Here is a 56,789-nt window from a genome sequence, read left to right on the forward strand (position 1 = left end):
GTGAAATGTCTGGTGAGGAAGGGCTTGCTGGGGAACCTTAGGAGGAGAATATGGCTGTTCAATTGTAATCTTGTTTCAAGTCATGTATTTTCTTCCTTTTAAAAAAAAAAATATTATTTATTACTATGGTTATTTGCATAATATCACAAGCTTTGTTTCTTTACAGTTCATCTGCTCCTGCTGGTTTTGCCCTGGTTGAAGCCCCAGTCTCCCCATAACAGCAGCCATTTGTGATATTATGAAGGGTTATTTTCTGCAAAGAACAGGGAGGGAGCAGCAGGGAATCAGTGAACTCTTATGGCTTTGGTGCTGCTTAGCTGACCACATGGACAAGGCAAAGAAAAACCTCCTGTGCTGGCCATTGTACCCCAGCTGCAGGAGACCTTTGGCAGCTGAAACACCATGGTGGAACAGAGGCAGCATGGGTTATTTATAACTGTCTATTTAAAAGTGAAATAATAAAGGTAGGATGCTGAAAGTGCTGATTAGCTGGGGTTCTGGCCTTGATGGAGAAATTCTGAGTAACCCAAAGTAGTTTCAGTATGTCTCTGTGAAAGAGGAAAGGCACATTTCTCTTGGTTGTCTTGTCTCTAACTTGCAAGCTTGAGAAGTCAAAGTCCTACACTGTGCCCATGGTAAATTTGCTCTCTGATCTCAAGAAAGTTGTCCAGCTAGTGGTAATAACCATGGGGGACCATCGTCGGTTCTTGTAAGCATATGACCTGAACTGGCCAGCCATCTATTTGCCCCAGAAAAGCCAGCAATCCAGACCAAGTGCCATCTCCACAGCTGTGGAGGACATCATGGTCCCCTCTGCTGCTTTCCTCCTCTTTGTCTTACCCAAGCATGGTGAAGCTGTGCTCAGAAAGGCTCTGTTGGCAATTAGTGTGGAACTTGGGCAACTGCTGGAAGGCCATGGCAGAACCATTTGGGGTTCTGACTTGTAGCCAGATGAGGGAGGTGTTTAGAAGAAAGTCTCCACAATTAGAGGGAGTATTTAATATAAAAGGGTTCCTCTCCTCATTGGAGAGGAACCAGCAATTTTGAGGAAGAGAAATGCTTGTGCTAGCTTTCCCTTTCTATGAAGATGGGTTAAGTTACCCTTGAAATAAAGCCTGATGTTGCTTTCTTAGTTTATACCTGGCGATGAATTAAGCCTGACCCACTGTACCTGACCCTGCCTGTGGCAGGTACAAATCTGAAGTCGAGCCACTGCAAACAAGACTGTACCCCCAAGGGTGGGCATGACCATGAAGAAAGGGTCGTGTACATTGGTGCAGGAGGTGTGGCTGAGAGCATCAGAAGTGTAGAGTATGAGTCTGTGGACACCTTCAGTTGTTCCAGTTCCATCCCTGCATAGTGCTGGAAAAGGGACAGAGCTGGGTAATGAGGTCACTTGTTAGGAGAGAGGTTAAATCAGCAGGACTCTAATCTGTAGAAGGTACAGCTGGAAGGGGTTATGGTCAAGGCTGAGAAATGATGAGTGATGCTAGGAAGTGAATGGTCCTTGTGGTCCCATGGCATCAGAGGACGGGGCATGGAATGGAATTACTGAGCACCAGATTTTAAAAACAGTGAAAAGGAAATATTTTTCCCACACAGCCCCCACTGAAGCTGTGGAATTAGTGCTGCAGGATGCTGTGGATACCAAGGGTGTGGATAGATTTGAAAAGGCCACCAAGGGCTGCTAAATGTAGGGCTGATGATAGAGCCTGTGTTGTAGGTGGGCTTGGGGGGAACTGCTCTCTGGTGTCACTCTGTGGTTCAGCATCTGCTCTCAACTCCATCCAGGTAATAACCTTTTGCTTCTTCAGGCTAAGAAAGCAACAGCAGTGTCTTCTGTCTTTCCTTTTTTCACAGTAAGTGCAATAAAATCATGAACCTTCTACAAGTGAGAATCCAGCACTGCAGGCACCTGGCTGAGGAGAATAGCTGACCTGCTGGGATTGGCCTCACCTGCCTCAGGGTTACAGCTGAGCATCGGGCAGGTGGAGGCACAGCGAAGGACATGATGTTCAGCCTGAATGTTGCCAGAAATCAGGGATATGTCCAAGAGCTGTTCCATGAGGAAGTACAGCAGGTATGTTGGAGAGCTGTTTCCCTTCACAGGCAGTCTCTGGTGGGCTCTGCACCTCCTCCTGGTTTCCTCTGTGGCCTATAAGCAGGTCTGAAATAGTAAAACCACACTACTTTCTGCTATGCAAAAAACCTGAGGGGCTTAAGTCAGAAAGGGAAAGTGGGACTTTGTTTCCAGGATTGCAGTGGGAAAGCTGCAGTTTCAGCGCTGGGGGTTTCAGTTCTCAGTTCCAGCACCTCTGAAATTCACTGGTGCCTCTCTCTGCTCGAAATGTAGTGTCCTGATCCCCAGCTCTGTTGGAGGTGGCTCTGTGTGATGGGTTGGCCACCTTAACCTACTCTGTCAGTCCCAATCTATCCAGCCTGGTTTGTCATCTCATCTAGGAGACACTGAGAACCCTGCATGTCTTGGTGGGGTGCTTGACAGGCACAGAAGAAGAAAGACAATGTGTAGCTGTACGCTCTGTAAAGTACCCCTTGAATGGTGTTTTTAGCTCATGTAACATCATCGATGGGGTCAGTTAACTGAGGTTGCTTATTCTACAAGAATATAAACAGAGGGTTGCAGGGAAGCATCTCTCCCAGGGCCCAGAACTCCCAACAGCTCTGCTGTTCCTTCATTTTAGAGACAACTTGCAGCAAAATGGTGTCTTAGCAGCTGCTGGTGGCCATCCCACTGTTGGTAGCTGGCTGTTGCACCACTTCCACTGCCTGCCTGTAAAGCACAGAAGGTAAACCCAAAGATTTTGTTTTCTTCTAGGTATCTCAAACACAGACGAAGCCCTGGTGGAAGATCCAGCTGTTTGTGTGGGAGCCAGTGCTTTTTGGAACATGGGATGGCGTCTTCACCTCTTGCATGATCAACATTTTTGGAGTGGTCCTTTTCCTGAGAACGGGATGGCTTGTGGTGAGTGGGTGCTGACTTGGTTGAAGGTGTGAACAAGCATTTTTGTGGTTTAGGTTCCGTGCTGTTCATGGTAAACAATGAACTGGTTACATTCTTTGGTATTTTGTAGCATTTCAAAAAGTTCCACCAAAAAGGAAAACTGAAGTGGACTTTCTGAGCAATTTCCTGTTTTAACTTTAGGAAAGAAAAAGAAAAACACAGGAACCAGCCTTGGCTATGAACAGGGACACCCTGAGCTATAGTGTTGAGATGAAATAACTGCTTTCAGGTAAAGCATACTGGCACAGTTACAGCTACTTGGCCATCTTCCCAGCTCCATTGGCACAGGTCTCTTCCAACCTTGCCAGTATTGGTGTCCCTGATTCCTTGAATGCTGAGCCTTGGTAAGGTAAAATTGTCATGGCTATCAAAGGGTCTTTGGGTTAGAGCCTTAAAGAGTGTTTGATCCCCCACCTCATGCAAAATGTTGTATTATCCCTTAAAATTTCCCCTTAGAAGAAGGAAAGCTCCTTCAGGGCTGGGTGGAATTTGATCTTTGGACAGAATTCGTGTCACAGGCACTGTGGACATCTTCCAAAAGGAGCAGGAAGCTTCTTGGACTCTGTGTTGAAAATGGCTTTGCTGGAGGCTTTGAGGGGAGCTGCAGTGGTGGTGGTGGAGAGGTCAGGATGATTTTCCTAGCTCCCTTTTCCTCCCCATCTTCATTCCTTCCCATCTCCTTTGAAAGCAAAATACTGCTGGAGCAAACACAAACAGAAATAAAGCCAGTAAATAAAAGAACAACTGAAACAGCTGGAAGCTAGCATGAAAGGGAAGGGAGGAGAAGTTGGGGTCGGCAGAGAGCTCCCTGGGCAGCAGACAGTCATATGTCGAGCTGTTTGCAGATTCAGGCTTTTGCTATAAATTTCCAGAGCCAGGGGCTGGTAAAGCTTTGCAGTTCCAAGGGACCCTCTTCTTGCCGGAATCTCCAGCAGCTCTTGTGAGGCTGCACTAACCCCTTCCAGCACTCATGCATAAACAGGCATCAGGCTTTAATGGGGGCTTTTTCTTTCCACTTTCTCTGCTTGCTATTGTTGCACTGAGTCCAGCCTTTCTTCCTGGTCTTTGTGTTAACCCTTTCCTCCGTGGGACCCATTGAATTGACTGTTAATTAGCCGCTGCCTTAGCCAGGTGCCACCCGCAGATCCTGGAAAAGCCCAGTGTGTATGTTTGCCTATATGTGTTTTTTTTTTTTCTTTTTTAACTGAAGAAACATGTTGCATTTATTAACTGTTTTACCCTGAGGGTAAGCTGTTGAAGAAAGAGAAGAGCTGTCCTTTTAAAAAGTGAGCACTGAGTTGTAGTGGGCTGTGGTGCTGACCCAGCAGCTGGGTTTATAATGAAGTTTGGTTCCATCCCTTACTGACCAGATAAAGCCCCTGTCAAAGGCAGTGAGATGCTGAACCAAAAATAGGATTTTATGATGATAACAGTGTCCTGAATATGTTTCTGTTGCTTCAGAAAAAAAGAAAAAGAATACATCTGGGATTTCAACCAACACCAAAGTTGAGCAGCAGCCCTTTAGTTCTGGTGATATACAAGCTTCATGAAGGCTAGCATGACCTCAGAAATGAGTATAGCTGGAGCAAGGTTGGAGAGAAGGGATGTGGACATGGCCTGTAATATGAGTAAAAGCAGGGGAAGGGAAGCCAGATGTTAAGGAAGTGCTGGGCACTGGAGATTTCTGATGGCTGGGTTGGAATTGCTGTGCACCAGGCTGAGTGATTCCAGCCAAGGAAGGTGGGCTGGAACACCAGGGAAAACTTTTGACCCTGGAAAATAAATTACAGCCATGTACAAGAGAGTTGGAAGGTCCTGAGCTCAGAAGAGGTGCTTGAATGCTTTTAAAGGTACTGAGTTCTCTCTCTTTCTGAAAATCTGATCTAAGTGACAAACCTAAAAAGTAAGGGTGATGCTGGAGGTAAAGCCAACAATGGGGACTGCAGCAGGGCTTGTTCAGAGGCTTGGGCCCTCCCTCTGTCCTAAGCAGGATGGGTTTGGGTTTTTTTCCTTTTCAGTGGGGCTGAATCCTGTGCACAAAACTTCCCTGAGTTTAGGGAGGGTGAATGCCACCTGCCACTGGCACCCACCAGGCAGATAAGGGCAGCGTGTGCTGCTTTCTGAGGGTGTGATTTATCTTCCAGGCTGTGTTGCCTTTGGGGGTTTGTTCTTTGGTTGTTGCTTGGGAGTATCACAGGTTTTAAAGATAAATGTTCTGAGAATTAAAATGTGAGCTTGATGCTGGTAATAAATCATCTGTTGCAAACCCCAGGGGTTCAATTTTGAAATTACTTTTTTTTTGTTTGTTTGTTTTTGTTACAGGAGTGCTGTTTTTTTGGTTATTTTTTTAAAGCATGTAATTCCAAAACATGCAAATAGGTGGTGATCACTGGCCCATGGTGGCTGAATCATGGTTTGACCTTGTTCTTTTTAAATCAGAGGACAAAATCAGTGATCCATGTTGGAACCTGGTGATGAAGCAGAACCTGATCAATCCAGCCCCAGGATGAGGCAGGTCTTCTTCAGAGAAGTGTTAACAGGATTTGTAAATTTGGCAATTACATTAAGTAGATCAGTAGGAGGTGCATGTTCTTTCTTTTAATTTGTGATTAATCTACAGATTCATTGATCACTAGTGACTAGGAGCAGATAGATCCTTTTTCTCTCTGGATTAATCTTCACAGTGTGAGTTGATCTTTATTTAGGTGTGTTTTTTTGTTCTTGTTTATGGTTTTTTTTTCATTCTAGGGAAACACTGGCATTATAATGGGAATGTTTCTGGTGTCCTTTGTCATCCTGGTTGCCCTGGTCACCGTCTTGTCTGGAATTGGGGTGTGTGAGAAGTGCAGCATCGGAAGTGGAGGAGTCTACTCCATGATTTCTACTGTCCTTGGAGGTCAAGTAGGGGGGACGATTGGCCTCCTTTATATTTTTGGCCAGGTAATTAAAAAAAAAAAGTTGCTTAAAGAAAATTTAGAAACTTTTAAATGCAGACATTAATCTTCTGCTTTGCTGCCATGGGAAGTAAAATCCAAGTAATGCTCAAGTATGCAGGACAGCTTGGGAAAGCATCACAGGGAGCTCTCAGACAACTCTGGTCCCTGAGGGTGAGCCTGTGTATGGCCATACACTGCCTGGTATGGACCATGATGGTGGAGGAATGGGCTGTCTGAACAAGCCAATCGTGCAGGCCATCCCTCCCATCCTAAATTATCCCCATTGCCAGGACATGCCCTTGCTAGTGAGCAACTTGAGTTAAATCAAAGTGAGAGATGGCCACCCAGAGCACAGTGAGGGCTATGGGCAGGCAGGTTGGCCTTGGGGTGCTCCTTGTGCCCCTAGGGACTGGGCAAGCCTTGGCTGCTTCTCTGCTTCATTTCCAGCAGAAGTGGAAATGGTACAGAAGCAGAGCTTGAGATCCAAAAGTCACAGTTCTGGGCTTTCTGAAAGACCTCAAGGAGCTGTCATGGTGGTGACGCACTGAAATACACAAGTATTAAACATAAAGTATGGAGAGTAATCTCTTAAACCTGCAGTAACACAGCCCCCCCCCCTACTCCCCCCCTAAAGTTGTTATGAATAGTTTAAAATGTGGTGAGCAGAGAGACATTTTTATGGAGGTTTGTTTTTAACTGACTGGCTTGCAACAATCTCCGAAAACCCTTAAAAACCCCCAAACTGAAAATAATCTCCTCCTTCTCCTTTCACTCCAGATTAAAACAAGCCTCCATAAAACACAAACTGAACGCAGTTACAAGCCAAGATATGGAAATGGGCCACACATGAGAATCCTTCCTGTCATATTTTCCACTCCTGCTCTCTGAGCGGGCTCTGTCTGGGAAAGCAATCAGGTTGCAGCCTGTCCTGAGGGTCGTAAAATCTGGGCTTGGCAGCCCCAGCCCCTGCCCAGGCACCCTGGGTGCATGGGGGCTGTGGGGTGGGAGCTGGCAGCTGCCTTAGGAACGTGCTGCCTGCTGCCAAAAGCTGATGCCTTTCCCTTCTCTTTGGTTGTGCTTCTTCTGCCCAAAGTGCTTGGCATCAGCTGCAGGCTTCTCCCCCTCTAGAAGATGCACTCTGGGCACTGTCACCTCCATCATGAGGTGATCACAGACAGAAGTTGAGTTGTTCCTCATTCCTTGGTCTGGTGGGCAAGTGGGGACAGAGTAGCTACATGCTGATGATGATGAGAGGGAGATGAGGGGTTGCTCAGGGCCCTGGGGCTGCTGCAGAGATTGGTCATGTTGTACCAGCCAAGGTGGGCTGGGACCTGGGTGGGCTCTGCTGTCCTCCTGAGCTCCAGAGGAGAGGCTTAATCAGGTTGCCCTAAATGATCCAGCAGACATCTCCTAGATCCTGTGGAACTAGCCACGTGTTTGGTCACCACAGCTCTAACCCTGAGGCCAGGGTTTGGTGCAGTCTCCTTTCCTGGCATTGCTCACTCTAAAACCTGTCTGCACAGGCAGAGGTTTCTCAGGGTCCAGCCCTAAAATCCCAAAGACAGGGGCAGTACTTGTCTGGGTGTTGAAAAGCAATTATGTTCCTCACCCAGCACAGTGTGCAGGAATGATGAAGGTCTGATTTCTGCAAATTTCAGCCTAGAACTCAGCTCTGATTTCAAGACACAGGTGCCATTGCTGTGTGTGGGGCAGTGGGGTGTCTGTGGGCACCTGGCCCTTCTCTTTTGATGATGATACTCATGGTTCATCAGAAGAAAGGCTTAAAGGAGGCTTGAGGTGCTGAGATTGTTGGAGGCTCTCTCTGCTCTGCTCCCTTCAGTGTCTTTCTTGCATCTTGTCATCCTTGGCATGAAAGAAAACTTTTTTAGTCAAGAAAACTTTACTCCTTCAAACATTGATATTGGGGAGGTGAGGGTAGACAATAGTGCTTTCCATCTCGAGAGCTTTTCTTCATGTGAGAGGCAAGAGCTGCACCTGGTATTAATGTGTTTGTTGGAGTTAGATTCTCTTTGGGGTTTTTTATTCTAGGTCTCAAGTGCATTTTTTTGTGGGAGCTGTTTTCCAGAGAAGGCAATAGTATAGGATGTGGAAGGTCTGCTTAGTGGTGGGGTAGACCATGCTAAACATAAGTAAACAAGAATATATCCACTCATATGGGGACTATTTTGCAGATTCTGAGACTCCTCTGGTTGATGGCATTCATGGTGCCAGCAGGAAGGGGAGACTTTCAGGGTGTAGTTCACCTGATCTGTGCTAGGTGTCTACCCGTGGGGAAAGTGAATCCTTCTTCAGGACTCCAGATTATCGGTGTCAGAGTCTGACCAGGTGAATCCCACACACCTTGCTTGTTGAAAACTCTGAACTTGCAGCTCCTGGCGTGGGTCAGGTCTCCCTGAACACCCGTGGTGGAGTGAGGCTGAGTCAGTCCAATGGGGTCTGCAGCAAAGGAGTCTGCTCTGACTCTTGCTGGCTTGGGTGGGAGTTTTTTCTCTTCCTGTTGGGTGGGACAAGGCCACCCTACCCATGCTCATGGGCAGCTGTGTTCCACAACATGGTTTGCTGAGATGCTGTGCATTGGAAAAGGTTGCTGCTGAAATGTCAGCTAGTGGGAATCTCTGGAAGGAAATCTCCTGGTATTTAGGACTGCTCAGCCCCACAGTGGGGTTGGAGGCCTGAACTTGTGCTGCAGATGTCCTGTCCTGTAGACTCTCAGCCCCTCAGGACAGTGTGTATCCTGCCTCTCAGCAAGACAAATAAAGGGGCATGGCTTGCATGATGGGCTCTCCTTAAAAGTGCAGGCTCCATTCCAGCAACAAGATGGGGAGCCGGTGAAACATCAGACTTTACATCCAAACTAAACACTGAGTTAAAAATAACCCCTGGGAGGCAATGGAGGGGGAAGCAAGCTGCCATTCGACAGGCAGGTGGTGAACTGGAACCTTGAGAAACAGAATTCATCCTTTTCATCCTCAGAGAAGCCAGCGTGATGTCTCCTAGAGGGTAAATTTTAAAGCAGTGGAAAGTTACTGGGGTGCTGGCTCTAGTACCCAAACTTCTCTGCATGCATGCTGCCCTGTCTCACAGCAATAAGGCTCAGTCTCTGTGGGCCAAAGTAACATTAAAGATTGTATTGTGATAGCAAATGTCTGTCTGAACAGAGACCTCTCAGCCTGGCATGGGGGCTGTGGCTGGGGACTCCTTGTTCCCCCCAGGGCACTCACAGAGCTCTGTTCTCCAGTGTGTTGCAGGTGCCATGTACATCACTGGCTTTGCAGAGTCAATTGCAGATGTGTTGAGCCTCAGCAACATCTGGGCAGTGCGTGGGATCTCCCTGGCTGTCCTGCTGGGCCTGTTGGGCATCAACCTGGCTGGGGTGAAGTGGATCATCAGGCTCCAGCTCCTGCTGCTCTTCCTGCTGGCCGTCTCGACGCTGGACTTTGTCATTGGGTCCTTTACACACCTTGATCCAGGTAAAACTGGGGGCTTTTCACACTGGGGTCAAGAGGTGTCCATCCCCTGTGGTTTTCTCAGGTGTTTTTGTGCACTTCAATGCTTACACATGTCTCCTGTCCTTTGGTACCTTTTTTTATTTTTTTTTTTTGGAGATGACCTGTAATTTTATAAGAAGCAAGTATTTAGGTTGGACATTAGAAAGAATTTCTTTACCGAGACGGTGATCAAGCATTGGAATGGGCTGCCCAGGGAAGTAGTGGATTCTCCATCCCTGGAGATATTTAAAAAGAGACTGGATGTGGCACTCAGTGCCATGATCTAGTAACTGCAGCAGTAGTAGATCAAGAGTTGGACTTGATGATCTCTGAGGTCGCTTCCAACCCAGCCAATTCTATGATTCTATGATTCTATTTCCAGAGGATGACTGAAGATGCCTCAGTAATTTGGGTGTTCAGGCTCAGGAATCAAGCTGTCAGTGTGTGCACTTACACTTGTATTGCACTCAGAGGTTTTCCAGCATGCTTGCATTTGTAGTTGCTGCTTGTAGCCTTCTCCTGTCTAACTCCACATTAACCATTGTACCCCTGAAAATGGAGGATTGCGACTTTGATTTAAGGAGGCTTTCTCCCCAGAGGCCCCTGAAGTCACTTAGAGCCTGCAGCTGGGCCACAAGTGCTGGCCTTGGGCTGCACACTGGTTGGTGCTGGGAAGCTGAGAAAGGAGCTGGGTGGGCTGGGGCAGGTGGCTGCTGGGCTTTCAAGGAGCCCTGGGTTCAGATCTCCTCTGTTAGCCTTCCCCAACCTGACTTCAGACTACACTGGTGGCTTCAGCTTGGACAAGGTGGAGGTCTGGGACTTCCCCTGCAGCCTTGCTTGCACCCTGAGCCCCCTTCCCCTGGCTTCATGCTCATCCCAGGAGGTGTCTGCAGGGAAACTCAGCTCAGGATACAGGAGCTGGGGAAGGGGTCCGTGTGTGCCCCAGCGGCAGCTTCAGCAATAATGAAGTGTAATTAGCTGTGTAAACAGAAGGTGTCACCTTCTTCTTGGCTTCCCCTGTGTCCCGCAGCATCTTAGTGGGTTGCAAAGGACCTGCTAAAGCTGGTTTAAAGGAAAGATCGTCAGTTTTGCTTTACAGGGAGGGGAGAGGTGAGTGCCATGGGTGTTGGTGGTGTGATGGTGTGGCTGTCTCTTCCCACCACTGTGCTATTTTGTGCTGAGAGGACGGTGTGTGAGGACACATGAAGCTGCTACACCAGCATCTGTCCCTCTCTAGGAGAGAGCCTTGTGTTTGCAGGTTCTGTTTAGCATGTGTGAAATGCCCCAAATGAAAGCTGGTAAAAACCTCATCAGACACTCACAAACAAGAAGAAAGGAAGGACAGTTGTGCTTGGTGTGTTCTGCAGAGAGCAACTGAGCTGCTCCAAACAGCTGCCTCTCATAGGAAGTTGATTTTGAAAGGAAATGGTGTGGAGGGTGTGTGTGTGTGTGTGTTGCATTTCAGTTGTGCTTGGAGGGCACCTTTAGTGTGAACCTAGAGACCTTTCTAATAGTAGAGTTAAAACAAATACTCGGGGTGAGACCTGATGGTAGGAAAGTGAACCATGGGACCAAGGGAGAGAATGAGAGGAATACAAACGTCAGCAGGAAACATGCCTGAGCTGAGGTCAACGTAGTTGTCTTTGATTTCCTCCACTGCTGGTCACTATGTCATTTTCTTCTGACAGAAAATAGAGCAAGGAAGGGAAATGAGGCAGCTGAATGTTACAGATGCTGCCGTTTAGCCCTAGCTGGCTAAGAGAGGAGGATTTCTAGTGTGTGGAAGAACATCAGGCTGATGGTGGCCCAGGCACCAGTACCCCAGAGCAGTGGTGGCCTTCCAGTGGGTCCTGAAGGCTGATTTGGTGGAGCTGTGGAGCTTTTCTGCTTTTAAAGACCGCTTCCGAGTGAGAAAACTCTTTCCATCCAGGCTGAACGATTGGTTCCTCCCCAGTCCTGCATTTCCCCAGAAGGCCTCTGAGTGGTGTGTCAGCACCAACGCTGAGTGCTGGGCTCCAGGAAGCCTCCTCACTTCTCTTGCACGCTTTCTGCAACGCTTGGATGGATGCTTGTCTCTTGGGTGAGACAGCACCCATCAGCAAAGCATCACTCCTGCACGAAGCTCCGTCCTTGGGAGTCAGCTGATGGCAATGGTGTAGTGGGGTGGACCTGAAGCTAGAACCCAGGGGACCCACTTGAGACCCTTTGAGGTGGGCAGTCGACTGATGACTCTCTGCAGGCTCCACATGTGTGCAGTTGGTTTGGGTCCTGGTTCTGCAGCAGTGACTGAGATGCAAAGGGCAGCGTGCCGGGAGAGGTGATTTTTGAGGAGGGACTTGTGAGCTGGAAGGATTTCAGCTGACATCTTGTCTGGCCCGCTGCCTCGTTTTATGACAAGTTTATGGGGTTTCAGCTCACAGCCTCAGGTCTTGGTCTCTGAACCTGTAAAACGGGCTTCATGCAGTCATTCTGCCTCCCCTGCTCCTGCCATGGCAGCTTCTCCCTCCCAGAACATTCCCAAGTGCTGCGCACATACCACAGGGCTGCGCATCTGCCAAGCAGCAGTTATTTGGGTTTAAATAATCTCCAGGAATGCCTGTCCATCTTGAAGGTCTTAAACGGCTGCCTTTGTGTGGTTGCTCTGGGTGGAGTCCCCTGCTCTTCTCCCCATTCCCTCAGCTCACACCCAGGCACACACCAAATCGGATATTGTCCAAGCACTCACTCCCTTCCTGTGGTTTGCCTTTATTTTTAGCCTGAGGATGGAGTGTGTTTACACAAAAGGGGGCTTCTCAGCAGGACTTCCCGCTGCTTTCTCTCCTCTTTTTTTTTTTGTTTGTTTGTTTGTTTTTGGGGTTTTTTTGGTTTTTTTTGTTTTGTTGGAGTTTTTTGTTTGTTTTTTGTTTCTTTCTCCCCATTTCCATGCTGTGCTCCTGCTCCCAGAGCCGAAGCCCAGAGCTGGGACTGGAGGAGCTGATTGTTCCCTGCCAGGCTGCCTGTCCTTCTGCCTGACCCTTAGGGCTTTTACTTTTCCCGCAGGGTGGGGTGGGACTGGTTGTTTTTTTCTTGGTTTTTTTTTTTTGTTTGTTTGTGGTTTTTTTTGGTCTTTTTTTTTTTGTTTTTTTTTGGGTTTTTTTGTTTTTGGTTTTTTTTTTTTTTTTTTTTGGTTTTTTTTTTTTTTTTGGAGTTAATCCTAAATCCTCCCCTTGGCCCCAGCCTGCTCTTTCCCCAGGGTCTGGTCACTGTCCCATGCTGGGACCTTGGCCAGGGATGGGCAGTGAGGAGAGGGGCTCCCTGTGCTGTCTGCAAACCCGCCCTGTCCAGCTGCCTCTGGCCACTCACACTAAAAATCAGTCCCACCTTCAGACCCCAGATCCCCGTGCTTCTTCCTCAGGACAGAAAATGTGGGTATTTTCTCTCCGAGGCACAACTTACTCCTTACCAGCCTTAACCCAGGTAAATTGAAATCAGGCTGTGCTCAACTTCTCAGCCCAGGACGGAGACCCAGCGCTTGCTACACAATTCCATCGCAGCCCTGTAGGGTTTCCCCAGCTCATAAGCATTTGCATGGTAATTCTGGAGGACCATACCTCAAAATTAGCCTGAGCTGTTTTTGGGGGGAGCTGTAAATGTGATGCTCCTCTCCATGACCAGCCCCTCAGAACAGTATGTGAAACTTTTTGGCCTCCTCATGTCCTGAGTGTTAGAGTCACGGAAAAAGAAGATAAGCCTGCTGTTAATGCCCACTCTTTTATTTTCCTAGCATATCTCTGCTAATTTTTGTGTAGGGTGACTCCCAAATACTCCCTTTTCAATCAGGCGCCTGCTTTCCTGTTTTGGCAGCGGCTCTCAGGTGCCCTGGTAAAGCTGAGCAGGGTGGTGGGGAGGGGGGGCTGGTGTTAATTTGGTTGTTCTTTGTTGGGAAGATGAAAGGAATTGCAACACCAGCCAAAGGGGCCTGACAACAGCCTCTAGAAGGCCTGGGGGAGAAATAAATAAATTATTTTTTTGTTGGGAATTCAGTAATTGGGTCTCCTTGGGCTGGGCCATCTCCCTGTGCTGTGCAGCTGGTGGTGCCATGTGGCTGCAGTAATGGGCTTTGTGGGGCTGAGACCCTCTCCTCCTGGCTGGAAACTCAGAGAGTTCATTTCTTAGGGATGCAGGACAGGATTTTCTTAGGGATGCAGGGCTTGGAAGGCACACTGCTGTCAGGGTGCTTCTGCTTGGGATTATTTTCCACGCAAACCACATCTTTCATGTTACCCGCTTGGGTCTTAGCTTCTCAAAGCTGCTCACAAAGAGCCCCAAAACCTCATTTATCATCCTCACTTTTTCCTCCGAGGGTGAGCCCTGTAGAGGATTCATCCCCCTCAGGTGCTCTGCTGATGCTCTCCCATGGGTACCACTGGTGAGGAGCTGTGGGGGATGAGCTTTGCCTGGGGATGCTCCAGCAGACAGAGAACCTGCAATTGTTAAAGTGATTTATGTATATAAACAATCTGCTGTTGTAAGGATCCCTCAAATGGTGCCTTGGGGGCTTTGATGGATTGAATTAATTAAATACATTCCCACATATTTAATATGAAAGTGATAAAAGCGTCCTAGTCAGGGGGGTTTGTTGGGCTCTGGGTGGTTTTATTTTATTCTGGGGCATGAGGGGTGTGCCCCAATTTCATAAGAGAGGGTGCAGGAAGGATGTGTGTGTCAGAAGATGATCTGCAGCTAATCCCAGGGGTTTTATCCAGGCTGATTGCTGACTTCCTGGCCTGAGACACATCTGGAAACTGGCATCAAATTCCAAGTAGAAATCACCCAGTGAGAGGCAGCAGAAAAAAAAAAAATCCCACTTTGCTACTGAACCAGGTAGACACTGTGGTAAATTAAAGCAGGAGGCTGTTAATGTGCTCTTTATTTATTAAAAAACACAGGATTGCTTTCTCCAGGTTTTTCCAATTATAGTGCATTGAATGGCCCTGACATCACTCTTGAGCCAGGGCCAGCCTATTCAACAGTCTGGCGAAGACATTTATTAACTGGTTACCTGCCAATTGTCTGGGCTAGGAGCTGTGGGACAGATGTGTTTTGAAAAGTGATAACATTGTTAGGGGCCTTATTTAGATAGTGAGAGGAAAGCTACACTGCTCTGTCCAGACTCTCTGAAGTAGGTATTTAAAGCAGTTTATTTAAATTGTTTGGGGTTTTTTTTGTGTTTGTTTGGTTTTTTTTGTTTTTTTTTTTTCCAAAAACCCCCCATTGGTTGAGATATAACCTTGCTGCATGGTTCCACTCCAGTGACCTGTTTGTAGGCAGGTTTTCCCAGCGTCTCCTTGCTGGAGGACACCTGTCAGTAGGACTTTGTTGAGGAGCAGCAGCCTCACCTGCCAGCAGATGCTCAGGGTATTGGTAAGGCTGCTGCTCACCAGGGGCTGGGCTGGCATCCTTGTTCCACCAAGATCAGATGGGATTTCTCTGCCCACCACCCTGAAGCATATCCCAGAAGGTGGGTTAGGAGGAGGGGGAAGAACTTGCGGTTCCTTGTCCTCCTTCATATGTGCCAGGTCATGCTGGGAATGCCCAGTTCACCTACCTGCTAACAAGTTTCCAGTGATGGATCCTTCACTGCATCCTTGGAGTCTCTGCTCTAGTCACAGCTGCCTCAGGCTAACTCTGGATTCCTGCAGTCAAACCCCACTGCTTCAGGTCTCCAGAGGACTTGGGGACCAGCTGGTGCCCTTCCTTTCACATGAAACCCTCTTCCTTGGAAGATCTCTTGTGCTCTGCTTCTCTTCTCCTTGCTGTGCCGTCCAAGCTGCCCTGTGAGGCATGGGACTCAGCTGCCCTCTGCTCCATCCTCCTGAGCAGGATGAGGGTCCTCCTCTTGACAACCTAAAACATGGCACTTCATGGTGCTGCCAGGGCCTGGCTGGCCTAGGTCCATCCCTGCATCAGGAAAGGGTTTGCTGAGGTTGTTATAGGTTTAAACTTGCTTAATAGGTAATGCTGCTCCTGATTTACACAGGAGATTTTGTACATGGTTGATTTAACCTTCAATTTCTTTGCTGTTTCCCTGTGAGACAGTGCTAAGCTTGCCTTCCTAGAGCTTGTAGATAAATCCTGAAATACCTGGGCTGGCTTTGTCTCTTGTTAGATGTTGCCTCGGTGTGAGCTTTCCCCCATAAAACCTCCTGTGCAGACTGTTCAGCAGCAACCTGCTTAATGCTAGAGACCTAATAAAGCTGACTGGCTTGAGGAGGATATAGATCATCCCTTACTCCTTCCATCTCTCTCCCCATTGCTGTGTTTAAATGGGACAACTTTATCAAAGTGCATTGATTTTTAAATTTTTTTCTCTCTCTTGGTTTTTTTTGTGGGGTTTTTGTTTTTTTTTTTTTTTTGGTGCCACTTTATAACTGTTTTCAAATTATGAAGATATTTTACTTCCTCTTTTTTTTTTCATTCCCACAGTGCTTAATTCCAGTCACAGTTAATCTGTGCCCTGAAACAGCTTTCCTTGGGAATTTAATTTATGAAGATAATTTCTAGATATTAGAGTCTTTCTCAAGCCATTTCACTTCTAGTTTGCATTCCTGACGTAGACTAAGGAGAAAACTTTGCATAGAATGTGGGGCCTTATCTACTGCTCCTCATCTTCTCTGCTGGCTTGTGTTAACAATTTTTGGCCTTTTTTGGCTGTAGGTAAGAGATTTTAGCTTGGTTTCACCTTCACTGGCCTGGATCATGGCCTGCTGGTTCTTGTTAGTTTTCTTTTCTACTCAAAGGGGAAATGCGCTAATTGAAAAATATTATTTTTGGTAGAGAAAATGTATTCTCTGATTTAAACTGAATTCAAGTAATACTTCCAAGTGAAAAAGAAAATAAAAAAATCATGGTAGGTGTCAACATCTTGCTCAGCTTTTCCAAAATCAAAAACTGATTTCTGAGTTGATTTGCAGCCTAAAACTAAAGTTGAAGCTGTAGCTGTGTGTGTTGTACAGAGGATAATGAAAACCTGTCCAAAATAAAACCAAACTACCATTTTGGACACAGATTCAAAAAAATCAACAAAAGGAATAGTTTTCTTTTGAAATACCATTGTCATCTGGATAATATATCCAGGATTTGGATGCTCAGGTCCTGAATATGGCAGAAGACTTGGTAGACCAAGGCGGGGTCCAGTGGGTTATGTTACATTTTGGTTTACTGCTTTCTTTTGAAAGATGAGGATTTGATCATCACGGGTTGGGCTTTGTCTGAAATAATACATGGAGGAGTTCAGAATTAGAGGGTCACTCCAGCAAGCCTGAAGGATGTGTGTCATCACTGCTGCTGCTCAACTGCATCTTCCTCCAATTGTTTTGCCTTGACACAACCTAAATTCTGATTTCTCAAAGCTGGGTTTTTTCATCAAAGAAGTTTTGCAGAACGGGGGACTCTGGACATGACTTCCAAGAAATAGCACTCTGTAATTAATAATAATATCCCATTGATGTACACTGTTTTCCTAGAAAAAAGGATGAAGCAAGGAATGTTTTACTTCTCATCCTCTTTGTAATGAATAAAACCATTTCTGCTGGCTGGTTTGAATAGCACTGAGCAAGCCAAGTAGAGGATACCACATGAAAAAATAAAATAGCAGTGAAAGGATTTTATATATTATGGCAAGTCTGATGCTTAACATTAAATAATATAAACATAAGTGGAATTTATAATGTTGAAAAACCCAAGTTAAAACCACTTTATTATTTATTCCTAACCAAAATTTCAGATTTTCCACCTGAAGTAAAGATGCCATTTTTGGCTTTTTCTCTCAAAATAATTAAAATCCAGTAACCTATAGAGGCAGAGTAAGTGCCAAACAGCTCTAGTAGCTACTTCCATGGGCATATTCCTGAGTTTTCCTTTATTTAAGCAGTGCTGAGGCACTAGGCTTTCATGTTGCAGAGCAGCCTGTGTGGTTGCTTTCAAGCTGTGTGCTGTTTTGTGTGCAGTGGTGGTTTCCCACTTCTCCATCCTCCTGGGAAGCTGAGGTGGAGATAAAGCAGGCCCACAGGGATCTGGGCAGAAATTAGCATTTCCTCCACCCAGCCCAGTCCTGCAGGAGATGTGATGTGGCTGGGGAGAGCTTAGGGGGAACGTAGGCTGCATTATGATCTAAGAGAGGTGACAGCATCCTATAAAGGAAATTTACCCCATTAGCTAAAAGCAAACATTGGAGACAGATTTAAGCAACTCCCTTTTTTTAAAATTAATTAATTACTTTTTGAATTCTGCCTGTTGTATTAATTTTAGCTGTTTAGGTTGAGGAGGATGTTCATAACCCAACAGCTCTTGTGGCTGGGATGCTCCACGAGGAGATCAGGGTTGGCACGCTACTGCATTTACCAGAGGGTGAGGATGTGAATGCTTGGCTTTGTCAGGTATGAAAAGGGTTGATGGTTCCCAGGCAGGGTTTTTTTTCAAGTTTCCTCAAGCAGATCATCCCCCAGCCACTTCTGCTTTGGGCTTTCTTGCCCACTCGAGGGTTTTCCATGCACAAATCCCATGCTCCTCCGTGCCTTTCATACCCCAGCAGACCATGGCACTGGCTGGGGTTAAACCTGTTCCCAAGAGCATCCTGGGGCAGGCCAGGCTGCCCAAACCCTGGGCAGCTTCAGAAGAGGTCACCTGCTGCATCTGTAGACTTTGGAGAAGAGCAAAACAAGTGAGTGTTTCCCCTCCATGGCGCTGTTGTTCTCCACACTCATAAATCTGTCTGCTCAGCTGAGAAATATTTGTGCAGGGGGTGATTCCTTGCCCTGCAGCAGGGTTACCAGCAGCTGTCAGTGTGATGTTTGTCGCCATGCTGCTGCTCAAAGAGTGATCTGAATACCCCAGTTTTGTCCCTGCTGGTGGTGGCTGGCACGGACAGGTGTGGTGGAGGGTGGATTTTTGGGAGAGGGTTAAGTGGGATCCCTCAGAATCCATGGTGGCAGGAAGCTGTATTGTGTGTTGAATTTAAACAGGAGGTTTGGGAGATCTGGAGCAGAAAACAGGGGCTCGGGAGGAACAAACACTCGCTGCTTCAGAAGGGTGGTGATTTCCTTTCGGGTAAACACGTCATTAATCTCAGGGAGCACATTCTTTTCCATCAGAAGATAAGAGATCCGAGTTGCCTTTCTCGGGGCTTGGCCTTTCTAAATTGTTTTAACTGTAGCTTTTGCTCCTTCAATTACCAACTTTACATAATCTCTCATTTTGGGTTTGCCAGGCTTATTATGGGTTCAGAGAAAGTGGGCAAAAAAGTGACCTTTCCTTCTTTCTTTAAAATCTCTCTGATCCTTCTTCCCCAACTCCTCTCTTGCCAAGTTTTTTTTTAAGTTTTTTTTTTTTCACTAAAACTTCTATCTGTTTTTTGCTATGCACAGCTCTGACGAATTTGAAACGTCAATGTGCTGTTTGTCCTAATCTATGAAACCATCTCCCTGGTGCTAATGATAAAATAGGAGCTTATTTGTTCACCACAAGTGGAAAAATAGCACTGGGCTCCTCTCCCTGCCCCTCCCAACCTGCCTCTTGCCACTCAGCTTTGGTCTGGAATTGTTTTAGGATGCTACTTGCCATGGCCAGTGAGACATGGGGAGATTCTGGCTGTGTCACCCAGCACTTCATTTTCAGATGGCAGCATCCTGCCCCAGGGGGAGATGGCAGTGACAGTGCTGCTGCTCTCACTGCTGCTTGCCCATGGCTCAGGATCTGTGGTCGCTTGTTTGACAGCAAATTTATTAAACTGAATGGAGCTCTGAGCAACCTTGGCTGGTGGGAGGTCTCCCTGCCCATTGGGGGCAGGGGGGGTTGGAACTAGATGGTCTTCAAGGTGCCTTCCAACCCAGACCATTCTCTGATTCTGTGGAATGGGGTGAAATTACAGAGGGAATTCAGTCCTTCCTTCCCTTGTCTTCCTCCCAGTACTTTATGCTCAGGGCTGCCAGCAGTGATAGGGGCTGGGGTAGAGCTGGGGAGCTCCTGCATCCCCCGTGTCTTGGTGCCCTGGCAGCTTGAGCAGATGCTCTGCTGTCTTTTTGCACTGATCTGTCTTCAGGGCCACCTGCCATTGTGTAAATTGCATAATATCTGCATTTTCCTCATTGCATAATCACTGACCTGCAACGTGTTCAACACAAAAATTCCTCTCTGTTTTTTCCCCTGCCTAGCCTAAGATTCCCAGAACAGAAATGCTGAGTCTGTGGCAGGTAGGACATGGCCCTGAGGACTGAGATGAACCCAAGGCATGATGGAGGCTGAATCTGCAGAGTCAGGTAGCACAAGTCTTGGGTTTTCTCTTCTCCATCTGGGCTGGGCTGCGTATGCCCCATCTTCAACACTGGAGCTGTGCTGCTGCTCTAAAGTCCTGCGTGGAGCAGATGTACCCCTGGCTCACAGGAAATGTACCCTGATCCACAGTGACTTGCCAGGGTGTGCATTGCACTGGGCCGCAGGACAGGGCAACCCAGGCTTGGTATTTGTGGTCGCCTGTGTGGATGAAGCCAGCAGTAGCTGTTAGGAGACCAGGGCATTAATCTCTTCAGTCCATCCCATCCTCATCTGGCTCAGCTCCCCTGCAACTCTTCTGTTTTCCTTCCGTTTCTTTCCAGTCTTCTATCCAGAACTTGTATATCCAAAGGTGAAGCAGATGTCCTGGATGTTAAAACAGTTTTGTATCCTGGTAGGAGTTCAGCAAAGGTTATGTTAATTCTCTTACTTTCATAACTGCAGATCTCTTTTTCTTAGAGGACTGGGGATGTTCTCATCAAAAGCTGTTCAAGCATGTCAAGGCTATCAGCCCACAGCAAGGTGAGCAGAGAACTGGTGGCATGGAAAAGCCACCATACTGTCCTCTCTCCACCTCCAGCACTGCTTCCCTCTCACTGTTTTCCTTCCCAGCTTTCCATGTTTTTCTTAGCCTGTCCCGTGCCAGGCTGGCAGCAGCAGAGCAATGTCTGGAAGGACCAATGGAAGTGTTGGACTTGCTAGGGGAAAAATATACTGGGAGGACCTCAGGAGGTGGAGCTGGGCAGTTGCAAAGGCACATCTGCAGAAGCAGCCCAGCCTTGGAAGAGTGTTGGAGATGTGATTGTTCATGTCAGTGTTAAAACAAGCCCAAACACAGGAAGCAAAGTGTGTGCACAGGGGAATGGGACTTGCAACTGCACTGCTTTTATTTATCTTTTATTCTGTTGGGAAGGGTAATTCAAGTGTTATTCACGACCCCAGTGCCCTCTTCATGCCTCTTGGATGAAGCCAATCTGCTGGAGAGCAGCACCATTTCAATGACTTTCCTTGGGTGCTCTGTGTGTTGTTGTTGGGCTGGCTGTGGTCAGCCAGACCCCCATGGGAGCACCCCCTTTGCTGGAGAAGCCTGGAGCTGTGAGGAGCATGGCTGTGTTGGCACAGAGCATCCCTCAGAGCTGTTGTGTCAGAGGATCCTGTTCTGCCTGTTGTCTTAAGTTAAATACGAGAATTTGCATAGCAGAGGGGGAAAGACAAAGGTGAAGTCTTTGGATGACATTCGTGGCTTTGCATCCACCTCTTCACATCCAGTGTCTGTGCGGATGGCTGATCCTGTGTAGCTGTAAGTGGACTCTTGAGATGATGAAAAAACTGTTATTGATGGTGCTTTGGTATTGAGATGTTGCTTTGTCAAAGCCAGGCACACTCAGTCGTCCCTTGGCAAGTTCCTATATGGTAGGCTACATGTACACTTTGAATTTGGTGGCCACTAGACCCTCCGTGGATGAACTTCTGTGGGCAGGAGTTGAATTAGTAAATTAAGGGCTTTTGGAGGGAAAATTTTAATCCTTCATTGCTGTAGAGCACTTTGACCTGTGTAGAAAATAATTCGGTTTAAGCCACTCAGCCATCTAATAGACCACAGCTTCTGACAGTTACCATTGGGCTTGACTTGCCCACTGGAGAGTTAACAGCTCAGAATTTCTGGGCTTGTACCTTTCCCTCAGCTAAGGGTTTGGAGGAGGCAAATGCAAGCTTGTGGCTGATGAGGAATGAAACTTTATCTTACTGCAGAGGTGTGTGTTCAGGTGAGGATGGCAGCTGTGAGGACCATTCCTGTTTCCTCCATGCTGGTGTTCTCGGGTACCTCCAGCAGCCACACCAGGACCTCACTCCTGGCATGTGCTTGAACTGCTGTCTAAGGGTAATGACTGGGTTTTTGAGCTTATGCCAGAAGGATTTAGAGATGGAAGAAGAAGAGGGAAAGAGAGAGAGGAGATAATTATGCCAAGGATATATAATTACCCCTTGGCTCTCCACCTCTTACATCACACGGGGTCCTGAAAACACTAGGGTCAGACCTGGGAAATGTGCTGCAAGACAAACACTTCCAGCTGTGCCTCTGAGAGCAAATCTCAGCAAGTACCTTCCAGGCAGGAACGTGTGGGCTTACTTATTTAGGAAAAGAAAAAAAAATCTCCCCACTTCAAGCCTTCAGCATCCACCTTCATAATTAAAACCTCTAATCACAAGCAGAGCGCAATACGTGACTGTCTTCTGGGAGCGGTTTCTTAAGGTGGTTTTCCATTTTTGTGTTATTTAGCCCCTGCCTCAGTGCCAGGGTTTACTTAACCTTATGCTTGTGAACAGGGTTATTGAATTTGGCCAAGACCTGACTAATCTGTAATGAGCTCCAGGTTGCCTGGGACTTGGCAGCGCCAGCATCCTCTGTGCCGTTGCATAATGACCTGACCCCATGTAACCATCTCTTTGCCTTGCACCCCTTCTCCAACCTCCTCCAGCCCTGCTCTGCATCAGTGCTGGGTGTCATGAAAGGCCTGCTCTGCTAAGGTGGGTCCTGAGTGCCAAAAAACACATTGGCTGTTTTTGTTCTGTTCCACAGGGTGAGTGGCAACAGAAGCTCAGCCCTGGAAACCAGCTGCATGGAGGGGACATGTGATGGCACCCAGCCCAAAGCTGGTACCCCCCTCACAGGCATCTGTGGTGGCCAAGGGGACATGAGAATCCCATCCACCTCCCTCCTCCCCTTCCACCTTCATGGTCCCCCTGTGCTTGTGACTGGAGGATGCTCATCCTGGAAGCTCTTCCACTTGAAACTTGCTAGGTGGTTTTTATTGTCTATTACCTCATTTTAATAAGGGCAACTGGAAGGACTTAATTTGTCAAAAATCACTGTAATAATTCAGATGTTGCTCTAAGTCAATTTGTTTCTCTGTTGTTTATTTACTTCAGCTCAGCCACTTGAGAAATCCATTATTTGCCTGCTTCTTCTTTCTTCTGATGATGAAAATAAATTGTTACCACTCTTTGTTGTGCATTTCCCATAAGGCTGACACAGTGCAGAGAAGGAACCACATTCTTTTCCTTCTAGCAGGATTCTGGTAAGATTGTTTATATCACTTCAGCCTCCTGCAAGCCAGCTGAGAGCAGGATCATTAAAGGCAGGATCTAGAGGCTGTGGGGCTGCATAAATTAATTGAAAGCAAAATCAGACAAACATTTTGTAATGAGCAAGAAGGTAGGAATCTGGCTTGGATCTCAGGTACCCAGCCATTAGCTGGAGGAAAAGATCCTCTTCGAAAATACAAATACAAATAAAATTTAAAAAAAACCCAAAAGGTCTGCCTTGTTTGGAGATGAGAGGGACAAATATAGACCCTGTGGTCTTTCCTTCCCTTCTCCCTCCTCCAAAAGGGCTCTTCCCTTTTGAAGTGCACTTTCAATGGGATGTGGATAATTGACTCTGTGAACAACTGACCGACTGCTCTGTTGGTTTAACCGATTGGTCTCAGTTGCTGATTCCTGTTTTGTTTTGGATGATTTTCAGCCCAATTGCCCTGTCAGCTACAATTAGTCCCATTAATATGACAGCTGAAAGGTCACAGGGGACTCGCTGTGGTTGCAGGCAGGAGGGCATCCAGGAGATGCTCACAGAGAGTTGTTCTCAGCTGCTTGGTCTTATGATGATAGGTGACTTAAACTGATGGTGATGGCAAATCCTGGCATGAAACTGATCAAAAGGGATGTGAGATTTGCTTCACAGGAGAGTGCTTGACTGAGAAATGAGGTTTGGGTGAATTTTAATGCTAAAAGAAAGCTCCTGGTTCTGTATAAAGGGAAAATGTGGAATGGCTGGGCTTCCTCTCACCCACTAGAGCTGTGAGGAATGGAAGCAGAAGTGGGATGGAGTTTTAGGCTCATCCGGTGATTCTTTCAACAAATCCACTGCTGTCATTTTCTGTGGTTCCAGTAACATCTGCCATGGTTTCAGGCTTTGTCTCTTACATCCAGAGAATAGCAGGAATAAAGTAGGAAAGGGCAACACAGACGAATGGATGGAGCATGAGGAATTGTTTGACTTCTTAAGGTTTGTTAGGGGTCAGATGTACACAGTTGCAGGTTAGATGTTGGACTCATGGATCTCTCAGTCTCTGTTTGGCCATGGTATGTTCAAAAGGGTGTCACAAAAAATGTAGCCTGGTTGTGCACTTGGCCTTTTGTATGAGAAAGAAGACATAAGGCAGCCAAAGTGCCTGGATCAGTCATTCATTGAATTATATAACCCCAACAGCTGGCTGGAAGACCTTGGTTGGAGATGATCCACTCATAAAGCAGAAGGCTGTTTGGTCAGGTTGTGGTTTTGGTTTGGTGTTATTTTCCTTAATTGCTTGGATGATTGGAAAAGGCAATTCAATTTGCAGATAACCCCAGCTGGGAAGAGCTCATAGCTGCCTGGCTGAAAGGGTCAGACTTCCAGATGACCTTGCACAAGCTGGGGAAGTGGTGTGAAAAGGATGATTTGTGGTTTGATGAATTTTATAGCCTGGCAGAAGCCATCAGCTGTGCCAGTGCAGGATGGGGACAGTTTCCGGTAGGTGAAAGGATGCTGCTAAATAATGCAAGTGACTTGTGGGTCAGGCAAGAAATAGCATCATGAACCTCAAACAGGGTGATTTGGGTTAGACAGTAGGGGAAACCTAAGTGATAAAGACAAGAGAATATGGTGTAAAGCATAAAGAGACGATAGTCTGCTTCACAAGAGATGTTTAAGAATCAGAGAAGCAAACTTTTATCAAGATTGACATAGATGTATTTGGTACTGCTGTGAAGAACAGGTTGGAGAAGGTCCATCTTTGAGTGAGATGAATATTTTGTCCACCTTTTTTTAAAACAAATCTAACATTAACATTTCTAGGAGGAGAACATGCTTTGTGAAAAATCCCTTGGCCAGGGACTGAAATTTTGCTTGAGCAGTTTGGTGGAGTTTTGTAGTCAGCCCAAGCGCCTTGCTGCCGTGGGCATGAATTCTGGTTGAAGGAGCTGAGATCTGGTCTCCCAGGAATGTAAAGCCTACACAAATCCTCCCTTTATGATTCCAAAAGCTGCATTTTATGCAGACACTCAGGAGGGCCAGGGGTCAGGGTGTGCCACTGACCTTATTCCCTTTAAATCTCATCTGTTCCTAGTGAAGATAGCTGGAGCTTTTGAAAAGCCTAGCAGCAGGAGACCTTTTCTAAAAGTGTGTTTCCGTCCATGTTTGGGCAACACAATGAATGCAGATGTAGTAGGAAACTGTTGATTATCTATAGGATTTTTCTGTGACAACTTCAAAGCTCTGTGGTTAGTTATATTCTGAATCTGTAAATGGATATGTCTTGTGTTCAGAGCTCTGATTTAATTTTCCGGTTTAATCTATTGTCCAAACATCATTAATGTTGTCTTTGAGGCATGGGGCAGCTTTGATGAAGTCTTTTTTTAAAATTTCTGGCCATCACCCTGTGCAGCTATAAACAACATCCTGCCTGCTAATGAGAAAATGTAAGTTATTGCAGTCACATGTCTTGTGGAGAGAGACTGTAGTGGCAAGAGTGAAGAAGGAACTGACTTTGCTCACCTCCCAGCCCAGCTGGCAGGAGTGTTTGGATTACTGACAGGGAGGAGAAGTTTCCACAGGTTTAGATACTTCATTAAAAAGCAGTCATGCCTGTTGGATGTGAAATTATTCATTGCATAAACATATAATTAATTCCTTAACCTGCTTCTCATGAGTTCAGGATCTAAAAACCTTTCCTAAAGAATCCTCTGCCAGCACATCAGCTGTCAGGTTCAAGTATTCTTAAGAAATCCAGAACTTTGGAAGAATTTGACCTGCCCTTTGAGTGTGAAGTAGGATCCTCCATTACGTGCCCAGTAAACCAATTGCATATTGTTGATGTCCTACCCCTTTCCTCTCTCTCCCATCTTTTGTAAAACTTTTTGTTTGGAAAGGAAAACCCATGTGTGTATAATCTTGGGAAAACCTGACAGAGTTAATGTGGGGAGTGGGGCATGGCCCAAGGTCTCGACGTTTGCATCTTGTTTCCCCATGATAAACATCTGCAGAAGATTCAGGAGAAAGGTGGCTGCTACTGATGCACAGCCCCATGTTTAACCTTGGTTTGGAGTTGAACAGGAGGAGAGCAATGGCATCAGGGGGGTAAGCACACAGTGTGGCGTCAGAGCACTGGGTGGTTTTAGGGAACCATTTTCCTTCTCTGTTGGGAAACCCACCCTGTAGGGCAGAGCTGATCCTGAAACAAGCTGGTTTTATTGTTTCTGGCTTAGTTGTTAACCAGTATATAAATTGGGTGTGTTGGGCACATCTCAGGTCTTCTCTGGGAAGAAACTTGACTGGTAGAAATATAGAATTGGGATGTGGTGTGAGGGCTTGCTCAGGGATGCAGCTGTCTTATGGCAGCACTATTTTGCTCCATTTGGGAAGAGGATTAAAATGGCATGAATAAATGAGTATAAATAGCTGATGCCTGCAGCCAGCTTTCCTCCATGGACAGGTTTTGCAGAAAGATGTCCTGCTTGTTTGCAGATAGGATTCAAAATGATTTGGGCTCTGGATTGACAAAATCCTTCTGGCCCATTAGTGCCTCTCGGCATGCTGGTCTCCTCTGCATCCACCATCAGCTATGCCTTTCTCTGGCACTGGCACCCATGTAAACACACTGACCTCTTATCTGCTTTCTTCCCACACCAAAAAAATTCACATTCATCCTTTCAAACTATTCTCACACATGCTTAGAGGATGGGTGGTCACAGATAGCATGCCACAGGGTCTCCTGCTGTCCCTGTGGTTTCTGAGGTTCTTCTCTTGCCTTCTTTGTCTTTGCAGGGCATGGCTTTGTTGGCTACTCTGAAGAGCTTATGTTCAACAACACGCTGCCAGACTACAGCCAGGGGGAGTCCTTCTTCACCGTTTTTGGAGTGTTTTTCCCAGCTGCCACAGGTACTGAAAGTTTTGTCCTCCCCTCTTTCCCCCATAGTCACATCTTAGAGATGAGCAGGAGCAATAGGAGTTCCTCTGGGTGGCTTGGTGGAGTGACTATACTCAGCTGTAGGAGACTTGTATGACTATTTCAAAATATTCAGGCTTTCTTCCAGCATCTCAGATTTTGCACACTCCTGTCCTGTTCACTTGGTTGTTCTCTTCTGTCTCTCAGTAGTCAGAAACTTCTGGTCAAATCTATTGGGTGACGTGGTAGCATAAATCCCTCCCTTCCTACCAAGAACAGGGCTGAGTCACCAATCTTGGCCAAATGCTGTCAGATGACAAGATATGAAGCCTTTCAGAAAAGCTTGATCATGATTTATCTTATTAGATAGATCTTATGACTTGATTGGTTGCTCTGGGGTGGTGGGAAGAGCATGGAAGGACCAACCATGGGCAGGTGGCTGAGCTGGTAGGATGCCATCACTCATGATGCTGACCCAGCACTCTCTGCACAGCACCACAGATTAATCTTTGCATGTCCACACAGCTCATGCTTATGAGCTTAGCTGGATGCATTCATACTATTCATTCCCTTAAATTACCAGGAAGATCCATATCCCCTTTCCAAAGCTGGCAATCTCCAGTGGGAATGAAATAACTATCAGCTGGTATTACAATACCTTTTGTTGATGCTTGGTTTTTTTAAGCTATAAAAAGTACCAATTATAAGCAGTTTCCATAGCAATGAATCCTTGGATTACAGAATGAATTTTCAGAGGATTAGCTCTAAGCAACTCACTGGAAGTTGTTAGCAGAATTGCTGTGGTACAGGGAGATAAATGAAAGGGTCTTGTGAAACATGGGCTGGAGGAACAAGCTGCTAGGAGGTCAGGAGCATTGGGTGTAGGACTTCAGATTTGCCTTTGAAGGTCTCTCTCCCCATTTATCCATGCTGGCTTTTGTTTCCATGTAGACTTCCTCCTGGAAAACTTACATGCCTGAGCTATGGACACCATGGAGATGTTGGCTTCTGCCAACACCTTTTCCACCAAGAAAGACACTTTTCCCACCAGTCCTTCCTCTGATGCAGGAAAGCAGTTTTTCCCAGCTCCCTGATTATAGAAGAAGGAATAGTTATGACAAAGCTGTGCAGAAAATTACCATGATTAGCCATATTAAATGGTTCTTCATCACTGCTAATGCTTGGCTGCTAGGAAGAAGGCCAAAGCTAATAGATATGATTTATTTAAAGCCCTGGCAGCCTGTTGCTATGTTAGTTTGCAGTAGTAATACCAGTAGTAATCTGAAAATATGGTTTGGACTCATGTATAATTACTTCGGTTGCTGCACAGCTTTTTCATGCATTCTTTTTAATTGCTTGCTTATTTACAGGGTTGAAATTATTCCTTCAGAGTAGCAGTGCCAGTGATACCATATAACACAACTGCTGCTCCTGTTACTGCTGTTGGTGGCACCATGGTGATCAGGAGCCTCACCTCTGTCAGAGTGGTTCCAAAGAATGTTTATCAATATAGTGATAGGTGAGATATATATATATATATATAATATAAAATATATATATAAAGCATAGGGTTGTGTTCTGTGCTGTGCCTGGAAGAACCTGTGGTCTGGCTGAGAAAATTTTAAGGTGGGAGTCAAGACTGCTTTGCTCCAAATCACAAACGGGAGCCCTGTGCAACTTCTGGAGTGCAAGGGATGATGCTAAGGTTTCCCCAGGCAGGGCAATGAGTGAGGGTTGTGGTTTCCCCAATCCCACCTGACCCCTCTGGCTTAGTTTGCCATCTCTCCACTGATGGGGCTGCCCTGGCAGGGCTGCTGAGGGGACCCCAGCATTGGTGGGGTCCCAGGTGCTGGAGCAGAGCTGCTTCCTGCAATATTGTGGGTGAGCCTGGATGCAGCCCAAGCCCACCAGTGGTCTATGAGACAGATGCCACGTCAGGGATGGGTGCATTGCAGGCTGAGGAGATGTGCTAGGGCTGCCAGTGCCTCTGATGCAGGTTGTGAGGGAATGGCAGTGCCAGTCTTCACCAGCTCCATGTGAAAAGGAGCAGTAGGGACATGCAAACTGCAAAGCTGTCACCTCCAGGCTGTGCTCCTCCCTAGCACCATCCCCAGGTGGTACCTATCTCTTCTGGAACCTCCATAGTGACCTGGCCAAAGCTCTGGAAGGAAAAAATCTTTGCATTAAGTAAGATGCAACAGAAACCAAGAGAGTTTCAGTGGAACTAAATCTTGTTTAACTTTGAGCAGTTACTTTGAGACAGTTTGAAACATTTCTTTGACCCAAAGCAATGTTCTGTTTATCTTTTAATATTGAATCTCGTGTTTACTCTTTTTAATTTTTAGCATATGCTAGTTTACCTTTTAAGATTCTGTTTTGATAATAAATTTTTTCTAAAAAAATGTTTAGAAAATTGTGAAACAAGATGTTTGGGCCTTTCTGAGATTAAATGTTCCTCTTTGAAGTGAAACTATTTTGACCTCTTCAGGATAAGGTCTTTATTCAGCCTCTGAAATGGTTATCTGAGTTCAACTGGTTCAAGTTTGGTCTTTAGGATGAACAGAGAAGTGGTCTTAAGTTGTCCATTTCCACCAGCAATTGCAGTGAAATGGAAACTTCAGAAAGACAGACTGGTGGCTGTAAAAGCCAAGAGGCACCTACTTTGGGAAAGGGGAGCACGATCTGTGGGGGGGTCCTCACTGGGACCAAGTGGGGAGGATGAGCACTGTGGCCAAGGGTGATCATTCCAACCTTTTGAAGACCAGTAGCAACTTGATGCCTCCTGCAAGCATCCTCCTTGGATCGTTTTGCTCCAAGTCCAGTTGTTTACTTCATTTCTCTGTATTTTATTGGTACAGCTCCAGTGAAATTGAGTGAAGTTATCCTGGCTTTGCAGCTGAAGGGTGGTAGGCAGAGGCCTTCTGCTTAAGCTTCCTGCTTAAACCATTCAGCTGGATGTGCAGTGCAGCTGGCTTTATTCCCCCAAGTTTGTCATTTAATAACTGAGAAGTAGCTGAGTGATCCAAAACATACAGCTAGAGCTGGCCTGAATGGGAGTGCATGGGCACAGGGGTCTTGGCTTTGCCAGCTTCAAACAAAAAGCCCAACACAGTTGCTGTGGAAGGTGTGAACACCCACAGAGATTCTGTGCATTAACAAGGTGTTTTCCTGCATGTTTGTAAATAACTTCTTAATGCACGTGGTTTGCTGCTGTGCTGTGTTAGCAACCTCCCAGCTACCCATCTACTGAGGGCTTTGTGCCCAGATGGGGTCTCAGGAGCTGCCTGCCCACCTTCAGCTCCTAGGACTGCACAGCAAGAGCAGCAGCAGCTGTGCAACCACCAGTGCAGCTTTAAAAAGAAGAAAAACATCAGTTCTGTTGTGCAGAGAACACTTTCCTTTTTCTACTAAATCCCTGAAGTTTTCCAGCTAATGAAAGAAGTGTGTTGTCATGTGATACAAGAAAGTGAGTGAAGCCGTGTTAGTGGAAAATATCATCATAATGAAACCAGTGCTGAAATAAACCGTATTTGGTGCTTGCAAAATGGCAGCGAATAGATTTACAAGTTTTGGGCTAAGTGATCAGATGATGTAAACTGGCACAACTCCCTTGAAGTCCATGGAGAGGTGCCAGCTTACATCAGTGGAGAATTTGGCCCTTTTAAAAAATTAGCTACAATTCTTATCTAAGATTTTCCGTTCTCCATCTCTTGGGTGAAGGAAAAAAATCCCTTTTATATTTTACAGTAAATTAACTGGAAAATGCAATGGGTGTTTGCAAGTGGTCATATCTACAGCTACACACCATCGCTGGTGAAGTCAGAAGCCAGAGCTGGTGGAGCTGATGGTTGTGTCTATCCTACTGTGTAGGTGGTCTCCTTGAGCACGTATCCAATGCCTGGATGATGCCCAGGACAGGATTACACTGGGAATAGCAGCAATGTACAGACTGTCTCAGCCATAATTTCCTGGCTGAGTTGACTGTGTTTTCATGCTTCCTTGTCCAGAAGCTTTGTCATTATCTTCTGCTCTCTGAGATAATAACCAGTGTGGAAAATCCAGCCCGCTATCTCGCTGAAACAGAGAGGGATAATTTTCTCCATGGACAATCTGCAGATATGATTGCTTGAGTTCAGAAAGAATTGGCCATTTCCCTAGGGGACGGCTCTGTGTCTGGAGGAGGGAATGTCCAAACTTCTCTATGCCATTGAATTTCATATGCAAGTGTAGGGTTTTTCTTCTGTTGGGCAGCCATAAAGTCTCCATAAAGGCTGTTTGTGGCTGTTTGCAGGACACACCAGTTCTCTGATGGGGTTTTACCAAGGATGGTGGAGATTGTTTTGTTTTTTTAAAAAATGAATCAGGTTGTCCCTTCATTGAAAAGTGGAGTGGTTAGTCTGCTGCTTACAAAAGACTTCTCAATACTGCTCTTTGTCAGCTCTCATCCTGTCTGTAAAATTACTTTCTGAGTGACAGTGGTGACAGTGGAGTGGTGGCTTTGGCATTGTCCAAATGCCTGTGCTGGTAGGCTGTCCAACCTTCTGTGCTCATCAGGTCTGGGCTGTGGTTGGAACATAGAGATGGCTTTTGCCTGAGTGACTGAGAACATCAGTAGGTTTCTTCTGTTGTGGCCTTGGCCTGAAAGACATTAGACTCTGGTGATCTCCTGGAGGTCATGACAGAAGCTAATGGTGTGCTCTGGCCTTGCTCTGACCCCTGGTCACTGCTGAGCAGGAGGTCAGTCATCAACCTCAAAAATCTTGTTTCTGTGGGTCCTGGCAGGTCATCTCCTGGCTGCTCCTGCATGTCTGTGGGTCTGTGGGAGGGAGGCAGTGCAGTGACCTGGGCTGCACAGTAACTGATGCACAGATGGCTCGTGTCTTCAACTTTTTTTTTTTTTTTTTTTAATTTAGTAAAAAAAAATGCCATTTTGGTGTTTCCCTAGTGCTTTGCTGAGCTAGGAGTCTGGATGAGGAAGAGGTGAGTCAAGCTCAAGCTGGGAGATTTAGAGGTGGTGCCAGATGTTTGGGAATCTTGGCCAAGAGGCACATGAGATTAACAGCTGTCTTGACAATAGTTTGCTCCCTTTGTAAGAAAAAATTCTGAGTATTCTCAGTTTTGTGCTTTGCCCCTGAGTTGCCAAGTAGTGTATCACTGGAATGCTTTGTAGAGGCTCCATTTAACATGAGGTTTGTAATCATTTCCGTGGGCATCTGCCTCCCTAACTTTTCTCATCTCCATCTAAGCCCATGCCTTTTGCTGCTGAACAGCACTTGAAAGCTTTATTCGTGGAGAAATGCACCAGTGGATGGCTTTTAACAGTGCTATTCAGAAGTACATCCATGGAATAGTCTTCCAGGAGAAAATTAAGAACTTGTTTTGATTTGTAATGTTTTCGGTATGGTGTCAAGGATTCAAATCTGGTCTGAATCTGGAAGGCAGCTCTTCCAGGAGCTGAGGAATGCCAGGAACCCATGGGGACTGCTGGGGCTCCATTGCTGTGGTGGAGAGGAGGACAGAGAAAGATGACTGTTGTGTGGAATGATTAAAGGGGGCACAAAAAAAAAAAAGAAAAATCATTAAGGAAAGAATTTTAATGATAAATAAAGAAATAAAGAAAGCCCTGGATGCTTAGCTGATGTGTTTGGCAATGTGTGCATGCTTTATGCTCATTAATGTGTTGTCCTCATGGCAGCACAGCAAGGAGAGGAAGTGTTAATGGTTCTCATTGAGCAGATGGGGACATGGAGCTATGAAGAGGGACACCAAAGCTGAGACCCTGCCCCCAGTTATCAACCCAACCTTTGGTCCATGGGAGCATTCCATCAGTGGCCATGCAGGGTCTGTAGGGAAGATGCCCATCCTGCTGAGCAGGGTTAATCCCCTTTCCCCTGTCCCATGGCTCCCTCATCTTGGGAGAAAAGCCTCCCAAACAGCAATCAGTGTTTGAGCTTTAGAATGCAGTGGGTTGCCTCTGATTTTGAGCTGTAGCCACTCAGATTTGCAGCCTCAGGAACTGAGTTTGTAAATTTTGTGTCCTCTGAAAATGGGGAATGGCTGCTGGGCTTGGCAGCTGCGTGGCAAAGTGGCGTGTGGCCACTCTCCTGCTGCTGGGGCTGGCAGATGCTGTGCATGCTGTGATGCTGGCATCCTCCTCCTCCTCATTGTTGCTCTGGGATGAGCTCAACCCAGCTCCTGGGGACTGTCCCGTGAGCCCTGCAGGCTGGCAGCTGGCTCACATGTCCTTATGAAGATGTTAGTCTGACATCCCAGGGGTGGGACAGCGATGGGCAGAAGTCAGCGTCTTAAAGAGACTCTTCTGTCCTGTCTTCAAGCTGTCCGCATAATCATCAGGATTCTGAGTCATGGGGTTTTATTTGTTTATCTTATTTATAGCAGATATCTGTTGTCTTCGAGGAAAAGTTTTGGGATAATGTGACAAGAGAAGTTGTGGTTTTATGTCAAGTCTGGTTGGACTTCAGCTGCTGGCAAAGCCTCTTAACTAATTTGTACCTTGGGATCCTGGCCTCAACATGGAGCGGGGCTCCATCCTGTTCCCCTTTCTTGCATCTTTAAGTGGTGATTTTTTTAGGCTAAGGACTGTCCCTGGCTGTACAAAACCCTGTACTCTGGCCTAAAATAACAGCTCAGTACTTTATTCTTAGTCCTACCACGTGTTTTCTACGTGATGCTGGGACAGTCACTTGCCCTCTCAGCCCTTCTGTTTTCCTATCTGCAAAGTGAAGATAATGCCTCCTTCCAAAGCAGGTCCCTTGGCTGGGAGGTGCCACCTACGTGCTGAGGACTGTTATTTGCTCTGCTAAAGGGACATGTGATCATCATTAAACAGGGACAGGACAGGCTGTTTTGTAACTGTGATTGTCCCCCGTGAATGCAGGGACCTGTAATGGAGGTGGCGGGGGGGCTGGGGGACACAGTACCACCTGCTGAATGTGCTGCTGTGATGAACAGTAGCATTTTTCTTTTCAACAATTGGCCAGCACTGTCTTCTGTGAGGTTTACATTAAGATAAAATGGGTTTTGTTCAGATTTCTGTGGGGTTTTTTTTTTCTTCTGTTTTGTTGTGGTTTTTTTCTTTCTCTTTTTTTTTCTGGTTTATTTATTTTTGGTTGGTTGGTTTTGTTGGTTTGTTGTTTGTGTTTTTTTCCTAGCACTGTTCAAACTGGAGAAAAGGTTCTTTGTAGATGTGTTAGAGGTGGTTTGCTTCTATTAAAGATATGAACAGTTTTTTTAACCTAGCAGTTGATGGGAGCCAGGACCTGTGTGTGTGGAAGTGCAGTGATACAGTTACTGCTCTAAAGCAATCAATTAACCGATTCATTAAATTACATGACATCTTGTGTAACATACATGCTATAATTTAGATTAACTCCAAATTGCATTTATGTCTGCAAAATACAGGTGTGATGGCCGGGTTCAATATGAGTGGAGATCTCCAGAAGCCTGCTACCAACATCCCCCTGGGGTCTCTGGCTGCTATTGGCACCTCGTAAGTCACAGATTGGGGAAAATTTACTCTTCAGAGACTGCCCTGGATGTGACCAATCCATTTCATGTTCCCATCAGCCTTTTATTACTCAGCCATCTGGAAAATTAAAGTCTGGCTCTCATTCAAATGATCATCCATTACCACCACCTACTCTGGGTGGGTTAGAGAAGAGGTTCATTAACACAGACACATAGTCAGCCTTTCCTCCTCCCTGGGGTGGGATGTGTGGTGGTGCCAGAGCTGCTGCCCTCCTGCAGCCCTCTGTCCCTGGGCAGGATACAAAGTTCTCAAAGGCTTGGAGCAAGTGATTCTGTCACATCTTGCTGATAATTTCAAAGTGTTCTCTATAGAAATAGAAAAAAATTATATAGATGTATATATATTAAAAAAACAATAAAACTTTATACAATACATATAAACCTATAATTTTTATTACTGGGGAAAATAAGGTCAAGACAGTTGAGATGACTTATCTACCTGCAAGACTAAGGCAACACAGGAGCCCTGCACCCTCTCTCCTGGAAATGCTGCTTTCCAGGCATAAAATACTGTTACCTGTTAAAAAAAATCTCAGTAGGTTCCTGCCTGTTCTCTTTGCCACTTAAACTGCTTTAAAAATTATTCCATTTAATTGCATACCAAGGTTCAGACAGGAAGGAATTATCTTCTGAATTTAGAGGGATTTCTGCTCAAATTGGTGCTTGTTTTTAGTGAGGGGATTCCACAGGACACAAAACTATCACAGATGGATGACCTGTGGTCATTCACACCTCTGCTGCCTGGACTTTGCAGACAGTTTGACTTATCCCCCCACCTGAGTCATGGAAGTGATAGAGATACCAAAGGAGGAACAGGAGTGAGGTTGTAGAGCAGGCTGGCTGTGGTGTTTCACATCACTGCCAGACAAGGGGACCTGTGTGCAGAATTATGGAATGATTTGGGTTGGAAGGGACCTTTAAAGGTCATCTAGTCCAACCCCCCTGCAATGAGCAGGAATATCTTAAAGTAGCTCAGGTTGCTCAGCGCCCTATCCAACCTGACTTTGAATGTTCCTAGTGATGGGGCTACTACCACCTCTCTGGGGAACCTGTTCCAGGGTTTAACTATCCTAAGAGAAAAACCTCGTCTTTATATGTAGTAATACATATACGCTCCTTTCATTTAAAACCATTGCCCCTTGTCTTGTTGCAACAGGCCCTACTAAAAAGTCTGTTCCCAGGACACCTACCTGGGTGCTGGTAGCTTCTGCTTAGGGGTACCACAGGATCATGCTGCAGCTGGTTCTGGTCCAGTGGGATGGGTAAGCAACATGGGTTGGTGTTATATTTAACCCCGAGAATAAATCATGGAGGAATGGCCCACGCAGAGTGACTGAAGACACAGCTTGCCTGTACTTGACCTTCTGGATCTGATAATGGGCAGAATTCTCAATGGTCTTGTCCTGCTGGCAAAGAGTAGTTTCTTTTTTGTTGTTGTTGTTTGCAGGTGGTTTCTGTACATGGTCTTTGTTTTCTTGCTGGGAGCCATTTGTACACGCCAGTCGCTCCGCTATGACTTCATGATAGCAGAGAAGGTAACTTGTTCAAATAACCCTGCCTGGCTTCATGGAATGGTGCTTTTGGGTTGCTGTCAGCCTTACTGAATGCTTGAGTTTTCCAAAAGCCTAAGGAATTTGGGTACCCATCCCTCACTGAAGCTCAGGACGATTTCCTCATTGCAAATCCCAGTGCACAATTAATGTCAATAGTTTGGCATCCACCAGCACATCCAGTAAAGCCAAATCTTGGTGTAATCACCCAGAGATTGCTTTGAGAGCTAAAATATGCTAATTTGCTCTAATGAAAAATGATGTATTTTATTCAAAGCTTAGACCAAACTGAAACCTCTGAAGAACTCCACTGCTTATCTTCACCAAGTCATAGGAACTGCATTTCCGTATCAGTTGGGCTGTAATTGCAGGGTGAGCAACAGGATTATTAAGCACATGGGTGTATGTACAACAGGGAGGTTTGTAGTGTTACAGGCAATGAACCCTATCACTGCAGGCCTTTAAAAAGAGAGCAAAAGGTGTGCCACTATCTTACTTTAAATGGGATGTGGAGGGGCTAATTTTCTGTTATTATTTAAATTATCCAAAACCCGGGGTTCACCATATTTGACAGTATTTCTTGTGATTAATTTAAAATGGAGGTGATTGCCAATTCTGTGATTTGGAACATGGTTTTAGTCTGAAATATCAATTTGAAACTCTGGCTTAATTTTCTTTCTAAGTAATTGTAGTTCTAGACTTCCTCCAGCCCCCCAAATAAACTCCAAATTACAGGGGGGAAGGGGGTGGGCTCCTGCCACGTGCTGCTAAGGTAAAAAATCATCTCTGCTTCAGGGGAAAAAAGAAGGAGCCTACCTGCTGTAAGGCAACATCTCTGTATGTCAGTGTGACAGATTTAGTGGGTGAAAAATATAGTTACTAAAAGAGCCAGATTTAAGTTAATCAGCTGAAGAGAAAGAGATTGTTAAAGCTGTGTTTTAACTTTAAACTTTCTGGTGGGGGAATAAACAAAATCTTCCAGTAAAGAATGTGAAGATATTTGATAATGCTAAATATAAAAAAGCAAATTCAGCTTTGTTTTTTAGTGTGGAACAAAACAGTGGTGCAAACCCAATATGCATGTTGCTTCTTTGAATTATTACATGCTGCTTTAAATATTAATAACTTTTTTTTTTTTTGTGGGGTGGGAGGGGGAAAAAAAATCACACACCCAAGGAGCACTTTCCCTTTCTGTCACTTACAGGTGAGCGAGTGCTTGGCAGCTTTTCTCCCTTACAGTACTTGTTTGCCTTTTTAAACATAAAAATGAGACTCAGTAATTTGCTTCTAATGAGCTCAGAGTGCCAATTTCTTACAAAGTATTCACAGCCTCCGTGCTCAAAACCTCTAGCAAACCCTTTCATCAGCCTTGGTGAAAAGGACTCTTCCCCTCTCACCCTGATTTGAATGTCAAGTAGTACATTTAAATGCAAGCATTTTTGGCAGCTAAAATAATATATAATGTCTGGCACAAGTGATTGTTTCTTCCAAGTATTTCTCTGAGAAGGACAGGATTGGAGGAGATGTGAAGAGAAGATTCCCCATTGAGTGTCTGGTTATGGGTCTAATGGATATCTGTTGATATCTGCTCATCTTTGCCTCCAGTTTCCTCTGTCCCACAAGATAAAATTCACTAGGCCAAGTGGATTTTAATGGGAAAAAAATGTTGTGGCAAGAGGATTTTATGGTTCTGGACCACAGCATCAATTTTACATGCCTTTCCCAAAGAGGAGGCATTTTAGGGCTTTTTACCCAATCTCCTCCTTCCTGCACTTGGTTACCATAGATGAGGAAAAGTAAACATAACTTGAACATCTTTATCTATGAAAATTTTTGTAATTCCTTCTAAATAGCACAGGCTGCCTGGTTTGAATGAGGGCAGAGGCAGGGAGCACCTATGTTCATTTAGACCTTTTTTCGATGAGAGGAAGGGTGGAAGGGAATGAGATGTAGGGGATCTGCATTGGTGGGATCCTCTGCCATGGATGTCTGTCTGTCTGCATCTGCAGAAGCTCACTTCAGTAGAGTCTAGGCAGGACAGATCTGGACCAGAATTTGGTGCTTTTCTCCCTGCTTAGCCACTCTGCTGATGTTGCCCCCCATCCTTTGCCTTCCTCTGTGCCTGGCTGTCAGGCTCGTGCAGTCTTGCAGGATGTGGGGATGGCTCAGATGACCCCAGATTTTAGTCTCCTTGGCTCTTTTGGCCCATGTCTTTACTCCATAGTACCTATAGTACCAGGAACACTCCCATTTCCAAGTTTCTTGCACAGAGTTCATATTGAGGGGGATGTGTAGGGTCTCTTTTAGAAGTGCTGTCTCTGCTTGCATCTCTTGACTCTGGGGGTCTGTGCAGGGGGACCCTATTCCTTGCTTCTCTTCTGGACAATGAGCTGCTCTCCTTTCCCTCCATGCCTGCAGGAGATGCTCCCCATCTGAAAGGGTGATTGCTAGAAACTGGTAATAAACCCATCCTTGTTAGCACTGCAGCTTAAAAGTGGGTTTTGGGTTTTTTTGGTTTTTGTTTTTTTTTTTTTTTTTTTTTTTTGGTTTGTTTTTTTTTAAGTTTAATGTTGGCCAAAGGAAATTCTTTTCTCATTGAAGACAGGAAAATAAGGTCATTGTATTATATCCCTCAGACTGTGTTTTTTGAGGTGACATTCATTTAAGTGGCAATTTTGATTTGGTTTCTTTCAGGATTGGTTTTCCCCTCTGGGACACAGGGCTTTGTCTTCCTGTTTTGGATGGTTGGAGGCCCGGGCAGCTTTTCCTGTACGATGTGCCCTGTATATAAGGGATCTCTCCTGAAATAAACTCACTTCCAGTTACTTAAGGGGAATCTAATAGCAGCTGCTTTGCTGCAGTTGCTCCAAGTGACAAAGAATTTCTTGGATATGAGCTTGTCAAATGGCTCTGCTGGTACAGGATGTTCAGTATTAAATTATTTTTATGGGATAATTTTCCTGTACTAATTGCTTGCACTTCATGCCACAGACCAGTTAAATTGCTGCTTTCCCATGGCTTGCTTTATTCATTTGCAATGTCACAAAATATATGTGATCTCTTAAAATAAATGTCTTGGAAGCTGCTTGAGGGTCTTCAAAGAACAAAATAATCAACTTTATATTTTCTCTGCTCCCCCCAGGTATCCTTGGTGGGTTTCTTGTTTTTACTAGGGCTGTACATCTCATCCCTGGCCTCCTGCATGGGAGGGCTGTATGGAGCACCCAGGATCCTGCAGTGCATCGCCCAGGAGAATGTGATCCCCATGCTGACCTTCCTGGGACATGGGGTTAGTCATCCTTTCTCCAAGACTGCTGTCAAACCTTCACCTGAAGGACAACTGGCCAGGAATTCTGTGTTTCTGTAGGGTGAGATGGGGGATGTATGAAAACCAAAGATGGGAAAGCTTGGGATATGGTAACCTAAAATAGTCAGAAAAGGTGGGAAAGGTGGGGGGATTTTTTCAAATGCTTTATCTGTGGTGGTTCTGATCCTAACCACAACCAAGAGAGGTACCTGGTTTTTCTCTCCCCTTGGCCAAGCACTTTGGTGAAGTGGTAACTACTGCCTCTGTCCTTTTTTCTTTTTACTTTTCTTCTTTCCTGCACTTTTTCTTTGAGCAGTTCCTGTCCCCCTTGATAAGCTCGTAGCTGAGTGACTAGTCCTGGTGCAGTGGACTGTGTGGACTGTGAAGAAGAGAACACTTTTTTTTAAGATAAAGTACCTTTTTGGCACAATAAAATAAAACCAAAGTGCAGATTTGAAAGGTTAGGTTAGGGGGCTGCTAAGCTTTAGGAGTGCTTGGAAACAAAGCCTGACTTTGAACATGACATGAGGCTTTTTCCTTGTCCTCTAAAGTAATCCTCATTCACGTGAGCTGTTCCACTGAGATCAGTCTGTAGTCTTGGGCTATGCATTGAGAGCAAACTGTTTTTTAAGACTTCCTCTTCTTCTAAACAGGGAAATAAATTTCCTTCACTCTCAGTAGCCAGCAGCCTGGAACTCTCTGTACCGTGTGACTGGAAAACTGTTAGGTTGTTTTGCTTCTTCAGAGCAGCTTTTAAATACAGAAAAAATATTTTATTATATTGGATTAAGGAATGTTTAAAATATGCCAATGTCTTATAATAATTTTATATATTTTTATGTCTCTCAAAGTATTTTTCTAAAATTATAATTGTAAGCAGTACTACTAATAAATAGCAATAATTATAAGTGAAACAGGAACAATAATGACAGCAAGAACTTCCTGCTCCTGAAGACAGTTTTCAGGTGATCCCAGAACAAGCTGTTGTCCACTTGACAATTCTTTGCAAATTCCCAGTGATTTAGCAAATTTGACTGCAGAGCTGACTCCTGCTCTTCTCTGATAATTTTCAGTCTCCCTGTCAAATTTTCTGCCCTGAACTCTGTCCCAGGAGAGAGCCACAATGGGAATGGCTCAAAAAGAGAGGTTATCAGTGGCAGATAACCCCCATCTTTCTCTCAGACTTCTTGAGAATCATCTAGGTTTGTTTTATGGTTAATACATTTAGTTTGCTCTAAGCAATCTGTTCCACATCAGTTCTTTTTTCTGGTTGAAAAAAAATTATTGCAGCCACCATAACCCCAGCTGGTGGGAAGGACACAGCTACTTTCTACAGAGTTAAACCCAAGCCAGAGGCATCCTGAGATAGTGCCATCTTTTCCCCATCTCAGTACATCTTTTTGATATTGAAGATCCTCTATCCCTGAGGGGTATTTCTATTTCATTGTGAAATGATGGAAGGTCCAGACCTTTTCTGTTAATAAATAAGAGTGGAGGAAATAGAAATAGTTTCCATTTGAGCTGTGTGTTTGTTAAAGAAGCACATGCACTAAAGGAAAACCTAAGATATTTTGAAAGATATCTTGTAGAATATTTTCCAGCAAATTCTTTATGATCCTGCACAGGCTTCTCAGGTACCAAAATGATGAGACAGTGCCTGGTCCAAGGAGAAGGGGTTAGAGCTGGGATTAAAATTTCTGAGCTGATAGCTCAGTCTTTCCACACCTTGATGGCCTTTGCTTTGTACCTTTCTCCTCCTCTCCCTGCCTTCCCCCCATTCCAAAGGAGAAGAGCAGGTGGAGTTTCTCCTGGCTGCCTGACTTCCCTCCTTCAGCATCCTTGGCTCCCCAACCTTTCTGCCACTTTTCTGCTGCTGGGCAGATGTGGCTTGGGTGGGGGAAAGGAGGCAAAGAAACTCCAAGTGCAGAGGGCTCAGCAGACCATGGATTTAGCTCAATCTCATGTCAGGGCAGGACCAGAAGCTGCTGGTGTGGTTGTGGCAGCTCTCCCTACAGCAGAACATCACTGGCTGTGCCTGGCAGTGGGAGGCAGACTGCAGCCTGGGGAAACCCTTTGGGTAGGCAGCAGTGCTGAATCCTGTACAGAAATAAGAGAGAAACAGTCAACTCTCATTAACACATTTGATTGCCAAGCCTTCTCATAAGCCCCACAAATCTCTCTGAAGGTTTATTGCTGCTTTAATGGTGTTTTGCCATGGAGATACAGAATAAGAGTAGATGGATTTTCCAAAGACAAAGCTTGACTAAAGCTCAGAGGTGAGGTAGGAGCTCAACAGATTTTGGTTTTCCAGCATGTTCTTTAACTTATTAAGCTAGTGGGCCTCTGCTTGCACATCCATGCCTGTATTTAATGAATAAGGGAGTACTGCAGGGTTCCCAGGTATAGGGGTGCCACCCACGGCAGCTGAGCAAGTGGGAAATCCTTGCAGCAAGGCTCATTAAAGTTATTAATTTAAATATAAGTTTTTTTTTAATTTTTGAACTAGAAAGGACCCAACAAGACTCCAGTGGCTGCAATTTGCTTAACGAGCGTCATCACCATGGCTTTCGTCTTCATTGGGCAAGTGAACATTCTTGCTCCCATAGTCACCATCAACTTCATGTTGACCTATATTGTCATAGACTATTCCTATTTCTCAGTTTCCTTGAGCTACAATGTTCAGCAGAAACTTGACGAGGCCCAGATGGAAAACTCTCAGCCTGCTCATTCCTCCCAGCCTTTAATTTTCAGCAAGTCCTCCAGCCGTGCAGCAGATGGAGTAATTCAAAGCCTATCAAATGGCACCTTGCTGGAATTCACAAAAGACATGGACCAGCTTTTTAAACCATTTCATAGTGAGCCAGAAACTTGCAAAAAAGATGGAGCTGAGAATTTAACCCAAAAGGCCAAACAAAAGAAGGCAAAGAAACCAGCCAAGCAGATGTTACAAGACAGCTTTCTCCTGGATCTCCATCACGATGCGACCCCAGCTCGGAGTGGCTGGGATGAGACCATGGAGCCCCACAGGGAGAGCTGGCAGGGCCTGGCTGAGCAGAGCATCTGGTGTGATGTGGGTCCATGCTTATCACCCACTGTGGAAGCCCAGCAGAGCCCTGAGATGCTGGAGGTGGGGGAGCAGCTCTGCAGCGAGGCGCTTGTGCTCCCCGGCCGTAGGGGAGAAGGTGAGGGCTGTAGGAGATGGACATCTCCATCCATGGTATGTTCCTGGAAAAAGGTGTGAAACTAGCTTTATATGGGGCTGCTGTTCAATGATTCATAGCAATAATATAATTTATTGCAGGGGCAGGTAGGGTTCATGGCAATGCATCACAGGAGAAGTTCCAGGGTAATTTCCTATGGTAGATTAATCACAGGAAAGCAGGCAAGACTATATTTAGTGTATGCTTGTTTACTATATACTCATTTATCTACACATGCACTCTTAGCACTGTACATTAAAAAGGATTTGAGTGTATCTGGGGGTTTGCTTCATCCTGGAGCAGGGCAGGAGGGAGGGAGCCCATGAGTCTAAAACTCAGGATATTAAAATGCAGTTGTCCCCATGCCACCAGTGAGGCCTCTAAGCCACAGCTAAGAGCCTGAATTTGTTGTGTTGATGATGTGGGTATTCAACACATCTCATTTCTGTAGTGTTTTATCAGAATGATTTGATAAAGGTTCATAAGCCCTTCCAATGGAACAAAACTCTATTTCTGGTCTTTCACAAATAGGAAAACTGAGGCAGAGGTAAGCAGATGTGGCCTTCAAACAGGCTCAGCACCAGAGCTGGCAACACCTTCTTACCTTGAACTTCTTTTTTGCTTTTATTTTGGAAGGTTTGGTTAAACTCTGTGTCCTGGTTTGAGCTGTCAGCTAGGATTTTTCTTTGGTTTTCTGCAGTCTGTTAATGTAAGGTAGTATAAAAAGCCCAACCCCTACTTCAGTGCCTTTCTAATGTATCTTCTTTCCCCATCCCCACCCCACCCCCTCTTTTTTCTTTTTTCTTTAGAATCATCCATAAAGCAACAAATTCCAGAGCTGGAAATTCAACAAATACCAGAATCCTTCTACTCCAAATTCTGCAACCACTGGGTTTCCTTGGCTGGTGTAAGTGATTTTATTTTGAGCACTGGTTCGTGACTGTAGAAAACTGATGGAAATTCATCACTTACTGTAGTGTAAATACACTTCAGTAATTTGCAATGCCTTTTTTTTCTACTATTGCAGGACACCTGAACCTAAGTACTCAAGGTACCATGCATCCAGCAGTCCACATTTAGAGAAAGCCAGATGACATTGTTTCAGACGAACGCAAAAAAAAAAAACAGCCCAGAAAAGATATAAATTCAAAGTCTGGCATCTTAGGACTTTAGAGATGCATGGCTGGCTGGGAAAAAAATCAGTTTTCCTCTTTTCACTGCGTGCCAGCCTGCTTTTTCTTGCTGTGAGATGCAGTGAAACACTGGCTCCAAAGCTGTGTTGCTTTTATTTATGAGCCATTTTCTGCAAGCTTGGGGTGGGGTTTCATTAGTGCTGTCCTCCTGATAGCAGCTGTGAAATTCCACCTTTCGAGGGAAGGAAATGGAGCACTCCTCCAGCACGTTACTTTAAAGAATAAATAACTTTTCATTAGCTTCTGTTTCAAGCTGCTGAGGAGTGTAGGGCATTTAAATTCATCTTGAGAAGGTGGATTAATGGGCAGATGACAGGGAAAGGGTCAGGTATGCATAATGAATGAACCATATGGCTTCTCTGCAGGGATGGGGGTTTCATAGTTGGGCGTAAAATGTAACAAACCCACTCAAACAACACAACCAAACCTTCTAGTTTAATCCTCAGGTGGAGTTTGACACCTAATTTTCAAATTCACTGCTGCTGCTCCAGCAGGCAGCTCCTGGCAAAGGCACCCACAGGTTGCCATGCCAGGGGTGGGTGGATGCTGGAGACCCTTCTCCAGGATGACATCTTTATGGGCTTGCTGTCTGTGGGCTTGGTAACTAAAGTGGCTCCCAGATGCCTGTTCAAGCAGAGCAGGCAAGTCCCTGCCTTCACAGGGAATTTGCTTGCTGAGGTGAGTGCTGTGTTCACTGGAGCAGATCTGGTTTCCTGTCAATAGTCAGACCTAGGAGGAGGTTGCAGCAGAGCTGAGAAGGGCTCAACAATACAAAATAAAATCACAGAAGCAAAATTCAGATGCTTCTTTTCAGCCTGGCTCCTTTCCCCCCTGTCCTCTCCCAGCTTCACCCATCATTTCACTCTGGACACCTTTGGTTCTTCCTTTGCCTGCTGTCCCTTTCTCCTTCTACCCTGTGATCCATCAAGGATCCTTCCCATGCCCTCTCTTGAGACAAATCTCCCTCCTGAGCTAGTCAGCCTCTGAATACTCCTCCTGGAGTGGCCCAAGCAGAGACCTGAAGCCCATGCTACCTTTAGGTCTCAAGCTGGCTTTCTGAAAGCTACCTCCATACTGCTGAAGATGGCACTGGAAACCTGTGCTCTCCCTGCTTTGAACATTGAGACCAAATGTGGCTCCCTACAACATGGGAACCTCATTACTGAGAAACCCATATCAAGCCCACATCTGTTCTGACAAGACTGGATGGAAATGCTCTACATGTGGCCAAAAGCCATGCACCATGGAGTGTTTTGCAGGAGGAGATTGTGTAGCTCTCCAGGGGTCCCACTGCACCTCCATCCTCAGCCAGCAATGCACAGGAGCATCTATCCACCCATATGGTTGTGGCTGGCATCATCCCTCCCATGGGCAGGAGCTGGGCTGGGCAAGGGCAGCCTCTGGTGTGTCCCCATCCCAGACATCATGAGGGAGAGGTACACCTGAAAGGAAACACTCATCAGGATAATGCCAGGTTGGATGGGGCTTTGGACAACCTGGTCTGGTGGGAGGTTTCCCTGCCCATAGCAGGGTGTTGGAACTAGGTGATCTTTAATGTCCCTCCCAACCTAATGTCAAGTGGCTGCATCCTGTGCATGTCCCTTACACAACACGGGCAAGAAGATCCTGAGGAGACAGGTGTGCTGAGATGCCATCAAAGCACTGCTTCTGTGTGCATTTAAAACAAGATGCAGCATTTATGGTAAAAAAAAAAAAAAAAAAAAAAAAAAAAAGCAGAACAATTCCTACTCTGCTTGTGACAACTTGAAAACCCCACCACTGCCTCAGTTACCAGAGTCTTCCTTACTGCTGCACTGCCTGTTTATCTCACCAGGTTGTGGAACAAGGTGCTGAGAGGTTGTTGGGGTGTCTGATGGTGAATGGTCCTCCCTGGGCACTGTGCACAGGCCCAGACCAGGAGGTCAGTGGAGATATTGGGCTTTGCAGAACAAAGACTGTTACATTGTCATCAGTGTATGAAATTAGGGTCTCTATTTTGGTGTATCCCCCAAATTATGTTTTTCCAACAGGCCATCATGTCCCTCATCATCATGTTTGTCATTCAGTGGATCTACACACTTGTCAGCCTGGGTGCAGCTGTTCTTCTGTATTTCTACATCGGACAAGTGAGCCCAGGACTCCCCCTTGGTGAGTATGTTTCTTCTGTGTTATTAAATCAACTTGAAAATTTATTAAGCTTTTATTTAATTTAATTAGGGATTGAGACTCTTGCATTTAACATGCAGGTGAATTATGAGGTTTTGATCCATTGCTAGTTTTAGTACATTCTTTCTCTGACTCTTGAATTTTATATTGAATTCCAACTGCAACTTGCACTGGTTTGATAGTTTGAACATTGTTGTTTAATGCTTTAATATATTGTACTTTAAATGGCAAAACCAGGTACTAATACTGAGATTTAACAGGGATGGCAGATTGTAAATGTGCCACAGCAATGAGAAAAATCTTCCATAAATACGTTTTAATAAACTTAATTAATCAATCTAAACCCCTCTGAGAAGACTTTAATGAAAATGGGAATTATGATGAGTCCCTGATTAAATCTCAGCATTCCTAACTGCAGAACAAGAGAGCCTTTTGATTCCAGAACTAAACAGGTTGAGTATGTTGGGAACATAATCTGGGAAAATACTCTTAGGGGGGGAAGGCATTAGGAAGGGCTGGACATGTGATCGGCTTAAACAAGTTAAAAATTAAACAGTGAGGGGCATTCAGAAGGCAGCTCACAGGAGCCTGTGGTTCCTTGGCACAGCTGCAGGAGGGGTCTGCACTGCCCAGGGGCCCTGGAGACAGAAGGTGACATGCAGACAGTGTGCCTGAACTCAGGTCCTTATACATGCATGCAAACATAAATGCATATGTGCACATGTAGGTGGCTGCACCAGTAAGTATCTGCAGGCAGGGATGTGCATTTTTTTTGTCCAAGATGAGAAATCAAGATGAGAACAGTAAGAAGAACTGGAGTTCATCAATCCTCTAAGCAATGCAGAAATAGCTCTCTGTGTTTATTTGGATGAAAGAGGATTAGACACTAGGTGAATGCATACTGGATTTCAGAAACCCAAATGATGAGAAACCAAAAATAATTGTCACTTGGTAACCATCAAAACATCACTCAGTAGTGCTTCTCTTTCTGCTCTAACTGCCTTTTTTTTCTGTTTCTCTGTATGGAACAATATAAAAGTGCTGAGATTGTGGATAGTACTTGCTAATTTGTATCTTTTGAAATACATCTAAATTTTAATGTTTTTTATGGCCCCCATATATCAAACAAAACACAAGGTTTTAAGGCTTTGGAGTTTTCTTTGCCTTTGTATATTCACTATACTATATCTCTGTTACCTGCCTTTGAAATATTTATCAAAAAAGACACTAGGAAGATTTTCCAGTGTGAAGAGGATTTTGAAAGGCCATCTGAGACATGGAAGCAGAATTAGACATTTGCCTCTTGGATTCTTTTGCCTGTGCATTCCCATGTGTATTGTAAACCAATGCACAGCAAGGAAAAAGTTAGGAATGAAGACTTAAAAGTTCAGCCTGGTTTTTATTTGGCTGTGAGTGGTTGTTATTTTGTGCTCATAATGTCATCCAGTGATCTGTGAGTTTGTTCTCCAGAAGACTGAATGACCCTTCTGGCTAGAAAGTTTGGGATGCACTGGCTTGAAAGATACTCTGGATTAAGGACTATGTGAAGACCTTGGAAGCAGAAGTGCTCTGGGATTTTGATGTGACCCTTCTGCTCCCTCTTTCTCTCCAACAGTCTAAACCAAATCCAGCAGACTTTGCTGAGCCTCTGCTTTTCCCCCTGTCCTTCACCACTAACTTCTGCTGCTTTTGTTGCCCTCTCCAGCACTTCCCTTCCCCCTGCAGTGAGCCAGGGAAGGAACTTATCAATGGAGAAATCTGAAAAATTTTTCATGGATATAATAAGCTAAGCCAGCTCTCCATGGGGTCAGATGGGAAGGAAAGAATGGTGAGGCCACAGCTACCAGGGCTGAGTTCAGCTGAGCAGCTCCTCCAGCCTTTCCATCCCTGCACTGGGAATGATCTCGGCAGCCTGGGGAGGGTGCAGTGAGTGTCCCTGCTTTGCTCATGGCTTTACTGGGCTTTAAATAGCTGTTGGTCTGGGATGGGATAGCTGTTCTCCAGGGGAAATTTGGATTCATTTGTTGACAATCTTTTAAATGCTGCAGTGTGTGGGAAGACCAAATGGTGTTCTCACCATAGTGAAATTTTCATGTACTGGAGGTTTGTTACAAGGGTTGTGGTTTGAGAATATATGCAGAGAAATGAATGGTGTAATACAATTATGAGAGAATTAGCAGCACACTGACTTCTTGTGCCTTTTCTCTGTAGGAGCAGCAGCGAACTTCAGTTTCTTTGGCTGGTTTAAGTCAGTTGTGGTCACCTCGTGCAGGTTGGTACCAGTCACTGGGCAGTGACCAAAGTGGTGCTCATGGTTCCTGTGACATTGCTGTGTGCAGACAGGGCTGGCAGGGTTGACTTGCTCATGAGCTTAAGCAGTCCCTTCTTGCACACTCAAAATTGGGAAAAATAACTATTTGCTCCCACTAGTTTGGAATGTGGCTGTCCATCTAGGTAAAAGAGCTGGAGTCTGCCTTGTGCAGGGACGTGTCAGTTGATAACCGTACCTTGGTGCCTAAAGTTATCTTACCCCAGATGTCTGTGATCAGCCTTGGGTGGTGCTGGAAAATCTGGTAGGAAATGAGGAAAAGGAGAGTCTACCTCTTCCACCCAGCATCCATTTAAAGCAAATTACCATGGCAGAGATGAAACAGGCACATCTGGCAGCTGTGCTCGAGTTTCAGAGAGGAAATTTGAGGTGGAAGCCACAATAGCTACAGGGCAAATGCAATAAACAAGGTCATTCAATATTGAGCTTGCATGGGACTGCAGCTGCATTGTCTTGGGGTTTGCCTTCCCAGAGACCTTAAGGGTTTTGTTTGTTTGATTATTAACTAGCTTTGTTAATCTGTTTTGTTCCATTTAATTATTACTTCCATCACATTTGGATTTCCCACAGAGGGCAGTGACCATCTCTGCCACTTAGCAGTGAGATTTTGAGGTTCTCCATTGGCTTGGTTGTGGTTTTGTTGCCATGGATGAGCACTGCAGAACACGAGCTGTGTGCAAATTTGGCAGCTTTCCTAAAATAAATGGAAGTCCAAGCATTTAAGCACCAAGTGTGAAAAGGAGCAGCTGTCCCTTCTGGAGAGGCAGCCCTGCTTCTCATAGGTAGAGATGCTGCTGCTAAAGGAGGTTTTTTCCTGCAGGTTGCCAGACCAGCACAGTCCTTACCATGTCCATCAGTGCAATCAATGAGCAAAGATGGTGCTGAGGGGGGTGAGCTGGGGGCTGCTGGTCAGATAGCCAGCTTGGTCCCCTTGTCCTAATGCCAGGGCTCCTGCTCATGCTGGTACAAAGTCAGTTTTGGCTGTGCTTGGGAAGTGGGGCCCACATCCTTCTATGATTTTGAAGCACACCGTTGCTATGCTATGAGAAATTGCTTTGAAGTAATTTTTCCCCTTGAGCTTTGTTTTCTTGAAATCCAGGCAAGACATTTTAATGCTATGGAGGTAAGGAAGAAATCCCATTGGAGAGCAAGAGAGTTCAAGGCAACCAAGGTTTCTTGACAACTCTAAGGCTTCTAGGTTCAAGAAGAGATCTAAATTGGTGCTATAAGCTCTTGCCATTTTGATTTGTGGGTGTGCAGTAAGTGTTGTTAAAATCAACCTCCATGATAAAGAGATTGCAGGAAAATTTCTTTCATTTAAGAGTTACAAAAATAACTGAAATGTACACTGAAGCTTAGGAAACTATAAAAGGATTTTTCATTAGAAATGGTTCAAGTTCCCTCTTTTCCTGCTCAGTGTGGAAGGTTTTTTCCATGGCCAGCATTCAGAGCTTTTCCAAAGAGGAAAAGTATTTGTTAAGAAACTGTATCTTACCCAGCACATTTTGGGGGAAAGGAGTAAGTTTGGGTTTTTTTTTTCTATGCCTTCTCAGGAAGATGTTTTCAGATTACCTCTGTGTCCCCCAAGGGTGCCAAGAAGGATGTTCAGCCTCTTCCTGAAGTGCTTTGCCTTGTTTGCCCAGCCAAGAACCTGGCTGGTAATGGATGGCAAACAAGGGGTGATGCAGGTGGCTCTGCTTCTCTGTTTGCAGGAGAAGGCCATCTCCCAAGGAGCAGATCGTGGTGACACCATCCTTTGCAACAGTTGGCATGGAGACCACGCAGCTCACGGAGGAGAACGCAGACTTTGCCTCCCGGGACCGCTATCACCACTCCTCACTGATCAGCCAAGAGGAGTTGGTGAATCAGTTCCAGTAAAGGACAAGAGGGAAAAAAAAAATAAATATATCAAGCTGTCACTTCAAACAGCATTTAGAAATGCTGCCACCATGCCTCATGAAATACTTGAATATCTATGAAAAGGATGTGAACGGTTATTTATATATTCGAAGCTTGTTTGTTTATGCAAATAACCACATTGCTGGGTTTCAAAATTTATCTAAAATGGGGAGAAAAAAATGCAAATGAAAGGGCCAGTGCAGGGAAGTGATGAGTTACTGAGGACAGTATAATCCTTTTTAAAGAATTCAATTATAAGCCTTATTGAGCTCTAAAGACCATCGTCGCTATAAAAGTGGACAACACCCCATTTTCAAATGTCCTCTGGGTGCTTAGGGACACTTTGTGCCTGGAAGCAGTGACCTTGGCAGCAGGAGTCAGCGTCCCACTCCCAGCTGTGCCATAGATGGATGTGACCTTCCAGGTCAATTAATTTCTCCTCTCAGCATGAATTTGCCTACTTATAATACAGTAATTTTCTACCTCAGCATTTCAGGTTCCAAGGTCTTAGAAAGTTCTTTAAGGCATTAGACAACAGAATCAGTGAGAAGTGCAAGAAGATTATGAAACATATTCTTAACTGAAATTGCACATTAAATGCAGAAATACAATATAATGACCTCTACTGTGAAACTGTAAAATGATGTCTTAGAAGCTGCTCGGAGTGATTTCCCATATCCTTTCTAATGTGACACCTGGGACCTGACAGCATAGCTGGACCCAAATAGAGAATCTCCTGTCTGAAGGGACAGATAATTCAGAAATGCCTTAACAAAATATGTTTAGCCTCATCTTTGCTAATTTTGCTTAAAGCCTGTCCCATAATGAGCTCCCCCAAGGAGCTATTTGTCCTGCTGCTGTGATTTGGGATGGAGGAGGTTGAGCAGGGGAGGCTGCAGCATTTACTGCACAGACCTTAGGGTTGGTGGGCAGTAGCTGTGAGGTGGGGTCTTGCATGGATGCCCCTTTCACCATCACTTCTGCTGCCCAGGGAAAAGCCCCACTTTAGGCAGCAGTCGTGGCAGACACTTGGGGAGCTGCAAGGAAGGGATCTGGGCTGAGGCAAGCCCCAGCAGTACAAACATTTCTGATGCTAAAAGGAGAGGGAAATCACTGCTTTTCACTTCCTTTCATCTCTGATCCTTTCAACCTGTAGATTTTTGTATGTCTCCTGTGCAGTAAAATCTTGAGACAGCAGGAACCCCCCTCTCTGCTTGCTGTGGGTGCACCTGATGCCTTTGAGCACCATTCTGCTTGCCAGGTGCTCAACACCCCAGTGTTACCAGCCCCATCCCATCTCATGGGCTGACCAACTCCAGCTTTGACTCTTCCAGATTCCTTACAGAGGGGAAGCAAAGGAGGCTTTCTCCTGAGATGAAGAAGAGAGCAGTCTTAGTGCACTGCAGAAGCACATTCATTTTTCCAGGCCACAGGTCTTTTTACTAAGTGTATTTTACCTTAATTATAAAAACTGAGGCACGATAGAAGTTATGTTTGTGTGGCCAGCTCTGAGCCACCTCAGGTCAGTTATTCTGTATTGGAAATGCTTCTTCTAGGAGTCCTTCCTGCCATTGCCTTTTGCTTTTGATTTCCAAAGAGTCTGGCTGTGCTGTGGGGATGTGGCTCCACGCTGAAGCTTCCCCTGGGTTCTCTGGGGACCAGTGGCTCCAGAAAGCGCTTTCTGTGCCCGTTGCATCCTTGACCTTGGCAGCTACCACTCTTGTGCAAACTCCAAACACTCCTAGATGCTGATTCACCATTGGCAAGCTGTGTGGTGCTGTGTTATTATTCCTTGTTACAGTTTGGTACACATCCATAATGCTAGTACTGTAAAGTCTTGTCTTTCATAAAGTCCTGTCACACCAAAACATTGTGGGGTGTCTTCCCTCCTCAAGATGGGCATTGCCCAGCTCTGGGTTTCTTTGTAGCTTGAAAAACAGAAAACCTGAGAGCATGGCATGAAATGATTAGTGGACATTAACTTCTTTGTTAACTCCTAAACAATTTAGATACCTTCTTAAAATAAGGCAGCAGTCAGGAGATCCAGAGAGGGACGACGAGGAAGGTCACTGGGCAGTGTCCCTTGCCTGGGAGCTGGTTGGAGCCAGATGGCTTGGTAGTGGGGAATGTTTGCCTCTCCAACTGTGTGGTCCCTTGTCCCCAAAACTGGGATGTGTTGGGCCAGGAATACAAGCAGCTCTTCACTTGGGATAACAGTACTGGGAAGGTGCCCCCCAGCTTTGTCTTCAGGTGACTAAGTCTGCAGCAGCTGTCCCCTTACCCTGACACCACCAGTCCTGCCCCTTCAGCTCCAGCATCCAAACATCCTTTGGAACAACCTTGGTTGTCTTTGCTGGAGAAAAGCACCACACAGTGCAGGGGCCCATGAGAGGCCATACAGAAGGCTATGGGGAGCAGGGATGGGTTGTGCCTTGGTGTTTCTGAAGGAGCATCAGGGCTGTCTTGAGTGCTGGAGGGCAATAGCTGCCACTGGGACCTGGCAGCAGAGGAGATGCTCTGCAGCGCATGTCATGCTGGGGAGTTCTGGTCTTTGGGCTCTGCTGCTGCTGGAAAAACTCTTCCACCTTTTCCCTCCCCTACAGCAGAACCAGCTCCCTCCAGCACCTGGTAAGTATGGGCACCTGCACCTCTCCTCCCTTCCTACCTGCAAGGGAGAAAGGAATCCCATAAGGCTGGGATGCTGCTGTTACAGGTTATGAGTAGGGCAGCTTTCCCATTTTGTGGTTGAAAAGGGGTGTGCTTATCTTTCCCAGAGCCTTGGCTCTGGTGTAGTTAAGTGTAGAGGGAAACCTTTTTTTAGTGCCAAAAACCCCACAGACTGGTGCTGGAGACTTGATAAGTTCAGGCCATAGGGGTATGGAGGGCTTTCACATCAAGAAAAAATTTCCACCTAGAAAGAGTGAGCAGTTGCATTGCTAAAGGCTGGGGTGTCATGCCAAAAAGACCTGTAGCTTCTCTTGCACCCTAATAAGAAAAAAGTAAAAAAAAAAAGTGAAATTAGGGGTTGGTATTTCTCAGGTTCATGGTAAGTGATTATAGGGAAGAAATGTGGGTGGGGATAATTGCTATGAGTGCTAATTTACTGCTTTCACCCCCTGGTGAAAAGGATTGTGACTTGAGATGCTGTAGCTTTCATGAAGCTTCATGTTCCCTGAGGTGGGTTTGGGACCCATCTCTGAGCATCATATGTCCCATATAGGTTGCAGCTTGGTTAATGTCATTATGAAAAGGCCCTCCTATCTTCTAAGCCATGTAAGCTCTGTTATAATCTATAATGATTTTCCTTTGGGTTGGAAATTTTATTTTTAAAATTATTACTAGGTAAGAAATTATAATGTCTTGCAGTGGGTCAGGGTGTGAAAATGTTTGTTTTGGAGAGAGATGTAGATGTAAAAGCTCTGTTTTTGTTTCTGTTTGGAGACTCTAACTGCAAACGGATGGCTCTAGTCTTGGTGGCTTCCTGTGCAGCACAGGCAAGCACAGAAGGCAGCAGAGGATAAATATTTTAATACTGGCCTTTCAGGATTGCCTGGAAGCTCATGCTGCATTTGTGCTCCCACAGCACTAAATTGGTCAGGAAATCAGTCTTCTGCCTCAAAAAAACTTGTGGCACAAATAGATGACTAAGAATGGGCAGGAAAAAAGTCAAGGTTTATTATGATGTTGGCATTAAGAGACATCTCTTCAGGTGGTATAAATTGTCATCATCCCCCTGGGTTGGCCTCTGTATCCCATTAGGAGTCTGCATGGGGAGCCCAGCTCTTTCAATCCATAGAATCCATTGCGTAGTTCAATTTTTATTTTATTTTATTATTTTTTAATTTTGTCTCTCTTTTGATCAACTTTGAGTTTTCTTGGATGGTCTTCATTGTATATGGTGGCCAAAAAATCACACTCCTGCTATGGTCACTTATTCATAGCAGATAGTCAGGACCACAGTGTTGAAGTAGCAAAGAATGGTGACAAAATGCTAAATTATGCTTCTGTGGATGGCCAAATTTTGGCTCTCTGTGCTCCATGGGCTGGTATTCTCTTGCCCATGCACCTCTGGTTTAGGCAAGCAGAGTTTTTTTTCTAATCAGCAGCATACTTAGACCTTCAAGGTTGGAAGAGATTTGCTGAATCATGGGAGCCAGCCTGGGATTAACATTTAGGTTATTTGAATGATTGCTCTTGCCTGCTGAATTTTAGAAAGGGCTATTACTGGGATAAAAGAGAGGGAAAATTTTGTAGACAACCTGTATATTTAGTAGCTCCACATAAAATATAAATAATGGATTTGCTATATTCCTGGCTTCCCAGTGGTGTGTTGCTGAGACCCAGATCTGATGTAGCATCACTTAAAACCTGCGGCAAGGTGAGACCTCAGCAGCAATGGTTTATAAAAACTATGGATGAGAGGCTGTAGCAGCAAACTGCAGGCTATAAATAAATAGCTCTAAAGCCTATACAGCACAAGAGAAGCTTCTTCTCTTTCCAACTTCTGCTCCTCATGGCTTTTTTCATGTGATTTTCCTGCACATATCTCCCAAAACCTGGGATTTTCCCCACTGTGTGAGAGCAAATGAAACCATGGGCACACATGTAGAAAGGCATCAATCAAGGAGAAAACCTGTAACTTTGTTGGGTGCAAATGTTGCTGGTAAAATTTGGCTGGGGCTTCTTTCTGGATTTTAAGGGTGCTGCTGTTCAGTGTTTTGCTCAGCTCCAAAATGGCCAGATTTTTCTTGACATGCTCCAAGTCAGAGCTGGCTGAAATGGGTCCTAAAAGAAATAAATCAGAAATGTTAAATTGCTTCTATCTCACTGGATTTAAATGGCTGATTTTTTATTCCTTTCCTCCCCTTCTCCCCCTCCCTCCCCCCTAGAAAACACGGGATTTATTTCCAGTGTCAGGATTCAAAATGCAACGTCATTTTAATTTGTTGTGCATTTTTTCTATGAGGGATGAGAAGAGATCACAAGATCCATATCCATCCTGCCCTCCAAATGTCAAGTATCTGGAACAAGTAACTTCCAAGGGAGGTACAAGGCAAGCAGTTCTTGTAAAAATTAATCAATAAAATACCACCACCCCAAAAACTTCAAGAAAAATGGTCAGGTACTAAGTGCTGTTTGGATGATTGGGATCCATTAATGGATGGCTTACGGCACTGGGAGGAGATGGGGAAGGTAATTAATTACTTGGTTAGGGACTATCTGTTCACTTCAGAAACCCAGGACTTTTAATAACAAATTCCAGCAGTAAAAAACATTCACTTTGTACCTTAATTCATCACCAGCTTAAAACTTGTCTGAGGTTTATGAGCCTGATCCAAGCTTTGGACAGATCTGGGCTGAGTTTCAAGGGAGCTGCAGGAGTTTCATGACATCGTCCGGGGCTGCAAAAGGCTCCTGTAGAACTGGAGAGAAGGGACCTGTCAATATAATCCTGACAAAGTGCTACAGAGATGCCTCTTCTCTAGAGGCTCTGGGGGGGGTTCAGTGTTTTCAGACTGAAAAAATGCACAACTGGGCAAATTTGGTTGTGTGTCCCCAGCTTCTCAGTCTGGAAAGTGGAAAATGAGGTGAAATAATGTTTTTTTTCCTCCCCCAAAACAAGGTGATGATGGGACTCTGTTAATCAGCATATAGTATCAGACGTGGTTTATAGTTATGCTAGAGGCTGCCTGTGCCAGTGAAGTTTTTTGTTTGTTTGTTTTGAACTCCATGATGTGTTGAATGTGCTGGTTGCTTTCAGATGGAAGCATTAAATGTATTTCAGTCATCAGCTGGGGAAAGGCTTGAGGTCATAGCCTCTTTCAGGAGGATGTGGTGGCATTATTTTACATAAGAGTTTGCCTGGTCCATCTGACTCCTCCAGCATGATTTCATGCATTTAAATCCCCTATTAGTTTTGTGCTCTGAAGGAGGGAGGGCAGCACCCTTAGCCCAGAGCTGCCCTGCAATGATTATTAGCTGGATGCAGCAGCAAAGTGTGCAGTTCTGCCACAGGGATAAACAACTCCAGGACCATGTGAGGAAAAGCCAAGTGCTGGTGGCCTTTGCTGAGCTGTCACACTCCACACAGCCACCTTCATGCTGCTGCAGAGCATACTCCTCCCCCCACAGCTGCTTATTCCCTGGCCTCCTAGGAGAGGGTCTGAAGTGGATGGGGTGGTATCTCTGTCACACTAACCTTTGCAGTCCCAATGGATTAAAAAAAATGGATTTTTCTTTTGGGAAAAAGAAATGAAAAGTGATAATTTTTTTTTCCATCTTTTCACGTGGCTGTTGGAACTGGAGCTCAAAAAGATCAGTCACAGTTTGACATTTTCAGTACCAGGGAATTACTTTGAAGCAGTGAAGATAGGAATAAAATGACATGGCAGGAAAACACAGTAACCTTAAGTTTACAGCCACTAAACCCTGGCATATTAGGGCACTGGCAGGGGGAAGGGATTGCATTTGGCACGTCTGAAACTGCCTGAGTATCAGTGTTTCCTATCCAGGTACTTGGGAATAATGTGCTGCTTATGACTGGAACCTCAATGGAGGGAGGAGAGAGATGATTTTCTGATGGTAAATCGTGGTTGAAGTGCAGGGGTTCTCGCTGTGGGGCTTTTGCCCCAGCTGAGGCCTTTGAGGACAGCAACTTCCCTGGTACCCCGTGTGTTGGAAGCTGCAATGGGCCATTTCCAGTCCCCCTGGAGTGTTTTCACACCTATATTAAGCTCTGTTGGCATGCAGCTGGTTCAAGGGCAGATCAGGACCCTTGGGCTGGTGGTTCCTGGTGCTGGCCATGCACATGGCAATACAGTCCTTGTGGTCACCCTCCT

At 45.3% G+C, this 56,789-nt stretch overlaps 1 protein-coding gene across 2 annotated transcripts; it reads left to right on the forward strand.

Moving 5' to 3' along the window:
* Nucleotides 1-1,863: 1,863 nt before the first annotated feature.
* Nucleotides 1,864-51,790, forward strand: SLC12A8 (solute carrier family 12 member 8). 2 transcript variants are annotated; one of them, XM_030454681.1, is made up of 14 exons: nt 1,864-2,080; nt 2,837-2,983; nt 5,771-5,962; nt 9,218-9,449; nt 20,220-20,297; nt 26,638-26,751; nt 34,181-34,268; nt 35,754-35,841; nt 38,999-39,145; nt 41,670-42,345; nt 43,173-43,270; nt 45,587-45,704; nt 47,934-47,994; nt 49,764-51,790. In XM_030454681.1, exons 1-14 carry the CDS (start codon nt 2,009-2,011, stop codon nt 49,927-49,929), a joined length of 2,277 nt encoding a protein of 758 aa, XP_030310541.1. In that variant the 5' UTR covers nt 1,864-2,008; the 3' UTR covers nt 49,930-51,790. The 2 variants fall into 2 exon arrangements, with proteins under 2 accessions (XP_030310541.1, XP_008495237.2); XM_008497015.2 differs by lacking the exon at nt 20,220-20,297.
* Nucleotides 51,791-56,789: the final 4,999 nt, after the last annotated feature.

The sequence above is a fragment of the Calypte anna genome, chromosome 7 (assembly GCF_003957555.1).
Source record: "Calypte anna isolate BGI_N300 chromosome 7, bCalAnn1_v1.p, whole genome shotgun sequence".
NCBI lineage: Eukaryota > Metazoa > Chordata > Aves > Apodiformes > Trochilidae > Calypte > Calypte anna.

Bases quoted from the DNA above. Each gene is read 5' to 3' on its own strand.
- SLC12A8 (XM_030454681.1), top strand. From the start codon at position 2,009: ATGATGTTCAGCCTGAATGTTGCCAGAAATCAGGGATATGTCCAAGAG. The intron at 34,269-35,753 runs GTAAGTCACAGA...TGTTGTTTGCAG, and splicing joins CTGGCTGCTATTGGCACCTC to GTGGTTTCTGTACATGGTCT. The intron at 47,995-49,763 runs GTTGGTACCAGT...CTCTGTTTGCAG, and splicing joins GTTGTGGTCACCTCGTGCAG to GAGAAGGCCATCTCCCAAGG.